Source organism: Coloeus monedula, assembly GCF_965178545.1.
Source record: "Coloeus monedula genome assembly, chromosome: 1".
NCBI classification, from domain to species: Eukaryota; Metazoa; Chordata; class Aves; order Passeriformes; family Corvidae; genus Coloeus; species Coloeus monedula.
The window spans coordinates 61,173,928-61,246,016 of NC_138781.1; the positions used below are offsets into that span (position 1 = coordinate 61,173,928).

The window sequence follows — 72,089 nt, forward strand, 5'->3', positions numbered from 1 at the left end:
ACTGTGAATATCAGGATTCTGCACCACACACAAGTATAAAATGCCAAAGGATGGATTTCTCAACAGGCAACTAAAATGCTGTAAAGAACTGCAACATGAACAAACCTATAAAAATCTTCAGCATGCCACATATTGTAGCCTAAAGACTAATACAAAACCAGGATATATGCCCTGTAAGATCTACATTTTTAATTTTTGACACAAGTCACTAATATTTTTTCCCTGTACAGTTTGCAACATAAATGTGGATGTTAGCAGTTCTGTGCACAGCAACAGAAAATATCCATTGAGTTGTCCATCCAAGTCATTGTAACTGTTGTTATCCATACACAACACTTATCATTAATTATCTGACACTACTAGCTTAAGTTGTCATACCTTTACTGATTCCCAGAAGATTACACTGGTGAAGTAAGACATATCACAGGGTTCTTCCTCATGTATGGCAAAGAAGAAAATGCTTTGTTAAAACCATGTAAATATTACTTTTTTTCTTTTAATAATGTAGCACTCTTTGTGAACAGTCCAAGGGAATTTTTATGTTCCTTACATACTGAATCCATACAGCCAACCAGTAAAATACAGCTGTCCTCACTTGGGGGACCACTTCAGTAGACATGCCTACAAAATCACAGTGTGCTCTTTCAGTAAGCAAAGTAGAAGCCAAATCAGTGTTTCAGTTATTAGAAACATAAAGTCAGTAAGAGTCAATTGTCTTAAGTTTATTTGCAAAATTAAAAACTAATTCACAAGAGGAAGCTGAATTAGAACATAAAGAATGTGTCTGTATCCAAGAGGGAATGAAAGCATTGGAAGTAGTAGAACAGGGTAAAAATTTACAGAGTTGAAAAATTAATTGGAATATGCCATGAACACCCAAGGGAAGATGGTCCTGGGGACAGGGCACTAGAGCTAAGTACAGAGGGCTTGATTCCACCATTAGCCTTAAAAGACCCCGGTTTTAGGAAGTACTGAGTGTCCAGACTCTGAGAAGTTGGCCAATTGAAGGTAATAGGAAATCACAGACCACATCAGTTGATTCTGGAAGCTCCCTCCTTGGTTATGGGAACAAAATATACCCAAGATACAGTTCTGAATTTATTAAAATATAATCCCTTCCCTAGCTCTGCTCCATGTACCTCTTTCCCAAAAGATATATTAATATATTTCCAAAGAGGTCCTGAGACAGGCAAGAACATCAACAGCAGTACTTGCAAAGCAAATAATTCACTGAGCTATCCAATCCAACCCTCTACACTCTAATGTTTTTATTTTAACTCCTGCCAGGTTTGCATCTTTTACATTCAGGGAAAGTATGTTTCTCCACATAACTACTCTGTGAAGAGCAAACATTATTTACTATATAACTTCTATATTCAGAAAATAAAAAGAAGAAAACCACAAAAACCCTAATTCATCACCACAAATCTTTATTTCAGAGTCGCTCAGTCAAATCAGTGGATTTACTGCAGAATAAAATCAGCATATTGTGATGATGAATCAAACTCTTACAATAATTTCAGGTTATTTGTGGTCAGTGAAATGGAAATACTTACAAAATCACTGTAGCAATCATCTTTTAACCTTGGTTTCCCTATAATTTGCAGCATGATTTAGAAGAAAAATCACAAGGAAATGTAGGCAGGTGTTAATCTAATGGGAAATGAGGACCATGTAGATTGTGTTATATAAGCAAGCCTGTGACCAGGCAACAAAGAAACAATCTTCACAATTCATGACAAAAAAAAAATCAGTTGCCTTACTGAGAAGTTTTGAACGTGGTGAATAAAAATATTAAAAGGAAAGTCAATACCTGATCCACAGTCACACAGGGTTTGCGTTCTTCTAAAGTCACGTTACTTTTGTAAATATTGTTTCACATATGTGAGTATCAGCATAAATATCTTGGGGAATTTGGGAGTCTGTTTAAACCAACACAGTCCAGGAACATAAATACAAAATCATCAAACCACTTGATTCACAATGCAAGAAGTATTTTTAATTGAAAAAACAAGTTTAAGCCAGAAGAGACATAGAAACATAGAATCACAGAATGGTTTGAGTTGGAAGGGATTACCAAAGATCATCTAGTCCCATTCCCCTGCCAGGTGAAGGGGGATTTCATACTACATCCAATTGCTCAAAGTCCCATCCAACTAGACACTGAAAACTTCCAATGATGGAGCATGCACAATTTCTCTCGGCAGCCTGTTCCAAGGTCCCACCGCCCTCACCACAAAAAAATCTCTTCCTTATATCCAGGCTAAACCCACGTGCCTTACATATAATTTCAAGTCTTCTCAAAGACTGAAACACATTTTGCTGGCAGAGAACAAAGCTATTGCTTAATGCAGAAATACTTCACATTTACAGATCTAAGTGAGCAGTAACTACTGGTCACCAGAGCCATCCCATCCCCATTCTAGGATTGCTGGCACTTCACATACACAGCAAACATGTAAAATGTTAGCTGACTTTTAACCTGCTTGTTCTGTGAGAATAAGCATTCAATGCCTCACAAAGCAGAATTACACTAAAATACCTCAGACAGCTACTTCACAGCCAGGCCAGGCTTGGATGTGTCTAGATTTTTTTTTTTTTTTTTTTACTGTCACTAGTTTTCTTTTGGAAAAACAGGGGAATGTTTGAGGCTGTATTTGCTAAGAGCTCTTTTCCCCTTCTTTAATCCTTCTTTTCACCCTCACAGAAATCTGCTGTGGCCAATGCACAAAAGCAGCTCCTTTCGGGAAAATTTCACTTTGGTTGTAGGTACAATTTTCTCTAGACTAAATGACAGCTTATTATTTTTTCCTCCGAGTTCATACTCAGGAAAGTTAGCTCTTGTCCTTTTAAAATGTCTTCTCAATCTCCAGCAGTCAATATATTTATTTGACTACGTAAAAAACCCCAAATATATAGTGGATTAAAGAGACCAAATGAAAGTTGAAAGTTATACATTAATTACAAGCATTCACACAATTCTTTGCTTCTACGTCAAAGTCACTCTCCGCATTATACATTTTTCTATTTAGATTTCAAGGCAGAAACCTACATGCTCTCCAAAATTACCATTTGGGAATTACCATACTCCTGTATGCCTTGGTAACATTAATATTCTTGATTTCCATACAGTAAGTCATTTTGGTTTTTGCTGCTGCTATCTATCTCAACAAATTCCTGGGGCAATAAATTCCACAGTTTAACCATATTTTGTGTGAAGAATATCACGGGATTAGAATTTTGTACCTATTAAATCTGCTTAATATTTCCAGAGTCTATGTTATGCACCAGAGAAAATGTAGTTAATAAAAAAACTAATCTGAAAACCCAAGACACTTCACAGCATCTACTGCATTTTGTATAAAATCTATGATGTATTCTTTGGCACCACTCTGTCATCAGTGGTTTAAAAAAACTTGGGCAGAAACATGAACGGAGATTTTTTTCTACCAACAACATGAATATACTTCCTTCCAACTGAAAACAACTTTGTTTTGAACAAAATAAAGCAAATTATGACCAATTACTGCCAAATCTACTGTGTGCTTTTGTTTCCATTCGGCTAAACTCACTGATCTATGACATCATCATAATTAATAAAGAATAATTCCCAAATACTATCACTGTGCAATTCTCATCTTTTGGTCACCAATAAATATTCCCCAGAAAAATGAAAATTTTTTCAGTGTCATTGGACTGTGCAACTCCAATACTATTACTTATGTATTTGGTAAGTGGCAAATTTCTTACTTCTGCAGACTTTTATTTTAAAATAATTATCATAGGCACACAAATAATTAATTTATTATTTTAGGTCTTTTTGGTGCAAATTTCTGTCCCCTTAGAGCTATGTTTCATTAATAGATTATCTTGGTTCATCTCAAAATTCTCCAGTATTCATAACTGAGGGTTTGTTACATACACACTCACACACACGTTTACAGCACACCAGGACTCTACTACTCTACGTTCTGACCACGGTTTCCAGCTAAATAATAGTAGTTCATGCTCTGCAGTAGCCATACCAGTTTATATGCATGATGTGAAAGCAGGCAAGCATGATCAGTGTTCCGTGGCCACTTTTCTTTTTTTTCCCTTATGTAAGAAATAATTTTGGAAGAGTATATAGCCAGGGATATAACCAGTTATCTTCAAAGACCATCTAAGATTATTTGTGTGCCTCTAATAACATATGTACAGGTGCAGGACTCCCACTGTACAGACCTGTAAAGTCAATAAAAAGTGGTAGGCTCCTCTATTCTAAATATTTGCCATGGGTTTATAACCTGGGTGCCATCCCTAATGTCCTTGATATTGACTGTATTGGCAGAGATCCAAAACATGGTATCTTACTGAGAAAGGATCAAATCACTCCCCTGAGCTCAGTAGTTGTATTATACACCTTAAAGCAAAGTAGATTTGAGGCACTACAGTGAATAAAGGGTCAAACATATCAACCAGGCCAACATTCCATCCCAGTCCACATGGACAAACTGGTGCGTGGGAAACCTGGGGAGTGCCTGGTTTGCACTCAAACATCAGCGCAAAGAACCCAAACCAAGGTAGAGACTAAGGACATTCACATGAAGTGTTAGTGGAGTCACTTATGTATGATATGGTCAGAGTGAACTTGCTTGGGATTCTTCTTGTTTTTTGGACACACCCACCCCCCCCCCCAAAATACAAGCCAGTTGGAATAAAAACTACCTAACTTTCTTCTGAATTACATTATAAGCCAGCTGCAGTAAAAGTGACCCTATGCCATCATGTAGGTTTCTTATGAACTGCATTGTCCTTGTCAAATGCTTGACTCCTTGTCAATCTAATCCCAGTCTCAAAGGAGGACTGTAACTAGAGAGCAGTTACTGCACACTTCTGATCCACTGCAGCAGCCAGGAGCCCTGCAGTTTCTTAAGAGAGAAACACATAACCCAAAGCTATAAATATTTTTATTTTCCTTCTTTCTCATGCACTTTTTTCACCCAGAGAGTGGAAATAAAACTGAGGAAGCTGATCATATTACCCTGGGAGAGCTGAAATGATTGCTCTGATGTGAACAGTCCAAAGACTGTGGGATCCTAAGGAACAGTATGCATTGGTGACATTAGCAGTAGTCATTAACTTTTGGTCTTGATTATCGGTCCCAGGAAATGTGTGGCTTGCAGTATGCTTCATAGTTACTGCTGCTGATCTAATATATGGTTTACCACTACAAGCAGTCTTCCATTTTGGAAGGCGTGTGTGTGTCTCAGATACATCATGTTTAGTGGGAGAATTTAACAGGAACTTGTACTCAGTTTTCAAAAAAAGGAGAAATGTTTGACACAGATTTCTGTGATTTCAGGTGTATTTTCTGTTACTACCTGTAAAGCTGTAAGACAAGATATTGTAAGGGACAATATAGTTTCAGCCCTTTTTCTTTCTATGACTTTAAATCTCATGTATTTCTTCCTTCAAAAACAAAACTTTTTAACAGGCTAGTGTCTACATAATGACCACCAGCATACACACTAATAATTTCCACAACGACTGATGACTGATGAGAGAAGAAGGTATCTGGTTTGAAAGCTCTTCTGCAGCTGGAAGTATTCCCTTGTGTTTTAATTCCCTTCGGTCACCAAAAAGGGCAAAATTTCCTCACAATATTTGGGGCTGCATTTGTGATGGCGCTCAAAAGACGAAGTTTGGGTTACTAATGTTGAATCAAAAATTCAACATTGGTCAAAGGCAAACTTTATTTTGGCATTGCTCTCTCTCTTCCATCAGTTTCAGAGCTGGATCCAAATTTTGCTCTATACATATCAGAGTTCTGGCATGATCCAGCCAAAGGCCGATCAGCAGATCAACTCAACTGATTTCACTAGTGCATAAGTAGATTCTGAAGTCATTTAAGAACAACTCAGGAAAGAACCATGGAAATGTACAAGCTTACAAGCAACTGAATCCATCAAAGACACTAAAAGTTTGAGCAAAAATAAACAGCTTCCCAGATCAGGGATTATATGCCACCCTAGGAGTACTGACTGGTGTATTGCATTATAATAGATTGCACTTCAATGCATGTTTGCTTTCCGGCTTCTATTCAATTAAAACACCCCCAGGTTAATCAGGCAATTTAACTTTACTGCTCTTATTACCATTAACTTATAAACATTGAGTGACATTTGCCCTGGAGACTGCTCTTATGTTACATACTGCTAATGCATTCCTTCACTCAGACTTGTAGGGGTATATTTAATGGAATGGAATGGGACAGAAGTGTCTCACTGTTGCTGGTAATCACAGGCTTTTGAGAACAATGTCATGTCCCTTCGAGGCATGAAAGCACGTATAGTAAGTTAATCAGTGTTTCCCTGGTGTCCAGGTGTCAGGGAGCAAGGGCAAGGCAGTGGGCCCTCATCCCTGTGGCACATAACAAGGTGTGGTGGCAGGGACCTACCAGGCTACAGGGACGCCTGGGATGTGACCTGGCTGGCAAGATATGGTGGCAGGAAAGACCTTCTAGAGAAAACTTTTCTCTTAATGTCATACTTGGTTTTCATCAAGGGTGTATTTTCTCCGGGCTGGATATCAGTGAAAGGTGGTACTTCCCAGAAGTCATACTTTAAAAAATGAACTGGAAACCCTACTGCATGAATTACAAGTGATTAACCATCTACCCTAAGGACCAGATCATTCTCTCTAAATAAAGTGCATTGCAGAAGTGCAAAACAGAGCCAACTTTTGTTGGTTGCTCATTACGCTGTATGTCTGGCCATTTTCAAATTCCACCAGACAGTTAGGCATCAATTCCCTTGTCTGTATCCTTGAGCACTGAAATAATGCTTCATAAGAGACACCATGAACTGTATTTTTTTTTTCATTTCAAGGCTTTTACTTTGGATAGTACTTTACAGAAGGGTAAATGGTGTGTTCCATTTATAACAAATATTTGGAAGAACAACAGCCACATTTTTCCCTCCAACTATGTATCCCGCAAGAATAGCATATATTCAACAAAGAGAATGGTGCTCTATTTTTGTCTGTGAGCTGGGTGGTCCAATTGGTTACTGCACTGGCCTTTCTTCTCTGAACATTTTGATTTTAATAATAGCTTTGGGCACAACAGAACATGAGTATAACAAATTCATCCTACTTGTCCTGACTTGTATTACAAAACCTCTGTACAATATACAGTGTTCTTTAATATACTAGGGAAGTTTAGAAACCAAGGGAAAACATCAGTCTATAACTTTTGCATTAATTAATTTTACAAATACAATAAAAATTTAAATGAATACATACATTGATTATATGATTTTTGACACCACACTTGTTACAGGTGCTGTAAAATGTCTGTCAAATTTTACATCAGATGGAAACTGCCATTTTTTTCTCAAGAAAACATGTCTGTTACTTTTTACTTCTTATATACATCCTTCTAACCTATCTAGAAGTCAAGATAAAGGGGAATAGGTAATATTTTCCATCTGCTAACATTTATAAATACCAGCAACATTTCAAAGGAACCTTAAATGCCACTTGGTGTCTTTCTGAAGGGCAAAAGTTTTTAAGACTCTGTAGACTGCACTGAGAATGCAAGAGAATTAAGAAATGCAGTGGGGGAAATAATGTTTGACCAACATTTGTTTAAAGCCATTGAGCTAAAATGAAGGTTAACTTCTTTAAAGGAGACTGTTAAGACAGGCACATGCTGTGGTCCAAAAGCAAAGTTCTTGTTCTTTGAATTCTCCAGACTGCAGCACATCCTTGTCACTGGACTCAAAGGCATTTAAGCCAAACAGAAAGGATGCACTGCTCTACTTCTTACCACACCTCTCCCTGAAACTTCTCATCATGGCAACTGGAGTGATATTAATTGCACAAAAAAGGACACCTCCAGACACTCTCCAGACAAAGAGCTGACTATTTTTGTTACTCCTCTGAGAGCAAGGAAGTACAACTCTGATTTCTTACCAAAAAGTACATTTGCAGAAAATCAGCATTTTCATAACACTCTCTAAATACCATACAATTAGAGAATGAAAAACACAGTTTGGACCTGTACAATTAACCCACCTCTTACCAAGTGAAATCAAAACTTTCACATTTGCAAGCCTAAAGTGAGGCATCCAAGTTAAAAGTAACTTGATTTTTAAGTACAGAGAAACTGCAATTCTTAACCAGCCTCTGTTTCAACAGCTGATGATGTTGTACCCCAGACAAAAAAATGCATCATCTTTCAATTCTACTACTTGTAGCAGGTTCAGTTCATAACCAGGCGGAAACACCAATTGAGTGTAGTGGTTTGGTTCAAAATATCCATTACTTACTTTGCTTCTGTGAGATAAAAATTAGGAGAAAGCAAAGCAAGCACAAAAATTAAAAGAATATAAAGAAGTTTATTAACAGACCTAAAAGGAAGGGAAATAAATCAGACTAAACCTTCAGAACACTTTCCTCCCCCCACCTTTCTTGCTTCCCCCACTGACAATGTAAAAAGACAATCCTTGAGATTTTCAGTCATTTTACCACCTCTATAATAATGTTTTTCAGTTCACTTAGGGAGAGGAGTCTCTCTTGCTCATGCTATGGAGACATCTCCACAAGAAGTTCTACTATGGCTTCAATGTCACAGCGAGACAGCCGCCCGGGTTGGTTCTCTGCTCTGAGGTGAAGGTCCCTTCCCTTGACTTACAGCTTTCCCCACAACTGCTTTTGAGGGTCCAATCTTGAGCTACTGGGGTACCATTTTAAGGATGAGCTGTTCAGAAACAAAGGTTCTCTTCACCTATCTCTGGGAGCATCTACATCTCTAGGAACAGAGGCCCTCCTCCTCCCCTGGGAGCAAAGGTCCTCATCAAATTACAGCTACTGTCATTTGCTTATTTCAGCACAGGTACTTTTGCTCACAGTTGCAGTTTGAACGCTCCAACCCCCCATGCTTTCATGAAATTACAGTGGGTACTCTGATGTATCACAGTCCATCACCATAGCTTTACAACAGAATTTCAGCTTCTAAGCTTGAAGCATCTCCTCTTTCTCCTCCCTCAGGGTTTCAGCTCTTCCTGCTTCACTGACTTTGGCGTCTTTACGGCGTTTTCTTCACGTGCCTTCACCTTCCCTCTTCCTCTGACTCGGGAAAGGATTGATGTCTGCAGGCTTCATCTGTTCTGGAGGAAACTTACAGCACTAAAAAAGGGTTAATCTCACCCGGGATTTGCAGGTGGAGTTCGCTTATCGCTGTTGGTCACACGATCTTTGCTGGGCAGCGGGGCAGCAGTCCCAGATGAGTTTCGGCCGCACCAGGGGCTGCCTGCACGGAGCAGGGCTGGGGGGGGGCCCCGGGTGGAACCACAGCCGGCCCGGCCCGGCCCCGCTGGGCCATGTGCAGGCCCCTGCCGCTACCTGTCTGAAAGCCGGAAGACGAGAGAGCTTTCCCTGGCTCTGTTCGTTCTTAAATGTGGATCACAGAGGCATGTCAAGCTTCTTAAGTGGCTTAAAAAGTTGCCAATATTCAAACTAGCCAGTTGATAGGTTCTGTTAGGTCATACAGGAAGCTGTGAGCACCTCTTTGCAAGAGAATCACTTCTGTGGCTGATGGAGCCTGCTTTACTAAAAAACCAAACTATGCTAAACCATGACTATAGACTTTATTTATTTATATTAGACTATGCTAAACCATACTCTAGACTTTAGATTTCACTTCAAGTCAATAGACATTCTGTGGTTAAAATGGTAATACAACAGATAACATTAGATTCTGACCAGTGATATTTGCGGGAAAAAAAAAAAAGAAAAAGAAAAAAAAGAAAAACTGATGAGCAATGGGGGTTTTTCAATACAGAATTGACTGCATTACGATCTCTGGAGTACACATTACTTAAGTTGCACTGTTTTCTACTTGATTAGCTGTGTTTGTTCTCTTGAATTTAACGTTCTTAAAACTTCTGGAATCCAGGACAATTAATCATAGCAATCCACAGCAGGGCAAAAACATTTGACACACTCAAATCAAACACTGTTTACATCTGGGAAATATCAGCAGCTGACGCAGGTCTAGGTCTTTGCTTTCCCAAGTATTCATCTAACTATATCCCTGCTCTTCATTAGGGTTTGAGTTTTATTTTCTAATGAAAGCCTCAACTGGCATCATAAACTATCGTATTGGATCCTTTATGTAAGCAAATACAAAACTATTGATTTTTCCTTAGCAAACCCTCCTGTTTCATTAGTACAATTTTGCAGTATTCAAAGTATTTGTGACCTATTGACAGTCCTTGATTTCTGTTTCTAAACTGTTACCCTCAAGTATACATTGACAGTACGGCATATTACACAAAACATCATATCCTTCAGTCTTATAATCTACCAAAGTATTCAGCCATAGTCAGAAGCATTTTTCTTCACTTTTTGCAGCTAAATAAAAATTTCATAATTATTTCAGATTAGATACAGCATGCAGATGGAGAGGATCCAGTGATCAATCACCACACCTGAAGTACTGAAATTATGCTTAATGGTTTGATTTTCATATGCTCTTTGCAGGAAAAGAAAGTGTATATGGTAGATTTATCAGAGTATTTTTTGTTAAGTATTAAGGCTTTAGTTATTAGAAAGGACTGCCAGTTCTGCTACTTGGCTCAAGAAAGTACTCCTAAAACATGTTATTTTTGCTAGCAAAACCAAACTGTTGAAAGACAGAAAAAAACGGATAGTCTGCAGATATTCTGCCAATGTGATTGTCAAATACTGGTGTTTATCCAAATGTTTTAAAAAGTAGTTTTAATGTCCAGATTAATACTTTAAAAGGGTAAAAATTACTGGCAGAGCTGTTCACTTTAAAATAAACTGGGACAAATTAGGCAGTCCAAGAGAACTGGGATTCACTCCCTGCTGACAGGAAAACTCATTGCAACCACCTCATAAACATTATACTCTAAGCAAATATCTGTCCTTAGAGACTCAAACTCGTGGGAATGCACTTATTCAAAATCCCAGCACAGGGATCCCAGTACACAGGTCTCTATGATTCTGATCCTATAAAGTTTCTATAAACTGTGACCTCAATTACGAATAGTGGTCCTTAAAAATTATGTCCTCTGTCAAAATACAGAAAACTCAAGTCTTCCCAAGTGAGGCTTTTCAGTCTGCAGAGTGACTCCAGATAGCCCCACACAGCACTCTACTACAGTGCTCCACTAGGACTAAGATTTCCTTTATAATCTGACTCTGCTATTCCTTCAGGTCTGCTGGCTCAGACTCTGACCCTGACACAACTGTGTCCAATATTTTCATCTAAAATAAAACAGAAATCAAGGCACCAGTTGTCTGTGTTAATACCTTCATGCCTTTGAAAAAGTATCCATGCTGACCTTAAAGAAAATAATGTACTTTTATACAAAGTCAAAATTGCAAAATAAACCAAAGCAATAATAATAATAAAAAGTTAAATAAATTAGTAAAATTCTTGATACTTCATAAAATAATTTGGCATTTTTATTTTTTTCCTTACCCTTATCTTTTCATTCAGGTTAAAATTCATGCAAAGTGCAGAGACCACCTTAAAAATCAATGTGTAACTTCGCATGCATTATTTTATCTAGAAGTGAATATTTAGTTTAATTAGATTTCTACAGCTCACTCAAATCCAAGTCTCATTACAGTTATTTGAAATAAGAATGACTGAATGTGCTATTGCTTTCAAATTTAGCTCCTGTCCAAGTTCCTAACAAAACAATCTGTTTGTTCAATTCTCATAAAATACATATCTTTCCTTTTACAACAATTGATCAGTATTATCTGTCAAAATCTGAATGTTTTGGTGTTACAGGAGTCTGATCAGACACAGGCATGCTCCAAGACTGATATCAGTTGGTCTCCCCAGGTGTCTTGGTCCTAAAGAAGCTGGGCTCTGTGCTCTTGCTAAGGGCTGAACCATGCTGAAATGTGCCTCCAATGGCTTCTCATGCACATAAACCAGTGGGGTTTCCTCTTTGCAGTGACAGGCACCCACATAACTTTCTCTATTTTATATAGAATGTGTATATGTATCAAATGTTGAGCAGATATACTACTCACACATAGTCGTGGAGTCTCCATAATGTATACAACAACTATTAGATGGAAAATAGCAGCACATCCCCTTGCAGTTACATAACAGTCCTGCTGAAGAGTAGGGAGAAATAAGGTACGTATTTACACATACAATTTGGTTTTCTCCAGTTGTTTTCAAATGACAAGCTGAAGTTGTTTTTATGAGGTGAGCAATTAAATGTATCATAATTTCCTAGGATATTAAGCGATTTCTGCCAGTGGAATTATCTGTGTTCCCACTCACTTTCTCTGTACCTATGCAGTTCCCTGGTGCGCTCTCCAAGAATAGTTCAGTTACTTTCCAAGTCACTCAAGATACTTCACTTTTAAGCAGCTATGTGCTAAAAAGCTTCTACTGTTATCATTCTGAATCTTTAACAGTATTGAAAGTGTCAGGCAAAAATTGCATTCTCCTGCTGTTCTGAGCAGCAGGAGAATGAAGATGACAAAAGACCCATGTTAATGTTAATCATAGATGAGAAATACAATGGCATTTTTCAGAAACATAGGGCTCTGCTTTAACAGGCACAGGCTCCTTATTTCCCCCTTCTAGTCCATTAATTTTTAAAAAATAATAACTGCAAATAAAAAAAGTAACAACAAAGAAAAACTATTAGCCAAATGGACTGAATCAGGAAAATTCTCCCTCCATGTATTTCCCATTGGTTTTCTAATTGCTGTCATTTTGAATTATTAGATTGTTGTAAGTATGTTCCACAACTCAGTATTCTTCAAGTAACTTGTGATCATTCACTTTCTTATCCTCATAGCATCCTTCCAAGATTATTCCCTACTCAGACAGGGCACTGAAGAACAGAGGTCTAAGGTGCTTGGGAGCATGATTAACATCCTCTATAATTTAGATGTCTACATTGTAGCTGACACTACAGTGAAACTGTCACTAGGATCCATTTGATGGTTCTTTGAGAGCATTTCTGACCATTAATCTCACCAAAAACAAGTGTCTCCCTTAGAATATGATGAAAATGCAGTACAAGACCCTATTTACATGCAGATACCTACACCCTAGATAGAAAAACTTAAAAATAAGAAAATCTCCCACCCTGAAGGATTTAGACAGAACTCAGTTATATCTGAATGGCAAATCTTAAGGAGTAATTCCAGCTGTGCTGCTGCCAGCCATGCAGGTTCCAGTAAAACCCCCAGTAACATGCCTGGTAGTCTTGTCTGTATACACACACTCCCACAGAACTCTACAAAGGCACATCTTTTACAAACTCATTTCAAGCTGTCTCCATTCCAGCAGTCAGGCCATCACACCAGCGATGGCTTCTGCGTAAGGCAAAAAAGGCACATCCCTCAAAGCCAAGTATGGCACCACGTTGATGTATCTCCAGACACTTCTGAGCAGAGTTAGCTCTCACAGCCAACTCTAAGCAGGGCGGTACCTCTATACTGCCTGTGACCACCTGGCTCTGCCTCCACTGAGTGTTTTGGCACAGTTGGTGTTGACAGATTATGCCCATTATGCACCATTACTATTTGTCTCTTTTCAAAACATTCTGCTGAGACTTTAGCCAAAGACAAGATAGTAGCCTCAATGCTCCTCAGATTTCCTACTGTGCAGAAAATTTGCTTTTCTTATCAAATTCACAGAGCTATTTGAGGGTCTCAGCTTCTTATTTCAAAGTTCTGTTAGAGTAGCAGAAACACAGACTCTTTAACTAAAATTCAATAGCTTTTTCTATTTCCACTTCTGAGTATTAAGACAACACTGCATGCTTGTAGGTATTTCTGTCAAAGCACATACAGAGCTCCATTCTTCTTGTATTCAGAAGCAACGACAGCCTAATTGCTAAGACAAGGACTAATTGTCCTTATCCTTCCATCCCACTCGTGAGTTAAAAAAATGCAATGTTTTCTGGTTTTCCTATGGAACTCAGATGCTGCAAATACAGGTCAGGACTTTCATTTTCTGAAATACCCTCATGCTTTTGACAATCGAGGCTTAAGCAAAATAATGTCCAGCACTGCAGTATTACATTTTGCTGCCTCTCAAAATTCATACTTTGCTTCAGTTTCCAAAAGATCCCATATATTGGAGCAGGTAGACACCTGCTGCCAGGATCCACACATGACATTTAGACAAGTTAGAGACACTACCTACACCAGTCAAAAAAGGGGCACACTTGTTGAGCGTTCCTGTACATTCATCTGGATGCCCCGTCCATGTAGAAGGGCATTTACACCATACACATTCATTTAATTGTGTGGATGCCAGAAATGAGAGAGGCTGTTAATTCCCCCCACATGAACATTGGACAGAGGCAGAGAGCATGCAGGATTTCCTCACCATTCCTTACCAATATTCCGAGGGATATTTGCTACTAATCTGCTTATGGTGAGGTCATACTCTTGGAAGAAAGTACTGAATTTTTTGTGTTCTTGACCATCTTTGTCCTTGGCCTGAAGCAGCTCTGTTCTTCCTTTGGCCTCCTGCTATTTTTCTTGAAAGAGATGACAGCCATCTCTGCCTTTGTCTTGGCCCTGCTACTCATCATCTTCTTCTGTTAACTCTTTGCTGAAGCTCTTATACCCCATGGAAATACACACTTCCCCAGTTGTTACTGAATGCAAAAAATCCCACAACTCACAGCAGTCAGCAATGTCGGGTAGCTGTCACTTCTCTTTTGGTCTAAACATTGCTGGGATGAACCACTCTTCAGTTCTAGGAAGGATTTTGAACAAGTTATTTTCTTTCTTTTTGAATATCTTTATTCCTGAGACTCTGTTGTGACATCAAATTAATTTGCAATTAATAAATGAGCCAGATTCGTGGTACCAGATGTGATTTTCTTGCCAACAGAAACACCCGTTGCGGGGAGAGGTAGCAAGGTCCATACAGTAGAAAATAATCACTAACTCACATTAACACATAGTACAACCTATGTCAAAAGAGTCAATGATTATCATTCTGGGTCCCTATTAATGTACACAACTGTTAAGAACTGACTACTGCAGCTGCTTTTTTCCTAAAAACACTATAAATATTTCTCAGATTTTGACCACTGAGACTACATCAGATAACCAGTGTTGCTTCCCATGCATGGTTTCAACTTCCCTGCCCTTCTTCAGCTATATAAATATTAATGGAAGATCACACCTGGATGAAGAAACACACAAAAATGATTAAATTTTCACCTCCAAAGCATGGACTAGTGACAGAATCCTCTACCCCTACTCCACAGCACATGAAGTAAAATCTACTATTTCTATTTCTTTGGATCTCACATTTTTAAAGACTCTTTGAACTAGAGATTTTAAACATGGCATTCTTTTAAAGACCACAGTACACATCTGGTAGTATGAAGTCACCAAGCTTTCTTCTTCACTTAGTACCCAGGCCAATCTGTTTTATAAATTAAGCTTATGAATTATGATGACTGGTATCTCTCAGGTGACCTGTTCACCAGGTGAACACAATTTCAAACAAGTTAGAAATGGTCCAGAATTTTCCCCAAATATGGCAATTAGGTTGAAATCAATGTGGTTTTATAAAAGTCAAAATTTTTGCTATGTGGTTTCCAAACCAAAGTTTTGAAACTTGCCTTGAAGCTTGCTGAACTTTAGGTAAAATGAGGATTAAAATGAAACTCCATGCAGAATATAAGATTATTTGGGTTTGGCCACACAAAATCCTTAACCAAACAATATTTTGGATAAAATGAATGGGTTGGGCTTTTTAACTGAACACTAGTTTTGGTGGTCCAAAGTATTTTAATACAGAAAACAACAGTTTAATAGAAAACTAAACTGAAATCCTTAGTACATTATTTCACGCTTCTTTTTTACAAAGAGCAATTTCTGCTAGCATCCAGAAATTGAGAGAGAATCTTTGGAAAAACACACAGGAAACACTTTTGAAATTGAATCATTCCAAAATTAGGGTAATGAAAAAACAAGTTGGTGCCTTCAACCCTCATGAAAGGATGTGAAAACAAACCAGTACAGCTTATAGGGGTTATTTATTTATCTATATACAATGTATGTAGATAAATAATCTAGTAAACTGAGCACTTGTAATTTGATTCAAGCACAGAAACGCTTCTCATACTCACAGACCTAAGTCTCAAACATGGAGCCAGAATCTTAATGGAGAAAATCGAACTATAAAATATATAAAACACAATTACTCAGACATTCAACTGTATTTTATTTGTGTGCATAAGGTATGGGAAAATGAAGAGTCACTTTTAACAGATACTGCACACTTATACAACAGCACTGGACTGAAATGCATTTTGTGAAAGGAAGGTTTGCAACGCAGACAAGTTCTTTTGTTTTGAGCATATGATCTTTATTTCAACTATTACGTAACTTTAAGATTTCTGAGTTGAGTTTTTTCTCTTTCCTCCTACTTCTATTCCAAGTCTTGATGTTCATACTTTAGTTCCCACACTCTTCACAGGACGAGGAATTTATGTACATTACTCTGAAAGGCACCTCAATCAACATGACACCTTTATATTTATTTGTAAGATATCACTTGCACAAATTGAAGTGAGAGTGAGGAGTATACAGTGAACACAAGTCGTCAAGAATAATAATTATAAAAGAGGAAAAATAAAGAGTCTGGCATATGATAGTTTCTTCATTACTCCTTAGTATATTTATAATCAACCAATTTCCTTTCACGTTTTCCAGCTCTGTAAAATAAGACCTGTACATCCTCCCAGAGTTTGTTTGTAAGACATACAATTCCAAGTAGCCATGCTTAAAGGAGTTTTATAAACTATTTTATAATGTGGCATGATAATTTCCCTGTGCAGAGAGTCACTGGACACATAAACTGTTTCTTTGCCAGAACAATACTTCCCGTTTTTGATAATGATGAATTTGATAGCTTCTAGGAAAAGCTGCCACCTGGTTACATCCAAGACCAGTTCCTTTGCCTGTGATCTCTCCCAAGTCACAGGGTTCACAGATGAAAACCTCGAGTGTCCTGCACAAGACTTGAAGAGATATCACTTCCCCCACGGTCAGTATTACACACATACAGCTTTGCATAACTTTACCAGCCAGCTTTACCCATAGGAAAGTAACTTTACCCCTTTTGCAGACAAGGGGTCCATTTGCCTGGGAACTCTCCTGTTTCTGGGAGCTGCCTGTGAATTCCATGTTGATGAGGCTTGATGGAAGTAGTTTTCCACCAGCAACACTCATGGTCAAGACAGAAGCAGTGACTTGCAGCAGCAGCAGCAGGCAGCTCTTTGTCCACAGGAGCACCTCAGTATCTCACTGGTTCCATTTCAGCAGATCTGAAATCTTTATGCCAAGTTCCTCTCTCCATCCTCCTTTCTTAGTGCTTAGGGAAGAAAGAAATGAAGAAAAAGAAAGCCCAGAGGAAGAACTTACACCAGGATATCACTTCTCTTGCTACACCATACTACCAGTGTTATCATGGCACATGTCAACATGACTGGGATCAAGATCAGTGTTATGAGAATTTCATCCGGTGGATCTTCCCAGTGAACCTTCTCTGAAGTACAGTTTGAAAAGAATTGTTTATGAATTCCAGTGATAAAGCCTTCTGCAAGGGGGTTTGGCCAAAAGCAACTTGCATTGTTGGCTTCACGTTCTGTGCACTGGGTAAAGTTGTCATAATACCTGCAAGAAGAAAATTAAGAGAAGTTTAAATAGAATGTATATGCATATTCCACTTAGAGAAATCTATGGAGTGCACCACACAAAATCTCTAAGAATGTGTCTATCATGTAGATACTCTGCTGAAGGACCTCTAATGGAAGCTGTGGCTATTCACTGCACAGTTAGACAGAAGGAGAACTGACTCCATGTACTAATGCAACTGAGAGACTTCATGTGAAATTCTGAGATCCCAGATGGACAGTGGTCAAACCCTTGTCTTTTGGGTGCTGTTAATACAGCCAGGATCTCCTAATGCCACTTAAGTACAAATAGAAGTCCCTCATTAGAGATACCTACAGACTCTTTAAAAAACATGCACACAAATGTACCAAGAATAGGATATTCTGAACAAAATATGGGTAATTTATGCCTCAATTGCCACTGGACATGATGTTGTGGCGACAGTTATGATGTGACACTAGGACTGAACCACAATATGCAGTACTGTATAAAAATTTTGGTTCTGTTGCACTCTCATGCAGTAAGAAAATAATGGGAAAATAAACACAAAGAAAATCAGCTTTTGACAAAAGTCCTCTTCTTTCCAACTCCAGCAAATGCCCAGCAGGGAATAAATGAATAATTTCTAATTACATGTTTGCTTACGAAAGGCTGGGAACTCCTTGTAATACCTAGCACTTTATTTCAATGCTGCATGTGCTAAAATTTACCTGTCCAGGAATAACTTGTATTTATGAGAATCGGCTACCCCTCAGGAAAAAAAAAAAAAAGGAAACAATAAGCCTAAATGAGTAATCATATGGATTTTGTGGTGTCATTATAAGCCAAAGAAATTCAGAAAGTGAATGGATATGGGCAAGGAGATCGGAAATTAGGAAGACGAAGAGTGTCTGGTCAGTGCATGAATAAGGCAAGAAATAAGGAAGCGGAATTATTTTCTGTTGCATTTCTTTTAGTCCTGCATGACTCAATAAACTTCCTTCAAAGGGGAATTAAAAATAAAAAGGAGAGAGCAAGAATCCACATGACACCTCCAGGGACAGCATCCTGTATTATTATAGCATTTGAAGACCCTACTCTCCCTCCCTTACAGTCCATATACATACGGTAACTCCTGATGAATTACTCGTTCTGACATTAAGTCCTACAGGGGACTAATGTTGACTCAATCCTTTGCTGTAAAGTAGAGGAGAAGAGACATTCAGTGTTTGGGCCAAGAATGAAGTCTTCTGTCTACTGTGTGTCTGTAAGGGGAAATGTCTGCCTGCTCATGCTACAAGCACACAGGTTGGGAACACAGCCTGCTGAGCATCTAAATTCTCAGGGCTGTGTTCACAGAAGAAGAAAAAGCCTCACAGAAAGGCCCTTCAGCAAGTTCCTTGCAGTTCTCGTTCTCAAGGAGTTTGAGCCAATACTGCTTCATTCATAAGCAAATACACTGGACAATCTAACAAAGCCAAACTCTGGCATGAAGACGCATATATGCACAATGTATGTATATTTTAAGCAGAGCGACCAGAAAGGAAGCTTTTGTGACATCAGCAGCCACAGGAAAACAACAGGAAATAAGCTAAAAATAAAATACAAATATCAGCTGTTTGCTATTTTAGAAGTGTCATTCTTCTGTGTGACCTGGTGGCATCCATTCTTTATGTCCTTGAACTAAATTAGAAGCTGGAGATGTCTAGCTGAATGTGGGAGATACAGTCCCAGAGGACCTAAAGAACAACACATCTGAAGGAATGGCTATAAGGTTCAGCAGTCTACAATGCAGAGATGGAGGAGCATCCAGCTGCCCAGACAAGTCAGTGCTCCACCTGGCACAGACACCAGGCCAGACTCCAAAATGCTGGACTCTGTTCCAGCCTGCTCTGGGCCATGCTCTCGTGGGCACCCTTGTCCCATCAATGGCTGCTGTTACAGCCACCTCAATAAGAAAACCAACAATAAATCCAGGTGATTTCGCATAAAAGTATCCTAAACTCAAAGATTTTATGATAATTTTTTTTCCCCTCTGTGTTTAAAATCCTATAGAAAATTCAGTGTTCTAAGAAGAATTCTATAGATTTTTTTTTTTTCTTAAATGTTAGCTGGTGTAAACAAAAATATTTCCCACTGATTTTTTATTGCAAATATAACTTAGCTAGAAAAAGCTGGTTAAGTGTTGCCAAAAGGCCAGATAAAAATAACTTGGGAGATACATTGTATTTGAAATACTGAATCCCTAAGAGCCAAAGTAGCATAAAAATGTTATCGTAATAGTTGGAATTCCTTACAATTTTTCCTTAAAACCTTCTCTCACCAAAAAAAAAAGGAAAAAAAAAAGCTACCCGCACTACAACTCTTAGTTCACGCAATTGTGAGAACATAGATAAAGGAAAATCTCAGCTGTTGGTGAATTGCATGTCTGCCAATAAAGCTAAATTCACTTAAATATTTATGTAGTTGAGTAATTTAGAGTTTATGCACTGGAACAGAAAATTCATATTAAAAAAAAGATCCTCTGAGTGGCACTGTGGAACAGCTGCCTCAGAAGGGAACAAATGCATCCTCATTACTACAGCATGGATGTTTTTGTAGTTGACCAACTGGTTTGCAAGTTGTTGGCCTTTTTGAAGAGGGAGATGGGGATTAATAGATATTTAATTCCAGTTCAATTCTCCTATGCTTAGATCTTTTTATGCCTTAGGTAACTCTCTTTATTCAAATGATAAAGGCTGGAATAGGAAACCTTTTCATTCTGTGTAATAAAATGGTTACCACAAAGATGCCCTGGCTTCTTACTGGAGATACTTCAAAAGAAGTGCATTAAAGTTACACAACTTGCAAAAAGGAAGAACAAGAAATGATCGTTTCTATTTATTCCCAGAACAAATAACTGGAGAGCACATTGGAGCTCAAGCTTCTTCACCTCTCAGATTATAAGAGGGTGTGGGAACATTCTTATTCTTTGTGCTGAGTCACAATTTCATCTCTTTTGAGCTAGCTACAAGGGACCTAGGATGTACTCAAGAAAGGGATATTCACTGGGAGCCAGGTCACAAGCTTTGTGACAAATGGGCCAAAAAAATTAATACAAGTTTCAACTCAGCTAAGTAGTCCAATACAAAAAAAAAACCAAATCTAAGCATAGTCTGAGCAGCAAAATTCATGTAAAGATGTGCTTTACCCTGATATGCTCAGGACAACTGTAGTTTCTATTGAGGAACCAACTCCTTGGTCATACTGCACATTATTGAAAATACTTTTAGAGAACATGCAATCTGAAAGGAATTATTATAACACATTTGTCATGAAAGACAATTTTCAATATTCTAGAATAATACTTCATTTTCAGAGCACACACACTTTTTCTCCTGTACTTCATGTTTCCACTAAACCAGCTAATAACAACCGTGTAGTTGGGTTTTTTTGTTGAAACTGTGGAAAATTTTATTTTGTGTCTTACCATGAGAAAACATATTTTTACGTATTACCTATAACCAAGAACCTGGACAGTAGACAGGTATTATGAGGAATGGTAGTGGACACATTTGCCTTAGTGGGACAGTGTTTCACGGAGAGTCCACTCAAACTATTTAAATAGACAGCTGGGTTTATTACATCTCATCTATCTCAGGGTACACCACTGCCTCTCACTCAGGGCACTTCTCATTCTAAGTGGGGGCTTGAATCTCATCCATAGTTTCCCACATCTCCAGAGAGGAATGTGGTAAATTCTTGCTCTTTCTTCCTCAATATTCCTGCATGGGAAAACTGCAGAGATGACTGGTTTACAAAAACACAAAACCCACAACCCCCTCCTCCAAATTTTCATGAGACTAAGAAAACAAATAGATGGTTTAATTAAGAGTTTTAACAAATAAGTATTTTCTAATGCAAAACTGTAATCTGAAAGAATCCCAAACAATTCTCAAAAAGCTGAATAACATATATATGCTACTTAAGACAAACATTTGAGGGCATTTTCTGGCTGCAGCCAATAGACTCAATGTCAGTTCCAATAGCAGAATTTTTCCACCTCTCCAGCACTCATGGACAGACCACCACAGAGACACTCAGCACATAAGCAGTCAGGAATGTTTTGCAATTCCTTAATGAGAAGGGCCAGGTATTAAAAACCAAAATACCACACTTTCACTACCCCATTTTAAATAAATCATCTTCATGAATACTGATATAATTATAGAAGGGTAGTGCAAGATACATATAATACACAGTGAGTAATTTTTGTTATTTTGAGTCCACTAAGTACTCAGAGAATACAGTGAAAATTCTCTCTAGCATAATTGAGTCTTGATGCAAACCAGGTAAAAGATATACCAGGGACACTCACTCCTGCTATGCTACAATCCCAGACAGCAATCTTGAGGCACTGTTCCAGGCCACTACAAGTCATGTGGTGTATTTTAATAAAGATGCTTTAAAACTATTTGCTTCCCCCCAGATGATTCAACCAAAAATTTCTTTATATACAGTCACATATTAAATTGAATTATCCTTGTAACCTCCACCCAATCTGGAATACGAAATGCTGAAATAGTAATAATATTAACAAGAATTATTGTATGATGAGAAAGGCTTTTCTTACCACATTTCCAGATGGAGGCAGAAAGTAGCAAAAAACCTCACAAAAATAAAAAGTCTATTCTTATGTGAGATGCAGCCAGACTGTATAGAACTTCAGGGTGTAACAGCCTGGATGAACTTCAGATAAGAATCCGAACCTTAAGATGATAATTTCCTGAAGTTTTACCATCATGTTAAAATGACAGCTTTAGTTTTATAGTGAATTATGAGCCTACAAATATGGTGGAATATTTCTGAGATCTTCTCAGTCAACATCTCTCCAAACAGATTTGTGTCTGTATCCCACCATTCCTTTAATCACGTATCTTCTCCCAAGATGAGTATTCTCACAGTCACATTTTTACCTCCCTAATCAGATCAGATCTAATGTTGTGCAGCTCCAGTACAGAATTCAGCCTGAAGAAAATAATGTGCTACAAAAACATAAGGAAGGAAATGAATGGGGGAGTAGGGAAACTGGTTTAATGACAGCATTATAAAGTATAGTTTACTCTCATGCCACTAAATAATAGACACTGTGACAGGTTTACTCCCTTGGGTTGAAAATAATAAACAGATTCTGGTATCCTTTGAAGTAATTACAGATCTCCACCCTTAGTTTCACATCAACAGCTATCTGGAAAATGCAAAATGGTTGAATAAACCTAACTAAAAACTCAGAAATGCACACCTATTACTAAATTGTTGTTAATTGCCTAAAGATACAACCAGAAAATGTAAATATAAAGAGCAACTATAAACAGTTACTTTACACACCTAATATCCATCTCCAATGAGCAACAGAAACTACTACATTAAGCAAATGTAGAACAAGGAGGTAAACAAAGCCTGACATCAGGTACTACGTTATTAAGATCAAGTATTTAGTAGCACCAGAATTTTACCAAGCCAGAAACTTCAACTGGCAAGCAGGGTTTACCTTCCACTACTCCTGGCCTATATTTTAATGATTACTTAGTTGTAAACTTGGCCCGTTTTTGGAGAACACCTGCTAAGAGGGGAAGTAATCTCTGAAGCCATCACTACATCACATCTTCAGAAGCCAACCACATAACTCCCTTGAATTAGACAAAAATCAGAAGAGTAAGTGAAGGCAAATCCTAATCCCACAAACACTTAAGCATACATATCCAGCTTCTTATAAGCACAGCATCTTGTAAGTAGCCGTCATTGACGATGTGTGGAAGATGTCCTTAATATCATGAATAGAATCATACATACATACTCCTTACAGTCAAACACATCAGGCTTGTGATTCTGTCAGGGAAATGCAAGTTTTAAAACCTCTTACTTACGGATCAAGTTTCAAAGTTTTTGTCAAGTTGGTCATCTACTGAAAGCCCATCATTTCCTCAGGTTTCTCACCAAAGGAGACAACATGTTTCTGGGGGCAAGTATTGGAACACATCACATGTTTTTGTGCACATCAATATTTGAAATTTTTACAACTAAAATTTTAAACCTTGTACTAGAACATGTGAAGGGAAGCAGAAAGCATTCCAAAATTCAGAACCAAATCATAAGACCATCTTTTGATCTCCAGTAAACACTTCTCAGTGCTGAAAATGGCAGATGCACAATCTCTGCTACCTCATATGCTTTTTCTCTATTATAGTCAGTTATTTCTCTACTCAATTCAGATTACTTCATAATGAGAGAGCAAAGGCAATGCCTGACTAAGATCTGGATTTTTTTCTTTCCCATCAGCTGTGCATCTCCCCTCAATGTCACTAAGAAATGTGATGTCACCATTTTCTGGCGCATATCCTCCTTCAAAGGCTAAGCATGACAGAGATGAGAGCCCTGAAAAGCCAGTAACACCATTTTAAAGCACATTCCTACTATTTATTGTCATGTGCAACTTCAAACCAAACTTTTGCATGCTTAGAAACTATGCTGCCTTTACAGTCAGTGGAAACACTTAATAATTGTATGGCATGATGCACAAGACAACTTCCTTTAAGCTTCTCCTGCCAAGGAAGGGAGTCCAGGACAACTAGTACCTTGGACAGATGAGTCCCACACCTGTTCTGCCTAGCAAAAAAAGCCTCACAAAAAAAAGCCAGCTAGTAGAGAATTACACTCAATTCTGCCACTGTCAGTGATGGAGAGACATGCAAGCAGTATGTTATCCTTGTATCTCTCTCAGCTCAACTCCTTCCCAAAAGCATTTCCACCTGAGTCACCATGGATTTGCATGATCCCTACTCCAGTCAGTGCAAGTGCAAGTTCTCTTGGTGCATGCAGGCATTTGGGTCAGTCACTGACACCAGTCACCTGTTGAGGTGGTTCTGCTTTCTCCCAAATATATCAGCCACTTTGTTTATTCACCTTGTAAAGTTTGCTACAAATAACAGCTTATTTGTCTCCACTTTTCTCAGAATGTTCCAACTCCATGACAAAACCATCATTCCACCACTGCTTCCAAAATTAAATGCTCGGCCAGCTTCAGTCCAACCATCCAACACCTGGGCAGGAGCCAAAGTCAGGACGGAAGCTGCTAGCCCAGAGCTGCTCTGAGCTCATGCTGCATCATTTCAGAGGGTTAAGGCTTTTCTTTCCGTCTAGATGAACCAAGCTGGCAGGTGAACAGAGAAAATGTGGCTCTAATTCAGACTGGTGCTCCACAGCTGGGCCTCCAGACAGCCACTCCAAACAAGCAACCATGAAGATAATCATTTTTCTGACTAACAGACAAAAACTCACAGGGAAAGAAATAACAGAAGAGCTCTTCTTCTTCATTCCAGCTTACATCTACAAATAACTGCTTCATATTCCATTTTTATGAGGATATTAAAGAGTATTTAAGTGTCACCTGCTGAGTGGAAGCTGTTATTAGATTCCACTTAGTCCAAAGTAGCACAAGCCTTTTATAATACCACAGCACTATTTCTTCAAGTGGAAAGAGGGGAGAGAAATATCTGGTAATACACAGCTGTGAAATAGAAATCATCAGTCAATCAGGCTTACACTCTGAGAAACACCCACTGTAGCATCTCCATAGATTGAAAAATAAAGTAATAAAAAAAAACAGACCAACAATTAATCTGCTTCTAAGTTGAACTTTTCATCATCATTTTCGTAACCCTCCTTACATAATTTTTATGAGCATATGTAAAGAACATACATTTTTGCTGATTATTTATGGAAAATGGGTTTTATATACACTGAAAAAATTCCTGTAATTAAAAAGCCACTTGTTTTGGGAGGAGAAAGGCTGTTGTGTTCTGTTCCAAGCAGAGCACAAATAATGGGAGTCAAAAATCAGTTGACTAATTATGGATCTTAAGCTTCAGATTATGTCAGCTACTGGACTAATTAAAGAATAAATCCTTTTTGCAGTCTTCCAAATAAATGTATTATCTGAAATTGCAATCTAGGCATGGACAGTTTACAAATAAGACCAAAACTGATGAAAAATTAACCACAAAATCAGATGAACGGTATCAACATTAGAAATTGATTTAAAATGTAGCATAAAGACCTGCTAGGGAAGAAGCCTAATACAGAAAAGTTCTGCTGATCTACTATTCAAGTGCATGGTTATGTTTTGACATGACTTTGACAGCACAGCATGTTCACCACTGAATGTGGGGTTTTTTCCTTTCTTATGTCTTTCCCTCTTACTTGTGGTGGTAAAGACACATTCCCTCTCCTTATGTAACTTCTTCTTGTGCTCCGTGGCTTCCTAAGACTGTTCCAACATCTCATACACACAGCAGAAGCAAATGGTGGACCCAAACGGCCTTACTCCTTATCCACAACTGTGTATGAAAGATTCAAGTGTTGCAACACTCCCTGGAGTTGCTTAAGGGTAAGCCATCAGCCTCCTAAGCAGGTGAAAAAAAATTATGTCAGGGGATTTTGGACATCCAGGCGAGACTGTCTGCAGATCAGAAGCAGAGGGACCTTGAGACTGTCACCTGGGAAAGGTAGCTGTTTCTCAGCTCCTGGATCTGATGAGTTTATTCAACTTCTTCTTGGGCCCAGCTAAACTCTACCTCAGTGTAATAAGTAATAAGTAAGTATAAGTAATAAGTAAGAACAGTGTAATAGGGCACATCACCTGTGAAATGTTACAAACGCTTGCCATAAGAAAGCTGTTACGGGGTCTAATAATATTTAAGCACTGTGAGTAGCCAAGTGGTACAGTTTTTTCCTGAGCCTTTATCAAATTGCTCTTTGGCTGATGAAAACAATGACATATTTTCACTGTGATAGTAAAAAAGCTATCTGTTTTCCTGCATAGAAATAGCCAGCAGCAGAAACAACCTTACATTTTTGCACCTATTTTTTGTAAGTAGTAATACTAATAGTAATACCTTACCCCTGCACACCACAAATCAGCCTAGATATATATTAGATAGATATACTCCCCAGTAACAGGAAGCAAAAATCCATGATAGATTACAGTGCACCATGATAAATTATACATAATATAGAACCATCTTAAGATCATTTTGCTTCTTAAGCTACCTTCCTGCAGATAAAAATCAGACCCAGCGCCTCAATGATAACTGCTAGTCCCACAGGCAGACATAGAACCCAATTCTAGATGCCAAAATGCTCATTTTAACATTTCTATGTTTATGTTATAATGACACCTTAATATGAAATGGTACATTTTAGCAGTCAGTGAAATGTATGAAAGATATTTGTATATCTGAGAGAAATGTAAAGCATCAATTTCCTGGAAGCTGCAAAGAATTGTGCTCGTAATTGTTCATCAGTGCACTATGCCTTGACAACCTTTGATTTCCACTCCTTCTATACTCAGCTCTGACTTAGCTGCTTAAGAGTGCAGAAGACTGCATTTCTTGTCTTGGAACTACTTTCTGACACTATTCTGTAAGGATAAACAGAAATGCCAGAGTCCTGGCAATTAACCATGTAAAATACTTTTTTTTTTTAAGTATCATTGCATAATAAACTTTTGTAATTGAAACAAGACCCTGAATACAGAACATAATAGTATTAATTCATACCTATTGTGTTGTCAACAGTTAACCACATGACTAATAACACACATAGCCTGGCGCAAGAAATTCTATTTTTTTGTCTCTGCTGAGTTAATCTCCATTATTGCACATTCATGGTTGATCCATTTAGAAAACAAAAATGTAGAAACTGTTTTGCAAACCAGAACAGAAGAACCAGAAAAGTTTGTATTAACTTTTCATTTTTGTAACACATTTATATTTTCATTTTCACTGCCTCTAAAAATACACTGTCCATTACATATGCATTGCATAATTCATACCAGTCTATCAAGTTATACCATATTATTTTACCACCAAGCAACTTTACACAGAAATCTTGTGCATTGTTTTTTTTTTTAAATACAGCCTTTAATAATAAGCTCCGTGAAGACTGTTTTCTATTACTTATCTTACCTCAATAAAATTCAAAAAGGTCATGAAAGTTGTTGAAATGTATATCAGCTGACAGTCCTGAGATTTAACAGCAGACTGCTTTCTAACATCACCTCTAAATTGCTTACATTGTTTCTTCCAAGTGACTTAGAATTATTATATTCTTGCATCTTTAACTATTTGTTAGTTGACTTGGAAATAAAAGCACTGACATACTGATGCCACCTTGTGAGTATAAGGTACCACCATTAGTCCAAGGCATCTACTGAAGTACACATCAATTTGACTCACATCACCCTTGCTAAAATATTGTAACTGGGGTCTTCAGGTGACCTAGATTTCATCAATGTTGAAAACTCTTCCAGAACTTTAAGAAAATATTGATATCAGTGACCTCTGGGCAAATGCCAGATTTCACTCCCTTTTTGAAAAAAAATACTCAGGGTAACAGGTGTTGTAACAGGTAATGTTACAGGTGTTAAAACTTGCTGAAAAAAGCACTTGAAAAACTGAAATCTGATATTAAAAACTGAAAGTTTTTCAGCTCTTGATAATGAAAAGGTAATTCTCTACCTACTTAGCAGCAGGCTCAGAAGATCCTTCTCTTTTTTCATACTAACAGAATTTTCCCAAAGATTTGCAAAATTATTGATAAATTGAAGAACAGAAAGATTTGAGCTCTCAAAAACCTTGAAGAGATGGATAACGGGCTGAAAAAGCACATTATTCTGGCATGATATGGTCATGATATGTTTTTTAAGGGAAGACCCAATGTCTTCTGTGGTTTAACAAAGAAAGTAAGTTATCCCTGATGAATAACAAATTCCAGTTGTTTTTTCCCCATTCCACTGCACTGTAGCCCTGAATACATGGCTTTTGTAGACTGTGATTACAACATGTATTGTGGTATTGTAGTTCACCAAATCTGAGTTCTTGGTAGTTAGTGTATTTCATTCAGCAGCCTCCCAAAATATTGGCAAATTTCTCCTTATCCTCTACAATAAACCCATTTACTAGTTTCAAGTGAGCTCTTCAAAGCAAGGTTTTGTTTGCAAAAAGCAAGATTTTTCAGTGTCTAAAACAAAAACCCAAGAAATCTCATCAGACGAAAAACTGATAAGGTTTTGCTAGTTTGTAGCATAGCTATGTCTCTAACATGCTGCAGAACAAACTGATGGCTTTGCATTTATAAGCAAAGTGGTCTGCAGGTCATCACAGAATGTATAAATGCCAGTGTTCTTAATACAGCAATAAAATTCAGAAGTCAGAGTACTTGACTAAAAATTCAACATTTGTGAATGCTTTTCACCACCCTTCTGCATCATGTAAGATGGCCACAGAAACACAGTTTTAGAAATGCATTGCTGTAATTCTGCACTAAAGAGAGAAAAAGTATTAGAAATGAGGATCCAAAGCCTTTCCAATACCTCACCTGGAATTATCAAATATAGACTTTATTTTCACAGCCATGTATTATATAAAATGTCTGTGCCTCTCCTTTATAATAAAAGTGAAAATTATAACTGCACTAAAGAACCATAGTTCAGCCTCTGCCTCTATCAGGAGGAAAGCAGTTATAAGGGAATGAAGTATTCCTGCCTCATGTCAAACCCTGGTGTCTGAACTCAAACTAACCACTTTATTCATATTCATCAGGACATACTCTTATTTACACGATATAAACTAAAGCCAATACATTTCATATGAAAGTAAGGAAGATTCACCTGAAATACAGATCCTATGAAAGATATTCTACTATAGCCCCAATAAGGGACCAACTGTGCTTTGCATTAACTTCACAGCAACTAGGATGGCTGACTCCAAAACAGCACGTGATTGTACACATCCTCAGCACAGCCCTGTACCTGGCTACTCCGTGACGCTTTATAAACTTCAGGTTTCTTTCATTCCCAATGTTTTGAATAATAGATGGCAAGCATTATTATTTCTGCAAAGAAAAATTGCTATTGTCAGCCACCAGCATGATGGCAACAGAAGTGCTTGAATATGACGTTCTTTTCCATTGTTTTACTTCCTCACACCTAACTGATCTATAAGCTGCTTTGCTTTGCTTTTGAAAAGAAAGGCATGAGTCACAGAAGGAAAACAGTATGTTCTTGAAGTAACTATTAACCAGCCTGGTTTTGCCACCGCTGCCATGACCTCTAGGAGTTTTTAGATGGCTTTTTTAGGTACAAAACTACTGTAAGTTTTGATATGTAAAGAGGTAAAAGAAATACACAGGTAAAAAAGATTAAATATCAGCATAATCTTCATTTCAATGAGAGCTTAAAAAAAAGCAGCATCTGTATCTGTATGAGAAGCTCAAAGGAAGACAATCCTACCAAAGACCAAATGCTGGCATCTACCACACCAGTCCTTTTTCTATATGCCACCGAACACTAAATGGTAAATCAGCTACACTGACATGAGGGCACACAAAGTGCAGGTTTACTCAACCTTCCTTCACAGAGACACTAAACTGACAAAGAATATTTTCTTCTATAAAATCTGGACTAACAAAACTGGGAGGACTTACAGCTGGCTAAATAAGGGATTTTGGTCCCCCTTCTCAGTTAGATTTTCAGGGGAAAAAAAGATACTACTCTTCAGACACATACAGAACTTTAGGCAACAACATTGCAGAAGATTACCCAGAGACAAGGCAATACGATGGCCTTTTGTTGTGCAAGTACATTTGTGATTTGCAGCATTTTTATCATTACTTTAGCCAAGGTAAACCATAACCAATGTACTAGTCTGTCTACAGGGATACAAATTCCAGCGCAAATACAGACACCCGCCTTCTAAATGACACAAGTGAGGAAGGGTGGGACTCCCTCTGATCAGTGGTGTTCTGGATCTAAAATCACATGTGCTTGTCACTCAAACATCCAGTTTCCAGCAGCCTCAGGTTGTCTTTCATGTGAGAAAATCACATGCAAAAATCCAGAATTGAGACTTTTCTGATAATATTTAAAAGAATGAACCAAAGGTGTCAGCTTTCTAATTGTGAGACCATTACTGTGGGAACACATTAGCTCACATGAATCAGTGGCTCATCTCAGCTGTAAAACAAACCCAGTGGTTTGTCTGAGATTTTCACTATTTTCACAAGGGATTTGTATTGAGATTTGATACTAGGGAATATGCTGACCCTATCTGGAAAGAAATGGAAGAGGTTGTTACCCAGGAAATGAGAAGGCTGAGGTACTCAATGATTTTTTTGCTTTGGTCTTCACTGGCAAATGCTCCAGTCAGACCGCTCAACTTGCAGAAGGCAAAGCAGGAATTTGGAGAATGAAGAACTACTCACAGTAGGAGAAGATCAGGTTCAAAAACACATAAGGAGCCTGAAGGTCCACAGGACCCAATGAGAGGCATTTGCAGGTCCTGAAAGAACTGGCAGAGGAAGTGGCTAAGCCACTATTCATCACATTTGAGAAGTCACAGCAGTTCAGTGAAATTCCCATTGGAAAAGAGGAAGCATAACACACCTTTTTAAAAAGGAAAATTTAAAAGGAGCAACTCTCCTCTGAAGACAGGCTGATACATTTAGGGTTGTTCAGACTGTAGAGAGGCTTCGTGAAGACCTTGTAGCACCTTCTAGTACCTGAAGGGGGCTAAAGGGAGCTGAGAGGGACAGTAGTGACAGAACAAGGGGGAATGGCTTTAAACTGAAAGAGAATAGGTTCGGATTAGATACTAGAAACAAATTTTTTACTGTCTAGAACAGCTTGCCTAGAAAAGCTGTGGATGCTCCATCTCTGGAAGTGTTCAAGGACAGGCTGGATGAGGCTTTGAGCAATCTGGTCTAGTGGAGGATGTCCCTATCCACAGCTTGGACATCATGAATGATCTTTAAGGTCCCTCCCAACCCAAACCACTCTGCAATTCTGTGGTTTTCACAGGACATTCCTCTTCTGTATTAGTTTTGTCATTAGCAGCTGCATGCAATTGCTGATTGGTGTCTAGATCAGGCTTCCTGCAGTGGTCAGTGGGGAAGATGAAAAAACTTAGATAACCAACCAAGAAAATTACTCAGTTTGCAGGGTTCCTACATACACACTCAGCCAGCAGAGGTTCTTAGCTGCAAGCTTTAAGAAGCGAGGGCATATAATTTCATTCTGGGCTTCACATGTTTCTTCCAGAGTTTGCTTTCCCATTGATCTTAATGTGATCTGGCTTTCTTTTATGTAATATTTTACTAAGTTTCTTTGAAAACTAGGCACTTTTATGATTAGCTTAGTTGGGCCAAATTGAAACAGGCAAAACTCCCACTGACTTTAAAATTGAGCAACAGGATTACTTTTCCAGATTACATCAAATTTAGTCACACAGATTTTTTTTCCTTAATTCATTTTTTCAAATCCTCAGCATCTGTACAGAACATGGGTGGACTCCCTCATCATCCTCAATGGGACAGAAAGTGCTTAGAGAATTAATATTTCATGTAAAGTGTTGAGGGAAAACTACACTAAGGCTGTACAGAAAAAAAAGAATAGCTATTTACAGTGAGAACAGACCTTGGGCCATGCTCACAGCAAAGCAGGGAGTTTCAGCAGGTACACACATACCTGCAATGAATCTGCTTCAGACGTACAGTTAAAGAAATAATTCGCTCTCCTATTCTGATATGAACCGAAATTTAAAAAATCAGAAAAATCAGACTTTTAACATCTTCCAGATGCTGTAAAGCAATGTAACACAGCCACAGCCTCACAGCAAATTAGGGACTCCTAGAGTTGTAAAAACAGGTAAGAAGAAATGTAGGGATTGGAGGAAGAAGTTTGCTACAATCAGTTCTTTTTCTGAAACAGAAAATCCAGACCTAACATGCACTACTTTGCTAGAATTCTCTTCCAAAACACAAATTGCTATTTCACCCTTGGACTCCAAAACCCACAGCTACTCCTTGGCTGGTAAACACCAAATGACTGGCTGGGGGCTCCCAAAGTAGCAGGTATGCAACCCTAGACGCTTGTGAGATGAGGGCTGCAACAGTAAAATTGGCTTGAAATAAGAGAATGGCTCACCTGTAACAGATGACATGATCTGTTTATAGATGTAATGGATCAATACTAATCTTTTAAACTAAGAGTTTATGCTTTCCCATAATATATTCACTCACTCTTACAGGGTTTAAAAAGTGACTACGGGGCAGATTGTGTGGCATTATTCAACAGTGCTATTATTCAACAGTGCAGACATGGCCACAGCCATCTCTATGGCCTCAAAATTACTGAAGTGTTAGTAACTACACTCAGAAATATGTGGAAAATGGGGATGCAGAAGAGAGAAGATTGGTGCTTGGGAGCAGGCCGAAAGCTTAACACTGAAAATCAACATTAGTACATTTTGGTCCCACATTTCCATAGGAGACACACACAGATTTGTTTAGAGACTGTTTGTTCTAGCTAAATTGTTTCCAGGATCCAGTTAGAAGTATTTGAAAAACTCTTTCATGAGCTAAAAATAGAAAGTAATCTTATCAATTACAATAAGGAACATGTTTTCAGGTTCATGTAAGACACCTCTGGGCACTCCCATCTTCATCTGGCCACTTGCTTCAGAAAGTAGTCATACCTGGCCTCTCAACTGTAGGCCCACACCAGGATTTATCACAGCAGAGTCAAAAAAAGTCTGTTTGTTAATAATGGACTTTGGTTTGTAGCCAGTAGTTGATTTTACATATTCAGCTGTAGTTGCTAAATATTAAGAAGATAACACAGAAATAGAATACATGTATTATTATATGTAATACAGCACTACTAACATACTTGTTACTATAAGTAGATAGAAATATTACACGTGAAAAATAAAAACCTTTCTGCAATTTCCAGTCTTCTGGCAAATGAAAAGTATATTTGCTTTTGCTAACTCCCCATATAGCTTTCACCACACTTTAGTCTCTGCTTATTCACTTGCCATGTACCATAACTTTGAGTCTTTTAAACAACCTCATTGTATTTTCATCTTCAGAGCTCTCTCTGAATAATCTAAAGGCCTCAGCAAAACTGTGACTAGGTAAACTCCTACTCTTCTGTCAATGAAGACCTCCAGCTGTGTTTTGAAGGTTTTACTTTTCTTGTAAACTGTTTGTGGTTGGCCTTCATACCCTGATGTCCAAGCAAGAACAAATGAAACCCACCACATCTAAATGACTTAAAATATTTTAAAATTGCACTTTGATCCCTCATCATATTTAAGCTTTCAAATACCTTTGAACAATTTGACCCAGAGTACTTGTATCCTAACTAATTGCAAATCCTCTGAGAAATATGGAAAAATTAATAGGGAAACTTTCTCCTAGTAGTGCTTCTGTCAAACCTTACCTGAGAATTTACTGTTTATATGTGATCATTTTGTATTTCCAGCAAGACCAATATCAGCTATGGAGGCTAAAACTCTCATATTGGTTTGCAGTACCATCTGCCAAACACAGGAGCCTTGTCTGTTCAAAATCAGTGAAAAGGCTGCTTTTTAAAGAACACAAGTTTGTTAAGAAGGTCAGAGATGTCAGAGAACTTTACAGTTTAATTAAGTTACAGCAAACTGGAGTCACTGCAAATTCTCTCACAACTGTTTGGCCAAACAGTGAAACACTATAGATAATTGCTATTTACAATCCCATAACCAAATGACAGCCATTTATACCGAAGAGCTAAAACTCCTTCATGAAACAAGGAATTTAGAAAATTAGCAGATTTCCACTAACTGTTACATTTCAATATAAGTTGCAAAGATTTCTAAGTGAAAAGTGCCATGCAAAATTTACTGCATGAAGAAATAGTTTCTTTTATACAAAGCTCCCAGTTTTAACCCACTATCTGATCAGGCTGATTAATTGTTACTGCTGGAGGCTAGATACAAAATCAGCACAAACTAATACTACCATGTTTGAACATCCGAATTTTAAGTGCCCATGGCTAGATATATGAGTTTTTCATTACTTTGTCAGATTATGCCAAAGTGTTTCTGTCCCACCTTTTAGGGCTCCTCCAATGAGCTGGAGAATTAGCCTGTATGTGTCCCTGCCCACAGCAGGAGGGTTGGAGCTAGAGGATCTTTAAGGTCACTTCCAACTCAGGCCATTCTGTGATTCTATATGCTTCTTACAGAATACATGACATCAAATAACAATGTCTGTTCTCAAAAGAGTAAAAATCTTAAAAGTCTGCTGCTTCTTCAGTGCAATGAACCCTTATGATAAGTTTGTAATCAGACTTCTAATGCTTGATTAATTCTTGATTTAGGAAATAAATTTCAAAACAAATTCCTCCTGCTACTCTCTTCAAAAGTAGAGCTTGAAACACTAAAAAAAAAGGTGTTTTTTAAAATGTGTATTATGTAAAAATGTAAGATTTTTCTTCTATAAGAACCTTGAACTCTTCTGGTACTGCTTTTGAAGAAAAATGAGCAAAGCCTCAGACTCACCAACTTCTTCAGAAAAATTGTCTCGTAAAGGGAATGAAAACTACACCAAAGAGTGACCACAACTGGAAAGGATAAAATCAAGGTGGATTCTTAACTCTAATTAAAAGTCAGGAAAACTCAGAGACTTCAGTCACCTCCTAACCTTGAAAAATTCTTGCACCAAAATATATAAACTATTGAAGAAATTTTAGCAGAAGTCTTCCAAAAAGCTGCCTGCTTTTTCACCTGTATTAATAAAGGCACAGTCTAATATTTTGGCTCCTATACGTACTTTTCACTGCTGCAAGTAATCCCATTAGTTGAGGTTACTTATCAATACAAACAAGATACCAGCAAAGACCTCTTGTGATTATAATACAATTGTAATGAAGATAAAATGGAGCAAAATTACAGTGTTTCCTTTAAAATAAATAAAACATCTCATACCTAGATGGGTTATAAAATTAAATTTATTGCTCCATAACATACAGATATTTATTAAATAAATTTAGCAGTACCAGCACTGCAAGGATTTTCTTTTTCTTTGTATACACACACTTCTCTGTCAGATTTGACTGCAATTTCTGCAAGCTGGCTTAGAAGAGCCAATCTTCTCTTTGCCTTCCCAACAGCTGGGGAGAGCTACATGAGTGCATCTTTCACTCCAGTAGCGTAAGATTTAAGAATCTACCTTTTAATAGATTGCAAGATTTTAAAGACATAAAGGTGTACAAATAAACATGCTAAGAAGGAATAGCATCTAAATTGTTAATACACTGTCAGATTATGAAACATTATCAACAGATGGGGCATTTCAACACAGGTGTCAGTGGTAAGGGAGTCAAGGGGAACTGCTGCAACACAGCACTGCAGTCTAACATTTCATTATCTGTAGAGTCTGTCAGTGATCAGCTAGTTAAAATATTGCATAACATGACACGACACTAAACAGGAGACAAGATCAGTGATCCTGTGAGAACATATCTGGGGCTCAATGACACTGTAACAGGTGTGGTGACAGCTGGCTTGGGGCTACTCTGCCTCCACAGCAGCCTCCAGAAACAGCACCAGCGTGGTTTTGAATGCAGGAAGATGTTCTGCTTCAGGCTGGCTCGTACCACACCAGCTCTAGTTCACTTGAGTCTCATTTTCTGAAGTGCTGAACACCTGCAGTTTCCTCTGATTTCAGCTGGTGTAGAGGGTACTCAGCGCTTCTGAAAACCAGGCATTATGCATGAGCAGACATGGTCTTAAGAAGCCAGATGCTCCACAAAGCCAAAAATGCCACCAATTTCACAAGCCCTGTGAGTTTTCTCCAGATCAGAATTTGAAGCGTGCAGCTTTATAGAGAGATGTTTAAATATCTTCAGTAACTATGGAACAGGAAAGAGATTAGAGAATAATAATGCCACCCTCACTACTGTCAGTCTTGCAATATTTTAGACATCCAAAGAGAATAGGTGGTGCTCACTCTCTCCATGCTATCTGGCAGGCAAAGAAACAAATGACAGCAGGTTCAGTAGGACAAATCATTTTAAATTTGGATAGGGCAGTTTCATATGAGGTGAATTTCTGAAACAGTGTCATCTTACTGAAAAAAGGAAATCAGAGGAGGGAACTGCATTGCTGTCAAGAGAGACATCAGCACGATTCTAAAAGCATTACTGCTTTAGTGGTTTCACAGAAAAAAAATTACTTAGGGAACATTTGCCTAAAATGCACAGAAATATAGATTAAATGTAAACACAACTGTCTGAGGTAAATGCAACAGCAGCTAGTATTAATTAGCCCACTGGTTAGTTTTCACTAAAGTGGACTATTTTGCACACTCTTTATGTTAAGAGCTAGGTCTCTCTGTGTGCACACGGCCTTACTGCAAGGGCTTTAGAGCTACAGCTTAGCCCTCTGCAAGTGGCAACAAAATACAGAAATTTTTCTATTTTCTGGCACAAAAATATTTTATATGCATTAGGGGAGAACTATCAAAACCAAAACTAACTCTTACATGATAAATTCTGTCAGGTTGCACCACTTTTTTGAGTCCACTTTCTTCATCATCTCTTCAAAGAATCTTCCACAGGCAGGCAACTTTTCTAACATGAGGGATTCATTGCAGAGCTCAGTCTGTTGACGTGCACCTAGGAAACATCAGAAGCACCTTTAATCACAAACACTGAAATAGAAGCACAAACACATCACTCAAATTTGTTCACGCAGTTCAGCTTGCCACTTACATTCTCATAAGCTTAGCATTTAATTTCCTAAGCAATTATAGAAAATAGATAAAACACATTTACATAAATATGTTAAAAACATAACTTGGTATAAAAAACTAAAGGTTACCATATATAGTACTGCCTTTTAAACCTAGCATAGAGGAACCTATCTAATCACTTTTCTGATCTTACTTAGGTACTATCATAACTTATTACCGCCCATTTGCATTTTTAGTTAAAAGCTAACTGAATTCCACATTTCAGTGTAGAAAGCACTTTTCAAGCTTACACAGATGCATCCCATTCAACTAACTATATTACTGTGAAATTACTTTAACATTGGAAATATCTGTATGCCTTACCAGCTAAAGGGTGTGAATCTCCACAATCACAGCTTTTTCTTTAGTATATATACTAAAGGAATTGTCTAGACATCAAGTCCTATGAGGAACAGCTGAGGGACCTTGGGGGTGTTTAGTCTGGAGAAAAGGAGGCTCAGGGGAGACCTTATTGCTTTCTACAACTGCCTGAAAGGAAGGTGTAGCCAGGTGGGGTTTGACCTCCCAACTAACAAGTGACAGAACAGCTCAAAGTTGTGCCAATGGAGGTTTAGATTGGATATTAGGAAAAATCTCTTCACCAAACGAGGTGGAACAGGCTACCCAGGGAGGTGGTTGAGCCACAACCGCTGGAAGTATTTAAAAGATGTGAAGATGTGAAATTTAGGGACAAGTATTAGTTGTGGACTTGGCAGTGTTGGAGTTAACAGTTGGACTCAATGACCATAGAGGTCTTTTCCAACATAAACAATTCTATAATTCTGTGAACTACCTACAATTATCAAATGCTGAAATTACAGCATATAACTACTTGCAAAGAAAGAGTTAACCTTGACTTGAGCAATCCTGTAACTTTTTCAACCTATAAAGGCAACTCCATTATATATAATCAGTCAAATGTTTTTTCTCATCCAGAATGTGCCTGCATGGGAGTACAAAGGTAATATTTTGTTATTTATTATAAAATTGAAATTCTGAAAAAATTCTCTTCAGACTAATGTGCTTGATTTTGAAAAGCCTGAAACATTTTGTTTTGATCAAGCCATAAAACGTCTTGCTTTACCTCTACAGATGCCATTATTTTGACCATTCTTCTGTATAAAAAATGCATTAACATTGAAAATTACCTGTAAATATATGTATATAAACATATTTAATACAAATGCCTAAATTAAATTAGTCAGAAAAAAGTGTGTGTATTTCTTCCTTTCACAGCAGCTCAAATCCAAGAAAAATATTTACCTGAACAAAACTGCAAACCTAACAAACTGGTATATCAGGGAATCCTCCTGAGAACTCTGGAGGAACACCTTTTTTTAAGAATAAAGCCAAGGAGAACAGACAGTTTACTCCTAAAAAAATTTTCACTGAGAACTTATTTACACCAGGGAGAGGAGGTACTTCTTTTGCTTCTATTAGTTACTTTGAAAGCAGGATCCTATCACTGCTGAAAAGAGCTGGTGGTTCTACTTTTATATTGTAAAAGCCAAACACATTGCCAGATGAACTGAGGTCAAAACCATGCAGGACTTTGCTTGATAAGAAGTACAGAGAAGTCCTCATGGCCCCATTCCTTACTATCCAGTAAAAAAAGTCCCAAACTCTAAGGCAAGATGACTGGTCTCAGGCTTCAGATCATAATCCAGCCATCACTCAGAAACTTGAATATCTCCATTTGAAATTGAGGCATGAGACTGTAAAACAGGCTTGAGTGAACATCGTTTCACCCCGGAAGGAGCCTGCTCCTTTGGAGCCTGGGCAGGAGCACCTTGCAATTTAACTTCAGCTATCACAGCTGACTCCTTAGCTGGTGGTCACTCTCTCCGTGACGCTGTATGACAAATGACAGCCATCTCATCAGGACAAATGAACACTTTGCTTTCACGTATTTTCCAAGAGCAGCAGGCCCATGACAGGACAGCCTATGCTGCACCTGAGACCATATGTTTACAACTTCCTACAGACCATAAACCTCTCCAGGCATACGGCTGACTCATTGGGACCTAATCCTTCTTCCTTCATCATGTCTGACTGTCAGTGCTCTTAAAGCTGATGTGAAGCCTTCATCCATGTCAGCAAAAAGTCAGAACTACAATTAATCACCAGTGGCAGAAATGGCAAAAATTACCAGAGAGGGGCAGCATAATTTCATCTGTGGGAAATTAATGTTATAGCATGGATCCTGCCTACTTAAGTGTTCCTGTCAATTCATCTGGCAGCTGCAGTTACCAGTTATACTTTCCACAGCGAGATCTGCAGATGAATGCTAAAGTTGTGCAGAATTCAAAACCAGATATGAAAATTACATAGCTGGCAACCTAAATCCTGCACTGATGCTTTGACAAAAGTTACACAAAGCTGGTTTTTCTGGCAGGATATTCTAAACAGCCAGCTATCATTTGATTTATAATCAAATCCAACAGACTACAGGTTTTTCTTCCACTGTGTCATGTGTGCTGACAATTTACTCCAGTCCCTTCCCAGAAAGGTGTTTGAATAGATTTGCCACAGACTTGTATTTTGGTTGTCTCTCTTTAAAACTTCAATATTTTGCAGGGTCATAGAAAAAAAACCTCTATCAGAGTTATTTGAGCACAATCTGACAACACAGGAGTTTCTGTCTAAATCCCTGATCAAAAGAGTTCAAAATCATGGATAATTCTACAGTTTCACCATCACTATTGAGAACGGCCTTTACAAAACACTACAACACTCTCTTTTCATACAGCCAATGGACAAGACAGTTGAAAAAATGCATGACAACTGACTAATTGAGATGAGATAGGATGGAAGTGTTTCTCAAATGGCAGCCATTGGCAAAACAGAAACAGAAGTTTGAATTTTTGAAGTAAAACTCACCTGCAAATCCAAGCGTCATTAGACCATTAACTAGGAAGGGGAAAAAAAAAAAAAGAGATGAGTTAGATACCTCCACACACTTATCTAAAACAACTAGTGCAATTACAAGCCAAGTAGCAGATAACTATGTTTCAACAGAATATTCAAAATGCTTATTCAAACATTAGTTTCTGTTTTCTTAGAAAGTGTGTCTGAATAAAATAATGAGCACTTAGAGAACGTTGTTTTTAAAATTCTTTTTATCTATCTTTTAAATGGCTGAGTCAGACTTGTTATTGGTTTGTCTATAGCACTCCTTCCTCTAGTTTCTAATATTAAGGATTAGGGACAGGGCAATTTTTACTTTAAGCTTCTTAACAGTGAAAAAGTTCATGAAGATGATGTATACACTCAAAACATAGGTGTACTGCACATTCTAACATGGGGAAAAAAAATCCTTTCATTGTTAAGCAAACACAGCCATAAGAGAGTGTGTACTCTCCTCGTTTAGAAGCATATTGCTGTGTTTAAGTCTCCAGCTTTTGCACAGTGAAGTCACACATTTTGAAAAACATTACAATCAAAACCTATAAGCTTCTTATGCAGAAGTTCCACTAACACAGGTATGTCAGAAGAGCATCCAAATGGAAACAGACTATACCAACAGAAGAAGCCTTCTGATTAACAATTTTCAGTATATCCAGATGGATTAAATTAACAGAAGCCCACCGTGTTTGCACAGCTCCAGCCACAACCAGGATTTTGTAAATATAGCTAAGAGGGACATGGCTTCAATTATTTTTGATGTCCCACTGAAAAATAAAAATTGCTGACAAGTCTTTATAGTGTTAACTTCACATCAGAAATTAAATGAATGATTTCACACAGATGGGTGCCTCCCTGTTTATACAATACATGGCACCCCAGTAAAACAAATCAAGATATACATAGCAGCTTATCAGTACCAATCATTGATCTAGACCATGGTCACTGGGATGTGCCAAGCTGTCAGTTGAGTTAACTGAAAATTTTTGTGTACATGCAGGCAAGAATTTAGATCCTTCTAAGGAACATATTTTTCTTCCAGGCAAGCATTAATCTGTCTTAGTTACTAATGACCCAGAATGCACTGTGAAGAGCAGGAATTCACACATCGGAAAATTGTGCTGCATCCAAACACACAGAGATGAAACTCCATAATACACTCTGATGGCTGTATCTCTTTCACAAATAGAGCACTTTGCTTTCCAGGCTATTAGCAGATGGACGAATAAATATACTTGATTCCCTGGGTAGGTTTTTCTTGAATCCTCATTTGAAAATGTGCCTTATCGACCACAGAAAACTGAAGATCACATTAAAAGCACACACTTTACAATGAACCCAAGCCCACTCATTCTGGGTAAAGGCTTCTCCCAGGATGCATTGTCCTGTTATCTTAATCTATCACAGTTTGGCTTCCCCGGTTGGCTGTCAGCCTCTACCCCTCGCCACTTCCCCAGAGCTTCCCCATTGGTCCCCGTTCCCTACTCCTGCCTTTTCCCCGCCCCCGGATAAAACCCCTGAGTTCAGTATTGTTCTTGTCTTTGCCCCTGAATCTTTAGCAGTGTAGAAGCAATAAATGCTCCTGCTGGAACTCATGCAAAGGCCCTTCCCATCTCTTTGCAACTGACTTAATACTGAAGGCTAGCCGTGCGTTTGTGTGTGCGTGCATGCATGTGACCCCACAGAGCCAAACAGTACTAGGCACTCCCCTGGCAGATCACAGACTGCACCTCCAATTCTTATTCTATCAATTCCTGTCACTGTACTCTAGATCTTTCATAGTTATGGCTGCAGTAATCCTCGTAAGATCACAGCAATACAAATGAAGAGAGGGTTTACAACTAGAAAGAGCCAGGCTGACCCAAGTGTCAGTGAGGTAAGCTGTGAAAAACCAAATACTGAATAAAGGCCTACAGATTAGTGCTCACAAATCCTGCCACCCACAAGAAAATGTGCTTTTTGCATTTTTTGATCTGCTCATAACAAAGTAACACAGGATTTTTTTCACCATTCTCAATGAAATGAGTCTGGATACCTTCAGAGAAAGGTAAAACAGCAATTCAGATTACCATGCGCCACCCCTCTATTTTCTTTGCTCTGAGTTACTCAACTCATAACAAAGATTTAATCAGGAGACTACAGCATGCTGGCCATGATAGCTTACAAAAAAGCTTTCCAGTAGCTCTTTTAAGACGGGGCAAGCTTTTCTTGAAAGGTTGATGCCATGATGCCTCTCATTAGAAGATTCATAGAGGAAAAAAAATGGGTCAGTGTTGAAAGGTGTTATCAAGATCCCAAAATAAAACAGTTGCCATACAATCCCACCTAAACTAACATTTAGTGAGAGAAAAGAAGGTTCAGTTTAACTGTACTAGCTGCATGAACTTGCTGCTCACCTTTTTTTCTACATACACGATAGCATGTATGATCGTCCCTAGCATCAGCTGAATCAGATGGGAAAGGAACGACCAGGTTAGAGCCAGAGCAAGAGGTGAAGCAAAGTATCATCAAATGAAGGATGAGGAAAAGTAGGTCTGAAGGGGTTTTGGAAAGAAAAAGAGAAGATAAACAAAGTAGGAGAGAGTAATGTAAAATAAGAAATCTGAGGGAAAAAAACCCAATGTTTTTATTCACAACCTACTTCAAAATCCTGTATATGAAAAATCTCATCCTAGACCTTCACTAGAACCTCTTACTCTCTACTCTCCTTTTATAAAAAGACATTATTCTGACACTAAAAAAGGAGTTCAAAATGAGATTCACAGCAATATGTAAATTTACAACTGGACTACATGACAGGGTAACTGTCCTGTAATTCTGTCAAGAATATAAGCTTTTCCTGTGAAACAGAAAAACATTTCTCAATGTTTATTTTTCTTCTATACTGTTATTTTTCATTGATATTTTTCCCAGAGGCTTAAAAGAAGCACTGAATGTCTGTCTTACAACTACTTCAATAAGTCTGAAGCAGCATATGACTTCCTATCTGTTCTTCACCTTTCTCCAAACATGTTTTAAGAATAATTCTGAAAATCTTGTGTAAGTATATGAGTGAAATGTTAGAATTTTCCCTTGTCTGAATGTTTCTTCAAGATGCTGCTATTACTGACAGGATAGTAAGATTTTTTGAGTGGCTCCCATACTTTCTCAGAATAATTCCTATTTTTACAGATAAAACTGCTGTATGCACCTTTTAACCAGCAATTACAGCAGCATAATACTGTGCATAGTCTTCAAAATGTGATGTTTATTCAAAACATCATTTTCATCAATCATAATTTTCATAAGCAAAAAGAACATTTAAGGACCTCAAGTTAAACCTCATGTCAAGAGCCTACCTCTGTATCTCTTTTTAAAGGCAGTCCTAGCAATTACCATCATTTAATCTTTATCTACATGAGGACAGATCTCCATTGGAAGTTATGTACTAACCAAACAGCTGCCTCTCTGCAGAACTTAAGTTTCATTGATAACAGCACATAAATGTGCAAGAACTGTCCTGACATACAGTGCACAAAGGCAAGTAAAACCAGAGTTTGAAATGGGAACTGCTCCTCTGCAATCATGCATGTATGATTTGCTGGAAACATAGGTGAGAGATTAATACTCTAGCAATATAATTTTGTCATATTGATCAAATCTCAATACCCACATTTTTTTATAAACCTGATTTTAAATACTGAACAAGCCAATCTTACAGCAGTCTAGTGTTTCTCCAGGTATTTAAATGCTGAATAAAGCTACCTGTTGCACAGGTGCTATTAAAGATCATGTTAAATTCAACAATCTTTTATGCAAATCCCAAGTCATACCATTACAGATGCTCTAGCAGGAATGCACAGACACTTCAGGGTATCTAATGCTAAAGAAATTCCCCATGGAAATGACTTCTCCTATGCTCTCACACAATGTCAAGAGGCAGCCTACTACATCAAAAAACACTGGTTACAATTGGGGTAAGGTTCCTTTATTATCTGTTTCCTGGGCATTCATAATTTCAAGAGATTCATTTCATTACTGTCCATCTGAATACAGAAGGACAAGATGAGCTAACACAAGCATTACATGGTTGCCTTACAAAGCCTTTTCTAAAAGTCCTATATTGGGGTCAAGTGAAATGTACGTGGCCAAAACACCACACACTCTGAATAGGCTAAGAAATCCTACAACTTCATGGGAAAGCCCAGAAAGGTCCCTGTTTAGAAGCCACTATAAAAGTGGAAGGAAAGGAAAAATAATCCTCTTGGTACAAAAACTAAACCACCTGTCACTCTTTAAATAACTCTCTGCACAATATACATGGCTCAGAAAGTCATCTTTTGTTCTCAGCTACCAACTGTCCTTTTGACACTTCTTCATAAAAGGAGTGGGATGGGGAGAGGGGGACAGGGACAGGACACAAGAACACCATCACATAGTGTGAAAGCAGCCAAGGAAATGAGGCAACTGAAGTTCAGAGACGGGCAATGACAGGAACTCAACACAAAGGAAGGATGCCAGGAATAAACAGAAGCTTGCAATAAATATAGTACTTGAAAAAAGTGTCTTCACTCGCATTCAGAACTGGCCCAGAAATAAAAACGTGTCTCAGTGTATGGAGTGGCAGGAGTAAGGTAAACTTACTGGCAGGGTGCACTGATCTGTCTCCAGGTCCAAGAAGTTTTCTAGAGAGTTAGCATAACATGGAATTCAGCTTTGCATTATCTCCTGCTTTGATGCTGAATCCTTTTTAATACCCTTTTTATCCCTTTGTGTCAATGGTATGGAAGATACACATATAGCCATGGAAATGTAACATCCAAAACTAAAAGTGCAGTTCATTGCTTACTTTATCACAGCTTGAGGCACTACATTATTGCTTTTAAACTGTGAAGGCAATTTCAGACTGTTAACTATTATGGACATTGGAGTCTTCTTCCTGCAGAGCAAGAAAAGCATGAAAGAAAGCAATTTAAGCCTTTTCATTTCATTGGTACAAATCAACAGGGAACGTTACTGAGGGCATCAACTGTTCAGACCCACGGTGGTTCAGAGTTCCCCAGCTTTCCAGTGACTGCAAGGAAATGTGACCATTACTCTGAACTCATGCTTCAGCTGAGAATCTTTCAGAGTAGCAATACAAATTACTGTCCTTTACATTGTTTTGTGAAGTTCTTAAATCATTGCTGGCAGCATATTAATAATGCTCCACAATTTCTGAACAGTCTGTCTACTTCCAGAAGTGCTGGATGGCTTTTCTACTACTTTGAAGCTGGTGTTTTATTTAAATAAATATATAACCAGTATTTTTAATAAAATATTTATTTCTCTATTCATAATTATTTATTTATCAAATAAATAATTAAATAAACCATACCAGTTCAACAACTGACTTGTGAGGGGATTTCTTAGCTGTACACTAAGATCTGTATTGTACTGGAAGTTGCATGGCTCAGCTTGAAATTCAACAATGTTTTCTTCAAGCCTTTTCTGTTCCATTACATTTTTGATGAAGCAGTGTGTAACTGAAATATAAAATGCTTTTTTTATATAGCTACTGACTTTCAGACAATGAATAAACTAAATATTCCAACAGCAGAATCAACTCCTTGAAGTAAACTCTCTTCACACATTTACAAAAGTGGTATACACAGATGTGATCCTTTCAGAAAGTAAAACTGAGGAAGAGTAAGAGGAGTACATTTGCTTCTAGACGAGGAAGAAATCTCTGGCATTAGAAACTGTTTAAAGATGACATTTAGCAACAAGCACAGCATCACCAGCTGGTCCAGGGGAGTGATTGTTCCACTCTAAGGTTATTCTATGGTTCTATGACATAAGGTGAAAGGAAGAGAGTTCTAGAGGCTTACACACATCAGGAGGTCCCTACAGTTAGCAGAGGCAAGCACAACTTTCCTAACAAATGCAAATTCACTGAATTAACTTCTGTGTGTGTTATCTAGGACATAAGGCAAAGACTGTTATTCTCCATGTATCTATGGGCCTGCCAAAGGTTTTGTGCTCCTTGTTTTCATGTAACTTCTGCCTGCAAGACCTGGTCATCTGAGTCTCGGCATACAGTTGCCACATACATGTGTAACATCCAGAACAACACCAGACCACAGCTCTTCATGATTTATGACTACAGATAAGTACACTTCTAGCAAATTGAAGTGACAGACCTTTTTTTCACCCCCTAAACATCTCTACTTCTTCAGGTTCACTACAGACTTGTGAGGTACTGCTACTGAGGTCTCTATTTTACAGGAACTATGGAAATAATGACAGAACTAGGAAAAAAACTGCCTAAGGTTTTAAGCAGGAACCAGCATCAGTCTTTACTGTGAGCCAGTAGCAGTCTGGTGCCACTACCTATTTCACTATCTCCTCTCAGAAAATGTCACCAAAGCAACTGAAGAACATCTCCCTGACCAAGAGATAATTGTGAAATGTGTCAGCTGTGCAATTTATGGGAAAGGTACATCAACTAATGAGAGCATAATTCTAATTCATTGACCTCAACAGTGAGATAGCTTGCAATTACTGTTGAGAGACACACACACCCGAGACCATGTAAGAACTGTGGCAGCCCCTGAAGCTGGCCATCTGCATCCAGGATCTCAGCTTGCCACTGTACCACCTGATCACCTGGAAGCACATATTTGATCTAACAGCTGCTTATTATTGCAACCCAGCTGCCTGTCATTAGTCAAAAAGGCAGGAAAACATACAAGAAAATGTGACGTGACATAAGGTTTTTCTATAATAAGGAAAAAAGTCAGCACAATACAGACTTTATTCCATACCTAACCACCTGTGAAAGAGTGTAAAGTACCAGTCCCCCAAGGCCAGCAGAGGGTCCAGTTTGCTCCTGTGAAGCAGTCTGAAAGACAAGTCAAGCAATCTTTTTTTCTTTTTTTTTTTTTCCAATAACTTTGGGAAGGGGAAATGACCCATGAAGATTTCACAGACAAGGGTCACTGCACACTCCCTCCTGAGGAAGTGTTTAAAACCATGGGATACTTGAAGACATTTAAAGTTCCTTCTTCCCTTGACAGGCAGGACATTTAAATCAAGATACTACCATCATAGAAGGCCCTGGAAAAATGTTTTTTCCCTCTTCTGACCAGACAAAAAAAATCCCCACCCTGCACATCCACCTTTTCTTGATGCTGCATGTACTCCTCTTGCAGATTCCTAATGCTGTTACACACCACATTGAGGCATTACATCAACATGATTCCAGTGAAGTCACGTTTTCTTTCAATTCTATGCCTACCATGAAATATTAAGTTGGCCTGACCATTCAAATGTGGGTTGTTTTTCTCCAGTAGCCCTGCTTGACTACCAGGGTTCCAGAGCCCTGGATACTCACCTACATGATCACAGAATATTTTAAATGACACATTGCCAAGAAGAACTCACAAGAACAATAAAACACTTAACAAAATTTCAGAGCTTCACATGTCTATTTATACTGCTATATATGTCCCTGCTCATAGTAGGTGTGAGTGGCTTTTCACAACAGCACCCTTGTTCCAAGGAATAAACACTGAAAACAGATCCTTGCATGGCAGCATGATCCCTGCACACCATAATTTTTCCTGGGCATATACAGGTGTATAGGAAACTGCAAAGCAACAGATTCTGGCATAGGAAATTACTTAGGCCAACCTAGAATGATCTAGTAAATCATCCCACCAGGTGCCCATCAAGCCACTCTATCACAGCCTTCCTCAGCTGGACAGGGGGAAGGAAAATATAATGAAAAGCTCATGGGCAGGGATAAATTACTTAACAGCTACTATCATGGGCAAAACAGACTCAACTTGGTAAAATTAATTTAATTTATTGCCAATTAAAATCAGAGTAGGGTAATGAGAAATAAAACCAATTCCTAAAATACCTTCCTCCTACCTCTCTCTTCTTCCCAAGATTAATTTCACTTCTAATTTCTCTACCTCCTCCTCCTGGAGCTGTGTGGTAGCCCGTTAACCCCTGATTCTGTGATGCCATGTTCCCCCATTCCCTCCCTAGCCCTGGCCACTCCCTCAGTTTCTCCCTATTGGCTCCTGTACCCCAACCCCACCCAGGGACCGCCCGTGGGCCCCTCACAAAACCACCCCATGCCCAGACCATGAGGTCTCTCTCTCTGCCTCCAAGGGTGCTGGGACAAGATGTGAATAAAGCCATCTTACCACCCTCATGGGACACCCTTCTCTACCTTCTTCATCACCACTGCATTGTAACGCTGCCAGCTGCTGGAGCCAGATCGCGGGGCTGTCCGAAATGGACTCCGGGGTGCGACCGATCGCATGGCCCTAGGAAACCCCGCTGTGCTCTCAGGGAGCTGCAGCCTGCTAGGCAGAGTCAAGTGGTTACAACAGAGCGGTGCAGGGGGATGGGGAATGGGGCTGCAGTCAGTTCATCACACATTGTCTGTGTCACTCGTCCCTCCTCAGGAGGACTACTCACACTCTTCCCCTCTTCAGTGCTCTATCCCTTCCACAGGGGACAGCCCTCCACAAACTTCTCAAACATGATTCGTCCCCATAGGCTGCAGTTCTTCATGAACTGCTCCAGCCTGGGCCCTTCCACCTGGCCTCAGGTCTTGCAAGGAGCCTGCAAACTTCCCACAGGGTCACAGCCTCCTTTGGGCATCCATGTGTTCAGGTGTGGGGCCCTCCAGGGGCTGTAGGTGGATCTCTGCTCCCAAATGGTCCTCCATGGCTGCAGGGGCACAGCTGCCTCACCCTGGTCTTCACCACACGCTGCAGGGAATCTCAGCTCTGGAGATCTGCTCCTGGAGCACCTCCTCCCCCTCCTTCTGCACTCACCAGAGCTGCTTCCCTCACGTTCTCACTCCTCTTGTACAGCTGCTGTTCTGCAGCAGCTTTTTTCCCCATCATAACTATGTAATCCCAGAAATGCTCCCACTGCCACTGATGGGCTCAGCCTTGGCCAGCAGTAGATTTGACTGAACAAGATTGGTTATTCTCTATTCATCTATAGAACAGCAGTGTTTGTTTAGTTCCAACACCATCAGTGGAGCCTGCAAAACAGTTTACCTAAATCGGCCTGCTTTCACAGCCTCAGAGATGTTCTTAGCCTGATATTTCCTGTGGCTTTGCTCCCATATAGCAGGCAAACTTTTTCACCTAAAGCCTGAAATCCTCCTAAGGATTTTGGAGTCATGCAAGAAATAAGTAGAAAGGGGAGTAGGTAAGAATGAGTACTCCCCTCCCTCTAGTTTTGCAAATGTGTCAACAATACTTTTACTCATTAAGTTATTGTACTAGTTTGAAAACAAACCAGTGGGAGGCACCAAGTCAGAATAACAATTTAATGGGGAAGTTAAAAAAAAGAAAAGAAAAAAACTAAAAGAAAACACTGGTTCAAACTGACAGAGTCAAGATACAACCTGAGTCCCTGTTAGGCAGGGTGGTGGTAGCAGTCTGGTAGAATGGTGGCTGCAGTCCTCTGAAGCAGTGATCCTGTAGAAAAAAGGGTCTGCTCTTCCTCAGAAGGTCCAGTGGTGGCTGTGTAGCTCCTGTCTTCTGGAAATCCAGTGGAAAAGTGTTGTCTCTGGTGTTCAGTCTCAGCTTATATCCACGATGGGATGCTTGGTTCCTCCCTCTGGGTGGAGCATCTCACAATGGGGTAATGAGTCATGAGGCCAAGTGTTGATTAGGCTCATTAACAGAAGATAGTCCGGAGGGAGTTATCTCTGAGTCATGCGGCAGGACAATGATGGGCAATTAACAGAAAGATAGTCTGGGTGGAGGAGGCAAGGAAACACTGCCCCACATGATTTCAACACCTCATGAGGATGGTGATAGAATACACTGCAACCCAGGACAGTTATAAAGAGCCTGATTTCCTACAAGAGGTGTTCATTTCACATTGTTCCTACCAACACTTTTTATTTCTTCAACAAGTTATTTTTTTTTCTAAATCACTGCATGATAAAGTATGAAGTAGCTGGGAGGAAAAGAAAACCTAAATATTGCACAGGCATATTTGGCATGGAACAGCATAAGCTGTATAGCATCAAGCATCCTTATGGTGCTGCAGTACACATTCCACCTGTTCTGTACTGCTCCATCAGAAAGGTAAGACAAAGAGGAGTTAGAACGTACTTAAACTTACTGAAAATAGGAAGTCTAAAATGTCACATTACTACACAGAGAGAGATTCCTGTCCCTATTTCAAAAATATTTAAATCCAAGAAAAGAGCACTAACATTTCTTTCCAAAAATCTTAAAATACAGAAAGAAAACAAGTATTTTGAGGAGCTTAATTTTCTTTTGACCTTTACTTTGTGATGCGCTGACTTCTTTGCTATTTCTGGTTTACACTGGAGCCAGTTAAATCAAAACTGGACTGATGCTTATTCCAGCAACGTTATCTACTTCATTGTGCATCACTAAGTGTTTCATAGTAAAAAATTTCCACCCCAAACATCGCCTTGGAAGTAGGTTGAACAGCGACATTTACTAATGGCAAAGGCTACCATTCCTGAATGCAAATCTAGTCTAGGTCCACTGGTCAAAAAGAAGAGATTTACATTATTTTTTAACATGATACACTAAGTTCTGACTTTGAGTTAGCTTGAAATATGGATTTAGCTCATAAAAAACTAAATATTGATCTGCTTTTCTAAAAATAAAATAGTAATAGAGAAGATTTCACACATACTGAATGACAAGTGATGACTCCATGGAAATAAAGGCTTTGAGCATCTCTTCACTGAAAGGGAAAACAAATTTATTTTTCCTATTTCTCTTGGAAACATAAACTTAATGCTCTATCATTGTACGTTTATGTAGTGGTTTGGTCCAAAATACTCATTACTGTTTATCTGCTGTGAGATAAGAATTAGGAGAAATGCAAAGCAGGCACCAAACTTGAAAGAATATAAAGAAGTTTATTAACAACTCTAAAAGAGGGAAGAAAAAAAATTATACCACCTTCAGAACTCTCCTCCTCCCCCCACCTTCCTCCCTTCTCCCACTGACAATGTGAAAAAACAACCCTTAAGATGTTCAGTCTGTTTACCACTTCCATAATAACCTTGTTCAGTCCATTTAGAAAGAGAAGTCTCTTCTTGCTCATGCTATGAAAACATTATCACGACGAGACAGCCGCCCACTTCCAAATATCGTTCAGTCCATTTAGGAAGAGGAGTCTCTCTGCCTGCGTGTGAGTCCTTTCCCCCGACTTGCAGCTTTTCCCGCAACTGCTTTTGAGGGTCCACTCTTGAAGTTTCTTGGGGTACAATTTTAAGGTTGAGCTGTTCAGAAACAAAAACAGAGGCCCTTCTCCTTCCCTGGGAGCAAAGGGTCTTCATCATCTTCATCGTTAAGACTATCTCTGGGAGCATCTCTAGGAACTGAGGTTTTCTCCTTTCCCGTTTGGAGCAAAAGTCCTCATCTGGTTCATCTCTCCTTGTTCAAACTTCTCATGAAATTACAGCTGCGTCAGCATCTGCCTATCTCAGCGCAGGTGCTTTTGCTTACGAGTTGAACACTCCACCCCCCATATCTTCATGAAATTACAACAGGATACTCTGATATATCATAGCTTCACAACAGAATTTCAGCTTTAAGCATCTCCTCTCTCTCTCCCTCAGGTTTCAGCTCTTCACAGCAGTAAAAGGGTTAATCTCACCTCGGCCTTGCAGCTTTGCAGCTGGAATGTTGAATTTTTCTTATCGCAGTGGAGAGGGGGGAGAGCCGAGCCGCTCCGGCTGCCCACGGCAAGGCAGTGGCGGGGGTTCCATGGCTGGAACAGGTCCATGGCTCCAGGATGGCCGTGGCCCGGCCCGGCCTGGCCCAAGCAGGGCCTGGCTGGGCCCGCTGGCCCCCACACGGAGCCCGCAGCCACCTGTGCCAGCGCCGGAAACGAGAGAGAGCTTGGAGGGGGAGTTTGCCTATTCTTAAATGTGGATCACAGAGGTGTTCACAACTTTAAGTGGCTTAGAGAATTGTCCATATTCAAACTGGCCAGCTGATAGGTTCTATCAGTTCCCAGAGGAAACTGTAAGCACCCCTTAGCAAGGACGTCCCTTCCGGGACTATTCTTGCTAACCTATGACAGTTTACAATACACATTGCTAAATACACTTAAAGAAACCTCTTCTAATATTAAACTGGACAAGTTATATTCTTGGTACATGGAGATCCTTGAGGAGTAAAGCTGGAACAGCTCATGAACTCCAGAGATGTGGAAAGACAGCACTACACTTGCAGCCATTTGCCAAAAAAAAGCATGAAGAGAAAACCTCTTCCACAGCCCCATGTGGCTACCAGACAGCAAAACCCTGATGCGAAGGCTGAGATCACCTTCGAGCAAAGGGCCACCTCCACTCCAAAGCTGCAGAATGTGTGTCTGGGTATCCTGGAGACAGTCATGGCTCTTCAGACAACACTAACTGCAAGCACTCGCGTGACGGTCACGGTGCCACATCAGGAGAACAGCCCTGAGGACACTCTCCAGTCACAGAGCGTGAGCAAGAGAGATTACAGATCAAAGCTTAAGTCCAAGTGCTGAAGTCTCAGAAGAAAGCTGAGCTTTGTGTCCTATGGATGACCACTTGAATTACTCCTACAAGGTTCCGTTTACTTTTCCAACATCTCTTCACAACATCCTATAGCTGTGAAATCTCTTCCCCTTTCTGCTAAAGGCAGGAGGGCCACCCAGAACAAAGGCCACACCCCTGTCAAATCTCAAACTATGTATTTTGAGACAACAACAATGCAATAATATTTTATAAAAATCAGTCTCTAGCATCAATCTCTCCGGACACAAAAGGATGCAAAAGAAATCTGTCACTTGTGACATTTGGAAACAAAATGATTTCACACAAGAAGTAACAGTCATTACTGGCCAATGTTAATTACACTACAGTGTTAATTCTGACACTGCCCACAGATAATGCTCTACAAAATAAGGGCAAATTAGTCACATTTATTAGAGTGTGAAAATCTTAAGACAGGTGCTTTATTGTAGGGCCCAGTGCTTCTGTAGATTCCTTTCCTTACCCAGCTTAATCTGGTTAGATGCAAACAAGACGTGCTTTCATCAGCCTGGTGCTCTGCTAGGGCCCCAGCAGCGCCCACCACATCTTCCTCTTCAGGTGAGAGTCCCCCTGGCTCAGAGCATGGGGGAGCAAGTGACATCCCATCTGCAGAAGGCCATCAATCTGTCTCCGTACAGGCAAAATTCTGTATTCCTGGAGATAAACTGAGGCCATGGGCTGTTATACAGACATGCCCCTTGTCCATGACAATATGGTAGATCATGTTAAGCTGCTCTGAAGACAACAAGGGATCCACTGTATGCTTTGGATCATTTATAACAGTGCCACTGCATTTTCTTTCTAGGTTTTTAGCAAGGAAAAGAGCTGTCTCCTCTTTTCAGACTGGTTTCAAGGAAGCCAACACATGAAGGGAGATTAAGCCTAAAACTTCTGAAAGGGCACCTTCCTCCTATTCCACTTTCTACTTCTTTCTTTCCTCATACTTGCACATTTCCACAGAAGACCCAAGACTCTTTCAAGCAGCTTTCAGGTTGCTCTACATATATATTCACATTAAAATAATGTCAATATTTTCTGTTTATATTTTCCAGTTCATCTCATTGCAAGCCTGGCTGTGAAGAGATTCTTATTTTAGAAAAGGCAGGCTGTTTTCATAAAACATTTTTACAATTCTATTCTGAAATAAAATGGTTCATGTGACAGCTTTCACTAAACTAAAAGGGTGTGAATTAAAACAGGTTTCATCATGCTTGTGAAAATTAATCTCTCTCTGAGCCCTGAATGAGAGCACAGTTTGCTTTCTTCATGCGTCTCTCAAGTACTAATTTCAATAGCCAAGACACAGATGGTAGCAAATGGTGTTTTGTAAGGGACTACTCACTGCATTTTTTTCCTTGGTAAGGCAAACTGAAAATTGATTCATTTGTCTGCAATTCAGGCCATGAATCATCTCAGTTACCAGCAGACAGGTGGAAGAAACTGAAACACAAACTGTACGAAAACTACTGGTGGTGCAATGTTTAAACACAACTCAACTGACAAAACCTCCCATAGCTCCCCTTGAGCTCATGCTCAAGACCCTTTCCTTAAAATTGTGTCATTTGTGTGTACCTGCACCTATAGCAGTACCTGTCTGTCTCAGTGTAGAACTCTATCTCCACTTCATAGCCTCTGGTGATTTCCTTCATAGGCAAAAACAAACCTACAGGCAAAGCCCTGAGGCACCAAAGACATTTCAAACCTTAACAAGGATGTAGATAGTGAGATCTTACTAATTTGGTTTTTAGAGTTTACTAGCTAAGTGGTTTCCAGGATTAGATCTCATTGTTGTAAATCGGTTTTTAAAAGCCCTTTTTCTTCTCCATACTTTCAGCCTGGAGTTACCTTCAAAAATGGACTGCCATTCCTCCTGGGGCCTGGGACCAAGCCAGCTGAGACGGCATTCAATGCACTGTGCTACCACCTGCAGTCCACTTGCCACCACATGGACAATCCTACCATTCATCCACTCAAGGGCACTGGTATGAACCTGTTCCCTGCTGCATGTGCAGACTTAGGAAAGAAGCAACACCTTCCTGAATAAAAGAATCAGGAGACACAAACACGGTGACGGGTGGTGAGAAGAATGCCTGGATCCAACAGCAAATTGGAACACAGGCTGCATTTTACACCAGATGCTTTGCTTTCAGGATGGACGTTGGTGGGGTTTGCTGCCTGTCTTCCTGCTTGCCTAGTGTGAAAAATCATGTCTTTAGAAAATGAAACATCATTTTGGTAGAGAAGTGTTTTTGTTAGAACTCTGTGGTCTATCTCAAAATAAGATGTTCTGCTTTGCAAAGGTTTATTTGTTTTACACACACACACTCGTCTATTAAATTCAGAACTCCTACAATGGTATTCCCTTTCTTTGTTCCACCCTTTGCTGCTGCAGAAAAGCATGATATTCATAAGAAAATAATGGAAAACAAATCCCTTTATTTGATTTTCAAACTTTAACCCACTAAAATTGTTTCCTGTTGGTTTTTTTTTTTCCATCGTTGGAATCCAAACACTCCAGGAGTTACAGATGCCATGTTCCACATAAGGGGAGCTCAGGACCTTACAGAATTTGGACTTTTATACACAGCATTTTCATTATTGTTTGCAGATGAGGTATAGTCTTTAAAACAGAAAGTAAAAATGTAATTGGGGCCAGGCTTTGTTTCCAACTGTCCAGTCACTCACCTCTGACCAAAATGCTAAGCTTGGCTACCCCCTGTGAAAACAGGATTATGAAATGGAAAAACCTACAGACAATCTTTGAAATCTGCATACAAGAACTGTGCTAGATAAGAACCATACCAGCTGTCTTGATATAGGTTTATATTAATATACTGAGAAAGGTTACTCTAGAATTTTAAAAAATACCCAGCTTTACTCTCATAGCATTTTGTTACTCAAATACAAGTAGTACCACTGAAATTCAGGTGTTACATAAAGAATGAAGAAGAAGTGTTTGGGCAGAGATACTGAAACAATGACCTGTGTAAAAAACCCACTTTGTCTGTTAGAAGCCCTTAAGTTTCTTCTTTCCTCAGTTTCCATACATAGAAGTAGAATAAGAGAATTTGGCATGATGGTAAATACATCATTATTTCTTAGATTATTTCTTAGGTGCTTAGACTCCACAGTTAGTAGCTGTCTTCTAAGTATCTTAGAATACTAAGCAAAGCAGAGGATTTCACCTGACAGCTGGTGTTTCCAGCTCTGCCCCATTCTGGATGTTATCAGCACTTCACAGAGAAAGCAGAACTGATGACGTGCCTGTGTACCAGGTACCTCAGCTGATGCATTCTTTCCCCTCCACACCCAGCAAATCCAACTTCTCCTACAATCACTGAGTGAGCGCAATGCCTTTTTTTGCCATGCTCACTAGGGATAGACAACACAGCAGGTAGTTATGCAAAGAAATAATGTGTCAAGAGTCCTAGGCAGAAAGATACAGAAAGTAGTGGTCTGAGGTTACAGGAGTAGAGACCACACCCAGATGGGCTTCCCACTGCCTTTAGTGAGCTAACACTGAGGAACTGTGGCAAGAGTTTCAGCGTAAATGATAGAGGTCATAGCTTAAGACAGGTTTCTTGTTAATCAAAAGAAGCCACTCAATTAAAGTAAAAATCTTTCCAAAATAACTGGTTTTAAAACTGTGTTTGTATTCTTCAAGAAGAAATTTAGTTTTCTACCACTTTAGGCTTTTCTCATTTAAAAACCTGATTTCACATCATAGAACCTTAGGGTTTTCCTACTAGGAAATCAGTCTCATTTCATTAGTTGTTAATTATATCTACCCTTTCCAATTCCAAGCAAAAGTAATGCATTATCAGTTAAGAGATATCCTTAAAATCTTTTGTGTGTGTGTTATTCTATTAAGAATGGAACTAGCACAGTTAAAAATGTCTAGCACAATTGATTTATCTGTGCCTCTCTGGTGAAAAATGTGTTTCTGTAGCTCCCTGAGCCACAGGGACACTGACCTTCCCTCTACTCAATCTCTGAAAATAAATCTCCAGTGGTCAATTTTGCTTTGCAAAAATCACAGTAACATCAAGACGTCTCCCCATACAAAAAGATTATTGCCTAGTTCCCTAAGTTCAAGACTGCATAAATCTTTCAAATGTCAAGACAAGTATTGGCCATTTTTTTATCCCTTTTCAGCTGAGAAATAACAGAAATCTGAGCAACTAAGGTAAGATTTTAGCATTCCTCAAGCCACAGAGAATCAGAAACTTGTGCATGTGACATGTCCTTCTTTTGACAGATCAGGTAAGGACAATGCTACTGAACACTTGAACACAGTCGATACAACTGCCCATTTGTTTGCAGGTCTTTTCATAGAAAGATGTGCAATGTTTACCAGCTTTGTACTTTGGAAGGGGTGTAAAATAGAAAACAAAGTTCTGAAGTCCTCAGATACATCTTCTAATGGTACCAGGCCTGATTTTTTGTCCCTTAAAGTGTGACTCACTGGGAATCAATTGCATCTCTTAGTTTACTGTTGTGTGAAGAAGATCGGAACAGACTTCTGGCAACTTTTGATGACTGCAACACATTAAATCTGAGAGCCCTAAAACTATCTACCTAACAAGGAACAATAAAATAGTTTTTCTAGCAGCTGAGGCACTCATAAGGGAAAGAGCTGAAGGATACCTGTGCTTGATAACTACGTGCTTGGAACGCAACTACTCTAACAGGAATCAGCCCTTCAGTCTGCAGGAAAAAACCTTCCCCAACAGCCAAACACACCTCCCCAGAATCCATATAGGATCCCAGACGGAAAGCCTGACTAACGCTAGAAGTTTGAGATCGTTTTTCCTGGGGCCTGCGTGCCCTGTTCGGGGACTCCCCTCGGCGATGGGTGGCTGCCGTCGGCGCGATGCTGGAGGGGACCAGCGGGCCTGACGCTGTGCCCGGCCCCGCCGCCCGCCCGGCGCTGCCGAAACGCTCTCGCTGCGAAGCCGCCGCTCTGCTCGAGATGGAGAGCCCCGGAGGGAAAGCGATCCCCGCTGCGTCCCGACCCACCGGCAAGGGACGCCCGGAGACCCCCTCCCAAAGGGACGATCTAGCCCAAAGTGGGGGTGCTGCCACCTTTCCCGAACTTCAACCCCACGCCCCAGCAGAAAGCAGTGCCCTCGGGGGCCGCGCACACGCGAGGATGCTCAGCCGGTCCCGGTGCAGCAGTCCCGGGGCGGGAGCGGCCACCCCGCCAGCCACTTACCCCAGAGCAGCAGGACGGGGAGCTGCCGCCGGCGGCTGCCCTGCGCCTCCATCCCGGCGCGGGCGGCGGCGAGCGGCCGCGGGGGACGGAGCCCGCATGGGGCAGCCGATCCGCAGCCGCACAGGGCCCGAACCCGCCTCAGCCCGCCCGCAGGGGACGCTCCTCTTCATGCCTCGGCGTCCAGCCCCGAGCGGCGGCGGCAGCGGGGGCGGGCCCGCCGGGGAGCCGCTCCCCCGCCCCCGGGTGCTCCCAGCGCCGGCAGGGCGGACCCGGCGACCGGGCCGGGCCGGGCGGGGCGGGGCAGGGGCAGGGGCAGGGGCAGGGGCAGGGGCAGGGGCAGGGGCAGGGGCAGGCACGTGTGAGTGTGCTCTGTGTGCAGCCACAGGAGCGGAGCCGTGCTGCCCGCTCCTCCGAAAGCTACGGCAGTAAGGATGCCGCTCTCAACCCATCCGTCTTTAGGGGGAAGGCACCTGCCCCGTACGGGGAAGGCTCTGGTCTTAAGTGTCAGAGGGATTCAGGGACTCTTCACCCCTTGCCCTGGGAGCCAGAGCAGCTTCTCCCCTCCTATCACAACATCCTGGCGGTGGGGGTGAAGGCATGAGGAGCTGGAAGGCCACCTGTGTTAGCCCACCTGCGTTAGCCCACCTGCAGCCCTTGCATGGCACCAACATGATTGCGTGCTCAGTATTTACTGAACATGGGCAGCGAGCTGGCCTGACCCCACATAGACCCAGAACAGCTTGAAGTTCTAAGACACTAAGTGTATTTTTATGTTGCCATTTCATCTTTGCCTGTCTCTTTTCAGAGATGGTACAGCTCCTGATTTTCATCAATATTTAAAGGCTGTGTTCCTGGAGCTTTCTCTCTAGGAAATCGGCCTCTCCATCAAGAAACACCAGACTGGGAAGCTGCTTAAGGCAGCTTTTCTTACCTAAAAATAATTGTATTGCTCAGTAACAAAGACCCAGAGTGTTGTTCTAGGTACCTGGACACTCCACCTCAATAACTGCCTTTTAGTAGAAAATTAAATCACTACCATTATTAGAGGTCAAATGTACCATAAAATTTCAAATTTCAAAAGAGATTTTCAAGCCACTCACAAGAACAAAGGGTACTTTTATGTATCAGTCAGGTTGTTCACGTTGACTTTGTATGTTTGCATAGCACAGTGCTTCCAAACACTTTTGGAGAGTGGGACCCCAACACAGTAGCAGAATTATGCATTGCATGTGCCTTTGTAACCATTGTTCCACTACACAACCTTTGTCTGATTTATGTTGTTATCTGGGCTGAAGGAAATGGCAAACTTTGGAAACCACAGAGAAGGCCGGGAATCCGATGGTGAAACAGCTCTGCAGACATTTGTGTCAGTTAGAATGAACCTCCTATCACTTGTGTGCCACTTTTTCCACTTATCTGGAAGCAAAGCTTGTAAAATACCATAAACCATAAATAAACCATAGCTCAGGGAGATCATCCTTCAGCAGAGGGGCTGTCATTTCTGCTTTGTAAGGAGTGTTTGCAAGCTGCCCCTGCCAGAAGGAACTGCAGCAAAGTGACAAGCGTGAAGGCACATACACCACAGACTTGTTATACCATCTATAGCATCCTTTCTAACAGTAAGATCTTCATTTCCATCACAAATTCCATTTCTTGCAAATCTGAAAATACAGTTAGTATTTTCAAAAATTTAGACGGATCTCCAGGAGGTTAAGCATTATGCCTTATATGGAATATTACATGTTTAAAATGTTTTAAAAATTACAGTATATTATACAGTATAAAGGCAATATTTTTGTAACACATATGGAGATAATGCTGACAGGTTTTTTTACATCAATTGTATTTGTTTTCTTTGCCTGTTTCAGACGAGAAACTGGCAAAGTGAGTGTTACTTCTTCCAACTCTCAAGATTCAGCAAGCACTTCCCATTTTGTGCTTGCAGGACATAGTTTGAAGGTGCAAACAGTATTTCTGAGGTAGGACAAATAGGCAGAATTTATAGGTGAATGCACTAATTCAGCCTGTTGCACTGGATCACAAGCCAGCTATGCTAGGTGATATCTTCAGCAATGTGGTTTAAAATGAGTAAGTCTGATTCACATTTGAACAAAACTGTGACAGCATTAGAACGATCAGCAAGAGGGTTCAAAAAACTTAGGCTCTTTGCAGTTTTTCAGTAAGAGTGCCCACTCCCCACCCCCCTCTATTGCAGTAATGCAAATAGATTCATTCCCGAATGACTGCAAAAAACCTTTTTTGTTCTGCAAATCTGCCTCAGTAGCATTATGTACCTACACCAGCAGTAGAAATCCAATTCACCTTTGAATAAGAAATACCAGAAATGTCCTTTGCTGTACAAACCTCTGAATCCCATCCCTGACAACACACACCAGGAGTGATCTCAGAACCACAGTCTCTTGTAATTTCAGGACATACAACCTCACACTAACCCTGTCTTGGGTACCCTGAAGACAGTGCTGTAATCATGTTACTTCAGGTATTGTTCTGAAATGCTTAAGTCTGCTAACAAGACACTGAGTAAAAGAAAATACAGTGACAGACATGTAGGTAGTTGTTTCAGTATGGAAAGTTCCTGAGGAGTCCATGGTGGGAAGAGATGGAAGAAGTCAAGTTGCCCATGACAGATATTATTGCCAGCACTAGAGTGTTCAGAATGGTGCAAGATAAAGTAATAAACTTTCCTGCTCCAGAGTTTAACTGATTCAACAGAAACTGAAAAACAATAAAATAAATTAATAAAAAGCTGAAGACATTACACTACAGAAAGCAACACTGCCTTTCATTGTCACCTCAAGAACTGGCCCAGAGAGAGAGGCTGCTTGCCTGTATAGAAAGACTTTGCTCAGTGTCAGATGAAAAGCTTTCTTCACCTTTTCCTAGCACAGCAATTTTGTATAAAAGAAACATTAAGATTTCAAGACCACGTTTTAATGGGATTGCTTGCTGGACTGAGGTTTGAAAAAGTAGGTTCAGTTCGCCTGTGGTTTTAAACTAAAGTAGGTCATCCTTCCTATTTAGTGCTCCTAGAAACATTCCTTTCCTGCTCCAGAAATTTAAAAAAAAAAAAAAAAAAAAAAGGATCTGCACATTATTAAAATAATTCCTGTCTTTTTACCATCAATATAGGAAATGTAAAAACATGCTAAACCAGTCCCCCCAGTTAAAAAACAGCTTTTTCTGCAACTCAAAGGCTCCACTGCGGTATATTGGCTGCACATAATACCCAAATTGAGTTTACATCAGTCAAATCTGATGAGCTGAAACTCTTTATGTCTACATTACTTGAACTGAAGGAGGGGAAAAAAGAACATTTTTGTATGTAAAGATCTTAGACTTTTGTACATAAGAGCAGTCATGGAATAGAGAAGCACACAAGTATCTTGCCAGCCTTCTAAAGCTTAAATTTTAAGCTGTGTGTGGATGTGCTCTGTGATTTCAGCAGGGTTTCCATGTTCAGAGCAAAGCATCTAGGCAGTGTTTGCGTGTTCCAGACTACACTCTATTTCAGAAGTGCTGAGCTGTGAGTATTTAGCACCTCTAAGACCTCTAAGCACCTCTTATTTTACATACCTGGCTATGACATGACAGCCTTTCCACAGCACAGCATGTGGGCTTTGTTTGAAGGAAGTGGAATATTCAATTACTTTGTTTCCATACTAGTTTCTAGTACAGTAAATTGTCTTGATAAAAAAACCCCACACAAACTACTTCTGTACCCTTCATGATCAACATCAATACCTACCAAATAAAAATTTAAAATTCCACAAGTGTTAAGATGCAGGTCAAGGGAAAGCAGACAGATTTTATTGAATGATGGCAAATGCCTCTTCCCTCTCTCTGGAGGGAAGCTCCCTATTCAAGGGTCCCAAGGCACCTGCCCCTTGTTTTGCAGCCAGCAGTGCAAAATGCTCCCATCAAAGGACCCAAGTGCAAATCTGTAGGAACTGGGATGTCTTGCTCATTCCTATGTGTTGTTCTTTTACCAAAAGGAGTATCCCAAGACCACTGGTGACTGTACATCATGCACATCGTAATCTTCTCTTCCTGTTGTGCACAGCTGTTCTTCTTTTTCAACACCAGCCAGAAGCTTTGTTAGAACAGAAAATCTTCGTAATTTGGCCCAGGGATGGGAAACAAATCATGCCTTCATTTTTAACGTAAATGTGAACATTAGCAAAAGGCACACAATGCTCTATTCCTTCTAGACTAAATAAAGCCAAAACTAATTTAAAAGGTTTTAAACACTTCACTGTCAGTTATGTTCTTGAGGCCCTGACTTTTTACTCAGAAATTAATTTAGTTTTTCATGACAGGCTGGCTGAGCAGTTTGGAAAATGCTGGGAAAGAATATACAGACTGTTTCCCATACATGGTTGTGTCTCTGAAAAAAAACTCAGCTTGGAAAATCAGGGAGAAAGATAAAAGAAGAGAAATGGAAACACACACCATTGGTTGGGGTTTTTTCTCTTTTAGAAATAATAACACTGTTAGAATTTATTTTCATACAAAATATTACAGAGCTGAAGGCTGACATATATCTGAAGGAACATTCAAGGATCATTTTATAATCATTGGAACTCAGCTGACTCCACAGAGATTGGTGAGATAGCAACATAAACCTACTGCAAGAGAAAGCAGCAAAGCCTATTTGAGTTCAGTCTGAGCACAGGATTTCTGATTCCACATGTGGGCTCTGATCAGTGCAGTTATGCACGAGCATCTCCTTAGCATGACAACAGACTAATTGTCCTTCCTAGGTGCATGAATGACTGGCATTAGGGCTGAGCAAGACAGATCCTAGGACGCTTCTTAAATGAGAAATTCCATAAATTTCCATTCCATGGAAAAATGCAGCACTATATAAAATGGAAAATATTACTATAGTAAATATAACGTTATTTGGCAGCACCAAATGAGTGCAATACATAACATTTCTAATTATCTAATTCTTAGTATAATTGTCCTTCTAAAGTAAAATAGAAAATAAAAAAAAAAATCATAACATGTTTTCATTAAGGCTGAGTTCAACCTGCTATTGCATTCACAAGTATTTCTATCATAATAAATCATCCTATTTTAATCTTGTCATCTTTACAGTCCCAAGGCAAGCCCAGTTCATGCACAGAACACTTACATCTCTTTCACTGACACATCTCACAGCATGTGCTACAAATTGCATAAAATGTGAAAGCAGGCACAAATATTGCCTCTTGCTGTTTTACTTGACCAATTTCCCTTGGAGTGCCATGGTGCAGAGCCCCAGGTTTCATTACTTGAGGAGAAGACCCCTTCGTCATTCACTTTATTAGTACTGCCTCCCTTACTCCTGACTGAGAAGATATGCACAGTAAATACTTTTAATTATTAACGAGAAATTTGGAGAAAATTTGTTGGCAGTTCCCTGAAGAATATCACTGATTGTCACTGCCATTGAAAAAGGGGAAGGGAGGAAAGAAAGGTGATGTGTCAAAAGACACCATTGCTTGTGTTTTCTGTCTCTTTCATAAATCTGTCCAGGTACTGCAAATGTATCCATTCACAAGGGTTCTTTTACCATTTGACCGCATACTTTCATGTCTTGGGATTCCCTCCAAATGACCTCAGTGAAGGACACCAATTATTTCCCCCATATAGGAATGAAACTGCTGTTTGCATTTACAAGCGCCTCAATTAAAGGTTTAATTGAGTTTGTTGCACTTTCAGAAGGGAGAGCATCTGCTCAGGTTCTGCTGACCTCAAATGACAGAGAATATCTCAATGTGACAAGTGACCATAGCTCTCATTTGAAAAAATGATGTTTCTCAAACATCTGGGGCAGCACAGAAATAAGAACAGGACACAGGTGGGAACAGTGGGTTGAAGATTTATCTTGGTAGCACTCACTATCTTTGTATTGTATCAAACAGCAGTGTAGGCTGCTGAGACTGGTGTGCTCAATCTCTGATTCATTGAGAACTAACTTTAATTTTAAGAAAATTCCTGCTATTATTAAGAAAAGTAAAGTGTGTATTTATGCATTAGGTAACATGAAATAATATCAATCCTCAGATGAAAGTAGAAACTATTGAAGAAAGGAAATACTATCTTTTCAAATGTTTACTTTTTATGAAAGGTTTTGTTCATCAAAAATTTACCTTTAACAGAACATGTAGCCCTTCATATTTAATTGAACTGCTGTAAAAATCTCTCGCTGTTTCTAGCTCTAATAGTAGAATGATCTGCATCTCTTGGAAGTACCAGTTAAATCTTACTCAGGATCCCTTCTTACCATCACTTCTTTTTGTTTTAAATTTAGATAAGATCAAAAACAACAAAATGAGGTAACAATACCTCCCATAACAAATTTACTAGATACTAAATTTTTCCATGGAAGGGAAGTGAACAAATAATATAGATGAGCAAAAGGGCTTTAAATAATTGAGATTAACTGACATAGGCAGCTATTTTGTTGGCAGACACAGATATAAAATATTCCAAAGGCGAGCTATCTTTGGCATTGTCTCCAGGGATTTCTAAATCAGAGGAAGGATGTAAGTGGATGACAAGCACAGCAGGTGGTGTACCACTGGCCCACATGCACACTTGCCATTTCCAACTACTGTATCAGCTACTGAGTTTCAACTCGATGATTTCAGGTGGAATTTACTGCTTGACCTTAGCAGAGTACAATGCTGCACTAGAGGAAGTGAGAGCTATCAGAGAATATGAAATCTCCCCCAGCCCAAAAGCCAAACCAAGATTTAAAGTTCACAGTAAAGTCAAACAGTGTAGAACACATCAGAGGTAGGGGGTTTTTTGCACTACTCTTACAAGAGTGTCATTTGCCTTAATTATACACTAGAGGTTCAAATAAATGTGAGTTTCAAAACCAATTCCAAGCAGAATAACCCAGAACAAAAATAATTAGAACATTACATAATTATAATTCCCCAAAAGTGCTTAAAGTGGGGGAAAAAAAGAATCCTAAATATTTAATCAAAAACCCAAAACCCATTCACACTGTAAATTAAGCAACTACTTTTAAAAAACAGTATTACGTCCAAATATTTTAAACTTGCTCTGTCTTCTACACATATGTCCCAACTCTTCCTCTATCAGAACCATCGCTGTTAATTCTTTTGTCTACTCTTCAGAACACTGCTATTCTTAATTCTGAATAAAGTGAAGGCCTATGACTGAACTTGTGATGAAAGCTGTGTTCATGTAAGAAATTCTATTTCTTAAATGAATAAATTTCCTTTAAGAGATTCCTTGTAATATTTCTTTCTTTCTGGGAGAAATAAATAAAAAAAATCTGTCCTGGTTTCAGCTGAGTTAGTTAATAGAGTTTATTTTCTTCTTAGCTGGTACAGTGTGATGTTTTGAATTCAGTATGAGACTGATGTTGATAACACACTGATGGCTCAGTTGGTGCTCAGCAGTGCTTACCCTGAGCCAGGGGCTCTTCAGGTTTCTGTTCTCTGCCAGTGAGGAGCTGGGAGGGAAAATGGCCGGGACAGCTGACCCAAACTGGCCAAAGGGATATTCCAGACCACAGGACATCATGTCCAGTATATAAACTGGGGGGAGTTGGCCAGGAGGCACCGATTGCTGCTGGGAGATGGGCTGAGCATCAGTCAGTGGGGTGGTGAGCGATGGTGTTGTGCATCACTTGTTTCTATTTGTTTTTATTCCTCCTTGTCTCTCTTTTCCATTACAATTGTCAGTAGCTGTAGTAGCACATTTTATTTTGTTTCGATTATTAAACTGTTCTCAATTCAACCCATGAGTTTTGCCTCTTCTTTCCAATTCTCTTCCCACTGGGGTGAGGGTAGTGAGGTGACAGCTACATGGCTCTTAGTTGCTGGCTGGGATTAAACCAAAACAGACATTTTTGGTGCCCAATGTAGGGCCTGGAGGATTGAGATAACAACAGATCCAATCAGAGCTTGTTAAAACAAATTTTAAGGAACCATTGAATTCGTTTAATTGTTGCTGGTCACCACGTTGTTTCATTTGCTCTCTGCATGTGTGCTCACAGGCCCGTTATAGAACACTGTTCTTTATGCACACGTCCCCTGTGGTGATGCTTGGGCTAAAGCTGTTCTTTGCAGCAGTGGTTTATGACATGATAGAATCGCTGGTCATTAATCAAATCCTGTGTGCTCGGCACTGCATCACCTCTGAACCTCGGGAGCCATCTAGTGGGAACTGTGAACAATCACACCGTTTAGCTGTTGCTCGTAGCGTCAAAAGGACCTTAATTTCCTAAACATTTATTTAATTTCTCTGTTTTGCTGAGTATGAATATGACAGTTTGCGAGATGATCTCAGAAAGCCCAAGCAGGAGATTGTTCCTCAGGTAAACACTCCCAAGGATTTACATTAAATCTGTATGTGTAGGAGATGGGCAGGGATGTTTCCTGCAATAATAACACATGGATTTACTTTTCTCAATTTTTTTTTTCTGGAACCTGAAAAATATTAATTAATTGATAGCAGAGCTTCCATTAAATTCCAAAGATGCTGATCTTCTATGGAATAATGTGCTGATCAAACAGTAAATGACAAGACTTAAGCAGGGAAGCATTAATATTATCTGGACATCATATTAATGAATTTCCTTAATCAAAGAAATCCTTTGAAGGGAATTTTCTTCATCAGATAAGAGAAAGTAATTATCGGCAGGGAGAGGATGTGGGTCACAGCAGAAAGGATGCCATACTCTACCAGGGAGAGACACCCCGTGGTGCACAGCCTGAACTGCCATTCCTGCAGCCATCTGCAAAGAAACAGCAGGATGAATCATATACAGGGATTAAACAATTGCTTATAAAGCCATCTCTTTTAATAATACAGGTAACAACAGGAAAGATCTGATGTAAAAGTGGCAATTTCTGTTTCCAAAATGCCACTCACAAATTTAACTTCATCTTTAAGCTCACAAATCTTAGTGTTGATCTTTATCGTGCCTTCCTCTCCCCTTGCCTGAGATGTGACTGTCCATGTAGCTAGAGCTCTCATTCTGTCACATCCTCTATTAAATTCACAATAAACGTTTTTTGCCATCAGTGCCAGGCATCTCATCACATTAAGAAAATCCTACTGCCTAAAGTTGTTTTTTGCAAATTTCTTGTCTTCACTTAAAAGAACCTTCAAAGCCCTCCCCTCCTCTGCCTTTTGCTGACACTTTGTACACCTTGTACACTTACATTTGTACACTAGACCTTCTAATTCCCAGACAAAGGATATGGAGGAAAATCAAGGCTTTCCCGACTGTAAGAGCCAAAAGAACTCACAGCCACAGAGGTCACTGCAGCTTTGGTCAGGTGTGGCCTCATGATGTACCCAAGCTGCCTGTTGAGGTCTCAGCTCCTCTGCTGCTTCCACCCAGGGGAGGCCATGCAGCAGATGTGCCTCAAAAGGCAGCATGTTAACTGGCCCCTCTCTGCAACTAAGAAAGCAACCAGGCCCCAGCCAAATTGCTCAAAAGAAGTTCTGCCCTCAGCAGAGCAGAGGTGCTTCTCCATGCTTCTCTGAAGGTGTTCAGAGATGCCCCAGAAACAGGAGGATCAAGTAGGGTTGCTGTGAGGTAGGTGATTTTTCTAATACAGTCAAAGGACAGCAAGGAAAATGGGGCATTTTATTCTTTAGAGGGTTTCCTGATGATTCCCATGTGTGTTGGAAATAAACACTGATTGAGGGACTTTTCATTAGGACATGCATGGTGCCTGTAGCTTTGGGAAGGCAAAAGATAACACAGGTTTACATTTTCTTCCAAATCTACCAGGCCCCTAAAAATGCAGCCACTCCCTTGCCTGGTTTTATCAAAATGGGCTTAGCATAAATAGTTTAATCTAATGGAGATAGGAGAAGGAGAGGTTAACCTGGACTGTGTTCACAGAAACAGGCTGAAGAACAAATACATGTGCCTTTACATTGGGAGCTCCATTGGACTGAATCTCAGGCTCAACTGAAACCAATTTGATGGCAACTGAAAGAAAACCTCAACACTTGAAGAATCTGAAAAGATCATTTCTCAATTCTCAATTCTCAAAGCATTAAAAAGGTAACTGAAATATATATATTTAAATGTTTCCATTAAATGAGTATTTCTGAACATGAACAGCATGAAGGTAAGATGTAGTTTAATAAAATCAGCTGCAAAGCATATGGTTGAGCAGCCTCTGCTGTCTTACATTCTACATGGTAATGCTTCCAGGTAAGACCATTAATGCCACTGACTTAAAATCCTCTGACTCATTTAACTTAGTAGCTTGGAATAAATGTCCATGATCTTCCTGAACTACAATGCTAAAACCTCATGCGTTATTCCACCCACATTTCTCATCTTTACAGGCAACAGTTACATACTGAATATACATTTTAAACTTCAGCTCCCTCTACTGTGCAAACATAAAAAACAAAAACAAAAACAAAAACAAAAACAAAAACAAAAAAACCCCACCCCAGGAGTAAATAGATTTAGCCCAGAAATAATGTAAGGAAATACTTACAAGTTAAATTTTGTCTCCTCCTCTGTTAAGAAGCTAGGTTTTGAGCTTGTTCTGTTCTGATATCCAGGAATCAGGCATTATGAACCTAATTTTGAATTACCCTAGAGCACAACGTCACAATAGAAGAAGTGGCCAAGCCTCACTGCATATTCCTTTAAAAACTCAGTAGAATGCACTGGACTTAAATATTTAAAGAACTTCATGCAGCAGTCAGCTGTGATTAGGGCACATCAGTGTGCTTCAATGTACATGTTGCACTGGTGAACAGCTGCCTCTATATACATCATACCAAAATATCAAGCTTCTGCAGAAAACAGCTCCAAAAGCACTTTCAAAGACACAAAAGGTTCCAAGTGGAAACAGGACTTTATGTTGGTTTATGAAAGAGAATGAGAACTTAAAAGAATGAGTGAGGATTGATACCGACCACACACAAAGGAAGAAGTGCATGGTGCCATTTTCAGAGTAGGTCATGCATCAATGACAAGCACACTTTTTGACTTCCAAAATGTGCTCTGCCACTGTGTATCTTGGCCAGAGATGCATGAAAAGCACTCTAGTGCTTGCCCTGCACTTGTATTGGACACAGGGAGAGCTGGGAAGCAGCAGCAGTGAACAGTGTAGCAAGTCTAGAACTCTTCCAAGCACGGGCTCTTTTGCACAAGGAAGAACTTCTGGGGAAATGGAGCCAAAGGAATAGCAGAGCTCCCTTCCATTCCAAGCTTGCAATGGGCAAGAGAGCCAAAGTACCAAACCACTGCAGGAAACAAAAACAAACAAACAAAAAATAAATACAACTTTTATTAAGCATTAATGAAGCTTATAGTTCTGCTTCATTAGGAGCAGGTTAGCTGGTACTCAAAAAGCAAAATAATGGAAAGCATAACCAAGGTTGTCTTTTCAGTGTGTAAAAACTTCTACGGCAAACAAATAAAACTCTAACAAGTAAAACCAATGCTGTATGGTGGATCTCAGGCTAAGAGAAACCTTCAGCCCAGTGAAGAAGAGCATGGGAAAGGAAGAGGCAGCAGCTCAGTGCATGATTTCCCACAGTTCAGAGCAGAGGCAATAGGAGAAAAAAAGCACTTCTGACTGAAATATTGGGAAGGAAGAAAAAAATTACCACCATCTTCTTTTCATTATGAATTCCCAGAACAGATATGTGTCTTTAGATGTGTGAATATTCTCAGTTCTGGAATTTCAAATACTTGAAAGTTGAGAACAAGGTGGAGATTTGCTCATCTTCCACAGAGAGAAATAATTCATCTTTGCTCTGGACAGACAAGAGGTGCTCCCCTTAAAATCCTGTGATCCTATGTTGAATAAAGTCTGCATATTCTACTTCAGATTAAAACTACCTTTAGGATTATTTTATAAAAATTTCTTGGGCAAAATTAAGCAATATCAATGCAGTTGTACATTAGACAGCAAACTAACTTCAGTACCTGGAAGAATGACAGAGAAGGTCAGGCTGGGTACTATTGAGAGACTTTTAAAAAATAATGCAATCATCAGTCACAGTCGACATGTTTTCTTCAGAAGTAAAGCTTCTTTGTCTAGGTATAAGACTATTAAAAAAACCCCTACAAAATAATGCTTACAGTTGCTGCTTTTAGGATTAACCAGAGGCAGCTTTGAATATTTGGCCACACATTCATTGAAACAGGTGTTAAATTTCCCTCATAAATGATTATCCTACACACAATAATGTTCACACAGGGTACTTTTACTTGAAGGCAATATGGAGAGAAGGTACAATGTTCCTTCCCTTGTTTCTTTGCAAGGTAGTTCATACAGTCCTGCTCTGTTGTTGACTGATGCATTTTTTAAGGAGAGAAAGAGGAGCTTAGTAAGCAAAGTTCATACTTGTTCAGAAGAATTGACCTGTAGCCCATATATTTTGAGTTTAAGAATATTAGTTTAAAAGGTGTAGCTGTTTTTAAATATTGGGAAGCTGGTTTCAGTTTCATATATGACAACTTTCTTGCAGCAGTAGTGCTTATTTGCCTTTTTCTATTGATAGTCTTTTATGTTGTTCAGGTAGCTGTCTCCAAGTACATAGCTGGTGTGCTGCTTCTTCCACAGTAAGAATCTTACTATCATCTTTTTTCCCATTGCTTTTTTCAACTGCTCTGTGTGTGGCGAAAACATAATATGACTTAAATTATGAAGAGATCAGATGTAGCAAAGGTCATTTATAGAGATTTCTTACCTGTATTTCAGTTTCATGAAGTTTGTCAAAGGAGAGTAATTATTTCCTATGTACTAAGTATTTCACTGAACTCAGTACAGTTACTGAATAGGGGAGTTTAGCATTTCAACAGCAGAAAGCTCTTCTGGCAATTCTTACCCTGCAAGAGAGAAAGATTTGCAAGCGACAGCTGCTGAATAAAATATGTCCCAGTTACTGAAATGAAAATATGCTAATGAATAAAAAAATACAATATGGTGAATAAAGCATGGTGAATAAAATACAAATTTAACAGTCCTTTTCTTCTTATTAGAACTAAAAATTCAGCCTTTAGTGTCTCTGTGATACTCATTATTGCACTTTGTATTTAGAACATTTGTTTGAATAGGGTGATAATGGTTTTGATTTTATGTGGGGTATGCCCAGCCCCTGCCCTGGAGGGATCTCTGCTGAGATAAGAGATTTCGCAACCCTTCGCGCACAACACATTTTAACCAATAAATGAAATAAAGGAATGAATTTGGAAACAGAGAGGTTTCCCAAAGCTTGAGAGGAATACAGTTTGTTCCCCACTCTGTCCCAGAATGGAGCAGAAAGGACAGAGTCGGTGGTAGCATCAGGAAAATTTCGAGATATCCAATTAGTGAAAGATTTGAGATTTTTCTTAGAAAGAATACCTGTAGAGAATTTAAAGTCAGGTTTTAAGAGAAGGGTTAGAAGAAAGGGGTATAGGTCTCTCTCAGATTGGGAAAGGCTGGGTTTAGCTTGCCTATGTCCCATCTTAGTTTCTCCCTCAGCAGAAAAAAGAGAAAAAAAACCCCAAAATTACTTAAAGTTGTGCACGAGACAGAGGAGGAGAGCCCCATGTTTAAACTTACAAATCCCGTTTTCTGGTGGGGCTGGCTCCTAGAAAGGTCTGCTGGGGGCATGGTCTGGCAGTTCGATCCTCAGGGACTTCAGTCCTAGGTGGGAGGCGAGGGTCTCGAACTGTCCCCGTCCAAAAGGCCTGCTAAAACGTAGGTCTATCTTCAGAGGATCAGCACATGAATGGCTGGTTCTGTCTTGGCGTGTCAAGACGCAGCTCAGGCCAGGTCCGGAGTCTGGGGTCCAAGGCTGTTCGGGCGCCAGTTATTACAGCTGGTGATGGGGGGTCAGCGGCTCTGACCCAGGAAGAGGTGACCGGTCCAGGGAGATGGTCCCGAAGGGAATCACCTTCCAGAGGCCCGGTGTCTTCCCTCAGCTGCTGGCAGGAGGGCCCTTGCAGAGGCTGTCAGCTCTTTAGTGATTATCAGCTCGTGATTTCAGCTCAGCTCTGCAGGGCAGCCTCCAGGCCAAGCCAGACCAGAGAGAGAGACGAGAAGGCTC

At 39.6% G+C, this 72,089-nt stretch overlaps 1 protein-coding gene across 1 annotated transcript; it reads right to left on the bottom strand.

The window, feature by feature from the left end:
- Positions 1 to 17,317: 17,317 nt before the first annotated feature.
- On the bottom strand, positions 17,318 to 58,139 carry RAMP3 (receptor activity modifying protein 3). The gene is made up of 4 exons (XM_082277377.1): positions 58,014 to 58,139; positions 40,216 to 40,245; positions 37,087 to 37,219; positions 17,318 to 17,703 (listed from the first exon to the last, which is right to left on the bottom strand). The coding sequence occupies exons 1-4, from the start codon at positions 58,063 to 58,065 to the stop codon at positions 17,448 to 17,450; spliced, it is 471 nt and encodes a 156-aa protein (XP_082133503.1). The 5' UTR covers positions 58,066 to 58,139; the 3' UTR covers positions 17,318 to 17,447.
- Positions 58,140 to 72,089: the final 13,950 nt, after the last annotated feature.

Bases quoted from the DNA above. Each gene is read 5' to 3' on its own strand.
- RAMP3 (XM_082277377.1), bottom strand. From the start codon at position 58,065: ATGGAGGCGCAGGGCAGCCGCCGGCGGCAGCTCCCCGTCCTGCTGCTC. The intron at 37,220-40,215 runs GTGAGTTTTACT...GATGTTTCCTAG, and splicing joins AATGACGCTTGGATTTGCAG to GTGCACGTCAACAGACTGAG. The intron at 17,704-37,086 runs GTAAGAGTTAGT...TTCTTCTTGCAG, and splicing joins AACCTGACAGAATTTATCAT to GTATTATGACAACTTTACCC.